The sequence below is a fragment of the Lactuca saligna genome, chromosome 9 (genome assembly GCF_052625555.1).
Source record: "Lactuca saligna cultivar CGN05327 chromosome 9, ASM5262555v1, whole genome shotgun sequence".
NCBI classification, from domain to species: Eukaryota; Viridiplantae; Streptophyta; class Magnoliopsida; order Asterales; family Asteraceae; genus Lactuca; species Lactuca saligna.
Window position 1 is genome coordinate 169,061,263 of NC_136425.1, and position 72,089 is coordinate 169,133,351.

At 36.5% G+C, this 72,089-nt stretch overlaps 2 protein-coding genes across 3 annotated transcripts; one reads left to right on the forward strand and one right to left on the reverse strand.

The window, feature by feature from the left end:
• Positions 1–20,443: 20,443 nt before the first annotated feature.
• LOC145016922 (uncharacterized) lies at positions 20,444–21,496 on the reverse strand. The gene is made up of 2 exons (XM_078975077.1): positions 21,485–21,496; positions 20,444–21,370 (listed from the first exon to the last, which is right to left on the reverse strand). Exons 1-2 carry the CDS (start codon positions 21,494–21,496, stop codon positions 20,444–20,446), a joined length of 939 nt encoding a protein of 312 aa, XP_078831203.1.
• A 7,944-nt stretch (positions 21,497–29,440) lies between these two features.
• LOC145014970 (RNA-binding (RRM/RBD/RNP motifs) family protein) lies at positions 29,441–32,747 on the forward strand. 2 transcript variants are annotated; one of them, XM_078973416.1, is made up of 6 exons: positions 29,441–29,825; positions 29,950–30,067; positions 30,133–30,206; positions 30,290–30,514; positions 30,594–31,779; positions 32,193–32,747. In XM_078973416.1, the coding sequence occupies exons 4-6, from the start codon at positions 30,293–30,295 to the stop codon at positions 32,204–32,206; spliced, it is 1,422 nt and encodes a 473-aa protein (XP_078829542.1). In that variant the 5' UTR covers positions 29,441–29,825; positions 29,950–30,067; positions 30,133–30,206; positions 30,290–30,292; the 3' UTR covers positions 32,207–32,747. The 2 variants fall into 2 exon arrangements, with proteins under 2 accessions (XP_078829542.1, XP_078829541.1); XM_078973415.1 differs by lacking the exon at positions 30,133–30,206 and having other exon boundaries at positions 29,443–29,825.
• The last annotated feature ends 39,342 nt before the right edge of the window (positions 32,748–72,089 follow it).

Genomic DNA, 72,089 nt, shown 5'->3' on the forward strand with positions numbered 1-72,089 from the left:
ATATATATATATATATATATTTCAAAAATAACGAAATTGTCCACATGCGGACTAAAAGACTTCTCTAAAATCCTAAGAAAATCGCAAAAAGATATGGTGATGTAAAAAGACTGGATATGGATTCTACTCGGGGACAAGCACTAGTGCTTCATCCTAACGGTTCAAACATGATCAAGTGTGATCCTCTCTGCGGTAGTGACCGCAAGGCTAAGACATCCATTGCTATAGTATATCCTACAGTCATTAGTATTGTATGCATAATTCTTCATGAAAACTACTTGTCCATGATCACTTACCCCTTTAAGCTACCAGCATCTGATCCCAAGTATGAGGTCCCAAACTGCAGCTAATGGTCCCGGTTTGATGGGTGAGATAGCAACAAGATCCTGGACCAATAATGATACAATAACTATGAACCTGTTCTATGGCATCCAAGGAGGTGAGAATAAACAGACAATAAAAATGCATGAATGTTAATGCCCTAAGCTAAATGTTATGCAAAAATATACAAGGTGAAAAAGAAGAAAATAAAATCATTTTGGAATTAAAAAAAAAATGAATGAAAATTAGCTTAAAACTAAAATGTTATGCAACCTAATTAAAAATGCATGAAAAAATAAAAGGAAAATGAAATGCCCCACCCCAAGCTTAAGAACAAGCATTGTCCTCAATGCTTGAGGAAAGGGCGGAAAGGACCTAAATCGGGGGGTTGGGCGGTGGGAAATGTCTGTGGCGGTGGTTTCTTGAAATTACGACCGATAGAACTCCGCTAATCTTGAATTTTCCGGTGAGGTGGGTGCTGGAAGGTTATATGAGAGGAATGGAGCGGGAGGTCAAGATGATTAAATGAAGAAGAAGGGAAGCTGAACATTTTAATCTATGGGTCAAAAAGGGTCAATTTCGGTCAATGTTGGTCAAGAAAAGTCAAAAGGTCAACTCATTAAAACCTTTGGTCAACACCTGGTCAAATAATAGCCAAAAATAGCCCAAATTGCCCAGCACAGTGTGCGGGTCGCGCAGTGTAGCACGCGGGTCGCACAGACCTTGCAGTTAACTCTTGGGCCAATGTCGCTTCATCACACCTGGTCGCGCAACCCGCCTGCTCAACAGCACGTGGGTCGCGCAACCCCCTAATCCTGATCTTCATTTTTGCTTCATTTTTCTTCGTTTTTCACCTGTTCTTGCTTTGGAAGGCCCCAAACACCTAGAAACTCTTGATTTCTTCAAAAACAACTCTTTTGAATCCCAAAAATATCTTCCAAACTCATTTATTCAAATTAAAAACACGAAAACACAATGCTTTCCAAAAATGCCCTTCTTTAACGTCTTTGGCGAGACGCCTCCAAACTTCACTTTAACACTTTGGGGCGTCCAAATGGACAACATCTTGGACATTTGAATCAAAAAATTCATTGAATGGCTTCAATCGATGTCCATTAACCTTGTAAATTTTCCCGGTGTCGACATTTTTTAATTTCCGCACCTCCATTGGGACTCTTTTCTTGTATTTGACTTTCTTTTTATAGGAGAACCATACCGGACTCAGACCTTTGATAATAGAAATCATCCAACCATATTCTTTCTTCTACTTGTTAAGTCAGGTGACAAACTCTTCCCTCTTTGACATGCTGGTTGAGTAGGTGACCGGTTGGGCGTCTTCTTTCTCGGGATAGGTATCCTTTGAAGGGTCCGGCAGATTTATCATTTCCAGATCTTGTGGTTGTTCTACCACTAGAGTTAGTTTCTCATTGGTAGTGGGTGGCTCAATCTCTCTTTCGTTAACCCTTATTACTTCATTTATAGTTTCATTGACAACATTCTCAATTTCTTCTTCCTCTTTGACAACTTCTTCCACTTCTACTTCTTCTTCCTCTTCTTCATATAACACTCTTGAGCCATCAAAAGTTTTCTCATCTTTCAAAGGAATGCAACATGCGTTATGACATGGGCTCTCTTCAGATGGTAATTTGTGTTGAGCTTCCACTATACTCAATGATTGAGCAATTTGTGTTATTTTTTGCTCTAAGCTTTTGAGGCTAGCTTGAGTTGTTTCTTGGAAAATTTGGGTAGAAGTGGCAATGCTTTTCACAATGTCCTCTAAGGACATGCTTGGTGTTTCAGTTTGTTGAGGAGGGTAAGGATAGGGTTCTAGGAACAGTGGAGTTGGTTGGTATTGGTTATTTCCCCATGTTTGGTATGGATTTTGGTAATGGTTATTTTCCCAAACTTGGTTGTTGCCCCACCATTGATCATGTTGAGGCTTATCATAACTCCATTGGTTTGACCGGTAGTAGCTTCCCTTATCTTTCACTTCTTCCCATTCTCCTTATAAATATGGACACGTGTCGGAATGATGTCCATTTTGGGCACAAAAATCGCAAAGAAGAGGTGTGGACTGCACGCTTTGGTCACTTTCAATCATCATAACTAACTGAGCTAGCTCAGAAAGTTGGTCTTCAGTGCAAGGAGTGTTCATTTCCAAATCATATTTTTTTTTAATTTCCGGGTTTTAACTTAGAGTACCTGCACAATGAGATGTAGGCATAGAGAAACAAACTGATTAAATCAAAACCAATCCCCGACAACGGCGCCAAAAATTTGGTGGTTGTCGAGGCCAACACAAATAATAACCTTAAATATTACACACTAAAATGTTGTATAGTGGTAAAGGGATCAAATCCACGGAGATTGGTTCAATTTATAACTCTATGAAAAAATCTCTTTGTAAAAATACTTGTAAAATGACAATAAATATAAAATGGGGGGGGGGGGGGGGGGGTTTGGTGTTTTGAAACACTTGAAACAAACTAGAATTAACTACGATTTAAATAGAAAAATGCAACAAAAATAAGAGTTTGATGTAAAATCAATAAGGGAGAGAAGGTTGACTTAAAGTTTCCTCACTTTGACTTTTGATGAACATATCATTAGATTCCAATGGTGCAATACTTTGATTTAAATCCTTAATTTGGCTATAGTAATCCAAGGAGCTTGAGATTACCTAGACTTTTCTTAATTGTTGAAATGGCTAGAGAAGCTCATAACAATTTCCTTAGTCAAAGTCACTAATTCCAAATAGCATGTAATTAGTGAAAGTCAACTAACATTAAGAACCAAAAAGTCACCAAATCTAAGAAGGTTCAAATGTTTTCACCACCATGTTGGAGGAAATGTTTTTATGATTGTGTGAAGCAAAAACAACACAAAAATCATTTGTTGCTTGCTAATTTGAGGATCCTTTACTTAATCAAGAAATTAGCCAACTAATCACCACAAACACATTTAAACTCATGAGCTAAAACATACAAGTAATGATAAGATGTTAAAACACAAAACATTCCCATAAAGATTCAAGAACATGTTCATGGATCCTTCAACATTCAACAAAAGTTCAAAGGATTAACCAAAAGTCAACCAAGATTAGCTTAGCCAAGCATGGCTAAACCCAAAGAAACAAAGTTAGAGAAAATTGTACCAAACATTAAGCAAGAATCAAGAGGTAAAAATATGATGTTCTTCAAGGGTTCTTGGCCTTCAAAAGTCTTCAAAACTCCAGAGAGAATCTCTAAAAATCGGATGTCTAAGAGTCTTCAAAAGATGGGCACCAACCTTCCTCTAATAGCCTTCCAAATGGATTTCCGAAATTACCCCTGCAGAGCCTTGCGCGACCCGCGTGCTGCTGCGCGGGTGGGTTGCGCGGGTGGTGCCTGACATGGGCTTCTTTGAGATTTTGGGCCTCCGAAGCATATCCCACTAGCCCAGATCGAATCCAATCACCTCCTAGCCCATTTTCTTCAAGTTTTTCTTCATTTTAAGCCCAATTTGACCTCTCCAAATCCTCCAAAGCTCGTGAACTCGCCTGATTAATAATCTACGTACGCTTGAATATTCCCCCGCATCTTGAAAATTTAAAATTTATTTCTCTCCAAGCCTTCAAATAATCATCAAGATCACTCCATGCATCATCTCCACTACCCATCAAGCCCAACATCATTTTTGTCTATCAAATCTCATAGCCTCCCATACGTCCCGAACACTCCCGCTCTGCTAGACCCGAAAACCTGCAATTATGCTCACAAGATTCGAAAGTACCCGAAATAGTCATAAAATAACAAAAAGGAAAATATGCATGGAAATTATCTAAATTATGAATGAAATATGCTAAAATAAACTATAAAATAAAGTAAACAAAACTAACTATCACATGATTATTCCATAATCCTATGTTTATATAATGTTTCAATATCAAATCAAATATACAAAATACACTAAATTATGATCCACGTAAAATGTGGGGGAACGTATAAAAAAATATATAAAAAATCATAAAAAACTAACACAGTAATTAAAAAAACAAAGATAAAAGTGACAGAAACAACCATCATGTTATTGGTTATATTGAAAAATCTAAAAATTAAAATAAAATGAGTGAATATCTATAATCGTTGAAATGTCTGTTTGTAGACAACATTTTTGTTTTATTAAGTGGACAAGCTTCCTCGTGAAGACGGGTTTACGCAAGTACAATTAAACATTTGATAATGATTATCCTTGACTTTTGTTAATGCTTATAGCCCAAAAAAAACAGCTACGGTCTGCTGAAAACGAAAGAGAATGCAGGAGAACATATAAAGGTATAAAAAGTTGGCATAAAAAATAAATAAAAATAAAGTAACACAAACAAAATTAACATTATTGATAATATTGACATGTCTGAAAAAAGAAACAATGAAATGTCTGAATATTTATAATCATTGAAGTACCTTTTTGTAGACAATAATTTTTTTCTTTTATTTCTGGAGGATTGTCTCTTTGTATTATTGGAAGAAGTTGTCTAAAGTCACCTCCTAATACAATGGTCTTGCCTCCAAACGGTTTATACATGCCCGATAAACGGATAATGTCTCTAAGTGTCCTATATAAAAATTTTAAAATCATAATATTAATCATAGAATAGGTAATAATAGGATGTTATAATAAACAAATATCTTCTTTAACATCAAGATATGTGTCTAACCAAAACATATAAAATGGAACATGGTCATGACAAATGTCACATAGAAAATATTTTTTATGTCTTAGTGAAGATAAATGAGAGACAATGTATATCGCTATTTAGAAAACATAGAAAAACAAATAATGAATTTATTGTTGTTTAACTTAAAATGGATAATAATAGTTTATCCGGTTTGTTTTCACATAGTCACATAGGCACTTAAGTAGCCTGCAATATTGTTGCAATATGTCAAGAAAAGCCTCAAGTTCCATAAAGAACTAATTTTTTTCTTTTTTTTTTTGTTTTGGTCAATTTGCAAATGTTTTTAAGATAAATGTTTTATTGTTTTAGAAGGTCAAATGAAATATAAGCAAGTTGTTATTATGAGCAAAAATAAAGTGCACTGCCTATACTAGTAGCAAGAAATAGAAGTAAGATAATATAATATTTTAAGAAATATAAGCAAGTTTTTTTTGGATAAAAATGTTGGGTTTTTATTCAAAAATCCGGTTTTACAACCGGTAAAAATGACAACGAATGTTTTAAAATTGTTGAATAAAACTAAAACTATTTTACCCACCAAAGATCATTTTGCATGAGTTAGAAAGATTAAAACAACCATATAAGGGAAAGCATAACAACCTTTGAATACTTTGATACTCATGGGAGGTTGGAAGTTGATGAAGTGTGGCATGAAACTATAAAACAAGAGTTCTCTAGAAGTATCCACCAAGCAAGAGTAGAACCATCAAAACATTTTAGTATTCACTTGTAATTTGTTGTTCATAAGCTTTTGAAAAATATACCAAATATATGTTCAAAGGTGAAGCAACAAAATGACTTTGTCTAACATCAAAATGCAAGAGAATGGAGAAGTAGAGCTTATGAAGCTCGAAATTTGGCAGCCCCATAGAAAGAAATGTGCTCTCGAATTTTGGCTCCAAAGAAGAACCAAATGAGGCTTGCAAGAACTCTAATCTAACCTCCCATGCCCTCCGTTATATAATAGCCAAAAAGCAAGAAGAGGCCATACAGAAAAAACATGAGACATGTTTCTTACAAGCATGGTAGAATTGATTAAACAATTCAAAATAATACCATGCTTGGTCTCCTCTCACTTTTTCGAAAAAGGCTAGGCACAAAAGAAGAAAAAAGTTATATCATGGTTAGTTTATATATACATACATGTTATCTTTATAAAAATTCAATCTTATTTATAAATAATTCCCAATATATATATATATATATATATATATATATATATATATATATATATATATATATATATATAACTAGTCATATATAAATATCTTATTTTATATAAAACTACATTTAATATAAATTGTAACTAGCCTATTAAGATATAAATATGAATATATAAATATCTTATTTTATATAAAACTACCTTTTATATAAATTGAACTAGTTTATTGTAATATATAAATATAAATTTTAAATAATCATATTTAATGATATATTTCATAAGTTGTTATTTCTCCAATAAATATTATTTCCACAAATAATAAATTCTCAATTAGTAAAATATTATTTCCATGAAATAATAATTTTCCAATTAAATACAACTATTGATATATTTATTAATAATCAAATTATACTAATAAATAATCAATTGATGGTAACTTGATATATGTTGTGACCCTATAGGATCATATATTATTAACAATATCATTCTATAATGACTCTTGGGCATACAAGATCTTTCAATCTCCCAGTTCCACAAGACTCATTATAGATTGATATAGACGGTGGTAAACGTCTAGCAACATTTCACTGTCCCCAATAATACATGACAAAGAATGCCATTCATCAACATCCAATTCCCAAAATCCAAGCTTCAATTGATGTATTAAGGTAATTTTATCAATTATCCTTTTGTTACAGACATCCTATTGTACATGAGCCTTGTATTACATCCCCATTTTCATGGCCAAAAAAGACCGATTTTTTTATGCTTTATTTGAAAACCAGAGTATACTTTTTAAGAAATATATTGCGGAATTTGTTCCTAGAAAAACGTGATAAATATATTACCAAAGCATTTTCGAAGAAATGTATTTTGTTCATATTAAAACTTATGGATGTCATCGTCAATACTGAAACATAATCATAAACAGACCTTACATTTATTTACACTACTGATCTAAATCTCCTTTAATCTCTCAGTGTAAAGTAGCTTCGTATTGATACCTGTGATACAAATAAATTGAGTGGGTCAGGCTGGGAAACCTAGTGAGTACATAGGGTTTTCAACCCACAATAATATAATTATTACTTTTAATCATCAAAAAATCAACCTACTTACTCAACCCAATTATATTCTTTATTCTTAAGGATCTACCCTAAGAATCAACTATTCTTCATTCATTCATTCCTAAGATTCTTCCTAAGGAATAGGCACGAATTCCATCACTGTCAGAGTTTGTTTACAAACACTAAGTCCATAGCTGCCCATGCTCGTTCGTAAAGCACTAAATCCATAGCTGATGAAGTTCATTTATCGTGTACTAGGTCCATAGCTACCATCGTTTATCTAATAGGTACTAAGTCCATAACTGCTACGGATTATCTTATTTAACGACAATATTATTCATGGGAGTCCAACCACAATATATATCAATGGGTTGTTAGAGTACACCGGGTGAACATATTGTTCATAACACCTACAAGTAGCGAGCATGCTAGTGTTCCACTGGACTGTCTAGAATAGTCTGTGGTTGTCATCTATACTCTGCTAGATGACGGGGTCATCGCTTGGGTAAAGGTTTCTCTCATTTTACACCTCTCACCCTCATCTTATGATCTATAGCACCTTTCATCTCGTCATCAAACTTATCTTTCATCACATACCAACTATTTCATCTACCCATGTTTTACCCAACATACATGTAGATATAAAATACATATATAATTTAAATCATTTAAAACATGTATAAAATCATTCATCCATCATAGATAGCAAGTATACAGATAATATGCACACATTGCACATAATTTATATAAAATACTTCATATCTATGTGTAATATGAAAGTAAATATGCACTTACTTGATAAGGTGGTGGTTCGGACATCACTTCGCTTCTTAAAATAATATTCTTTGATGAAACCGGGAGGTTTGCTTGAAAACCAAGTTGTGTGCGGGTAGAGTTCCAAACCGAAAAACTCTTTTTCTTGGAGCCTTCGTGCGCTTGGGGGCTTTCTTCTAATGTTGTGGAGGTTCCCTAGGCTTCAGGGTGGTTTAGGGTGGCTAGAGAGAGAGAGAGAGAGAGAGAGAGTAGAGAGAGAAAGAAAGGTGTAAGGATTGAAATGATCGAATTTTCTATTTATAGGATGAGTTTGGCTCTCTCACGTCATCAGCCTCACATGCTCACGTCATGAGCTTCCATGAGTCATCTTGTAGCCTTCCCAGGTGTTTTGTAGCCTCGATTAGTGTCCGTTTGACTCCTCACATCGTGAGAAATCATGCTCACATCGTGAGCCTTAAACGTAGACTTGCCATCTACATTCTAGCCTTGAAAGGTGGAGTTTTGACTCCTCACGTCGTGAGAAATCATGCTCACATTGTGAGTCCAGTCAGATTAGGGTTTCTTACACTTGTCATGCTCTCAGCTAGCTACATCTTCAGAAGGCCATAACTTTTTAATACAAGCTCCGTTTTTGACGTTCTTTATATCCACGTGTAGGTAGTGTCATACTCTACAACCTTTATTTAGACGCATAAGGCTAAAAAGTACTTTATTTTAAACTCACTTTTTACGATTCCCCGTGTCGTGCCGGTTTTGTCACGAAACTTCGACAGGTCATAACTTCGTCATTATAACTCGAATTTCGGCATTCTTTATATGTATGGTAACCTTGTGACATATATTACAACTTAGTTAAGATTGTTTATTCTAAATAATCCTCTATAAAAAATAATTTTTGATGCTTATAGTCTCTAAATTTATTTTCCCGAATCTATGGGCTTTACACCTTGGATCTCAATCAATCTCATTTGTAATTCAACTATGGGTAACGTGTGTATAGATGTATAACTCTCAGCATATAAGAGCAACAAATACCATCTTGACTATATAAGACTCTTTCATAGTTCACAACATACTCGAAAATGACTTTTATAACTGCCCGGTTAAGGAACAACATTTGGTCATATCAAAGCACAACACTCCCTACACTTAAGTCCCACTATGTGTCTTAGGTGTTCAGGACACAAAGATAGTACCTTTTAATCAAGTATCACTCATAACTGCGATCTATAAGATGATCTCGATACGGGTCCATTCAATACTAGTTCTCTAACACGTACCTATGAAACTTGGTTACAACCACTTACCTGCTTTCATCTGGTGAGAGTCAACCAATCCATTTCATATTAGTCTTACTTCATAATTGCTCCCATAATCATGACTGACTTTGAACTTTTAGAATAATAAGATTATTCATGGATTAAACATGTTAATATAGAACACAACAAGTATTGATGTAATGATCATATCCCAGTATATGAAAACATTATTTAATAGTTGTTGTTATAATGTTCCAATATCCAAATACTAAATTCAAATAAAAATCCCATTTCTAAAATAATGAAGTCCTATAATTGAAGTGTGACTAATCATACTCAGCTCAAAGATGGACTTTATTAATAAGTCTTACTAAATTTAATTTGTATGAATTTTACGAATACAATCATCTCCATATTTGACATTACTCTAAAAATTTTGGAGAACATAATTGGTGCTCTTATGTGACATAGAGTTTCTTAGCTTGATTAAGTAAACTCTATTACTCAAAAAATATTTCTAGCTTATCCCTTAATGGAAGGATTCGACCTAGTTTTTCAATGATCTAGTTCATCCAATTATATTTGATTTCAACTTCTGAAAAGTAGTGTATTCTTATTTAGTTGATAGAGCTATTTTGTTTTGTATGGATCTCATTCCGACTAAACTTACTCTTCTTTCCATAATGAAGCCATAATACAGTTATAATTCATAATTATCAATATTTATTTAGAAATCACAATCATATGTAGCTCTTTACATTAAGACTTTGTTCTAAACCAATTATCTCACATACATTCTCTTAGCTCTTCTTAAGTACTCATAGAATGTTCTCATAATCATCTAGTGACTTAACCATGTATTCAATTTTGTATCTCATTATATGACATAAATGATGGATTCATTTGCCAAGCAAATAGAATATATATCATTTCATCTAGCACATAGGAAAACATAAATCATTTCATCTAGCTCAACCTATGTGCTAGGTCCTTTGAGACAGACTCAAAAGGTGTCATGTAACAATGCAAAGAATCGTCCAAAGGAATATTGTACCTTGACCTCTTTCAAGATATTGTCATTTCATGCAAAAAGAATTTTAAAACCTTTAACATTCATCTTTATCTATCTCTTATAGATTTTACATTCCAAGAATGTATCTTGTCATTCCTAAGTTTTTCATTTTAGAAATACTTTCCGAGTTAAGGTGAAAGCCACCTTGCATAGTTGGAATGTCATTTCAAATGATTAGGTATGTCTATTTCATACAAGATTAGGAATATCACTATCCTCCCATTAGTTCTTAGCAAACACACATACACATTGTTTTTCATTTTGATATAAAAGCATACCTTGTATCTTTATATTAAAATGACTATTCCAACCTTGAGATGTTTGCTTTATATCTACAAGTGGATCTTAAGCCTTACACATTGGTTAGGATAACATGGATTAAGAAAACCTCCAGGCTAAGCTATATAGATATCTTCTAGTAGATGTCTATTAAGTGGTCTTTCTTGAAATCTATTTACTATATCTCATATTAAGAATATGAAGTTATAGTAAATAATATCCTTGTTGATCTAATCATAACTACTTGTGAAAAGGTTTGATCATAGTCAATGTCATGATTATGATAAGGACCATAGTCAATGACATGAGTATGAGAAAATCCATATATAACAAGTATTACTGAATGTGTGTGTGTGTGTGTATATATATATATATATATATATATATTCTTTCTAGAAGAATCTCTTACTCCTTATAGCCTTGCTATATAGAGAAAGATTAATAAAGCCCATACTTGATTACTAAAAATGGATTACATCTCAATGTTCATGACTCTAAGTCATTTGTCAGATTCAAGATCTGATATAACATTTTGGTAGTTGATGGTTTAACTAGAAACCATTAAGAACTCATCAATGAGATACATATCTCAAGTCATAGATGATTTCTACCATTATTATGAACAATTTGTGTTTATGAATAACTACTATTCATGTTCAACAATTCCTTGCTGAAACTAGTGCCAACAATTGTTAAATCTGGCTATGATTCTTAAGCTGCTTCAAGTTTCACATGCCTCCCACTTGCTTTGTCATTAGAAGCTTGCTTTCTGCTAACTCAGCTTTCAGAGGAATAAATGAACTTATTCTTGGTGGGTTTGAATATAATAATCTAAACACAATTTTAGAATACTCTACAATTATGTAATTAGTTGGTGTTTGTATTCTAGATATAATTAATAGTGATTGAAGTATAATCCCAAAAATGTTAAAAGGAGGACATTTCTATTGATTAGAAAGTAAACTATATCATGTAAAGTTTAATTCACCCTTTATCATCACAAAGGCTTTAGATGGTACTATTGGGATGTATCTTGTGCGCAATCATAGACATTAATTAGAAATGAAGTCATACACCAAAGTGTATAGTTCATTAATAATTATTTTCTCTACACTTTAGTGAAAATATTATTAGAAATCTTTTATATATAAATAAGGCTCACATATGGCAAATAAACTACATTATTTGACTTCAAAGATCCCTTTCTTGAAATTGGAATATGTGGATTTCATTTATACAATAAAGATAATGTCATGTATAAGTTTGATTTAAAACAAGTTTAAGTCAAAAGTGTTGGATTAGATGTTTAATCCCATAACTATTATTGGTATGTACTTGACCCGAGGGTAGCATGATCCATTTGGGTTGCATATCATCAGGATAATTTGTTAGGATGGACTTTTGAGAAGGGGTTATATATGATTTATTAATATATTATAAGTTCTAATATATTAATATGAAATCATATGATTTAATTAGTATTGATCAAGAATTAGTTTGGAATTAATTTAGTGATCAAAAGAGACTAATTAAATCTATGGGGAGTAATTATGGTAACTTGTTATATTTATATGTGGTGGGCTTATGATCCATATTGGACTAAGTTTATATATGGATACATAAATAGTTGGGCCACATCAACCATGGATCATAAACCCATGGGGTATGGATTTGGGTTATATCCATGACCCTGGAATCCTACATATAAATATATGCTCCATAACTTAAAAACGAGAACATGTTCTTGGAGTTCATGGAGGAGTTTTAGTTCATGGAAATTCTCTCTCAAGAGTATCCTTTTTCCTAGGTGTGTTGTGATCCATTTGAGGCAATCATACTTTTGCTGCTAAGCTCTTAAGGCCAAATACAACAAGGTTTCAAGCTACATAAAATGTATGTCCTCCTAACTAGTATTTCATATTGTTTATGTCATTTGTATCAAAGTTATAGGCTTAATGCTTTGAAAAAACTATTACATGTATAATTAGAGAAAACATAGATCCAGGGCATTTAGGGTTGTATGTGCACCATAGGATGTTATAGTATACAAAACCCAACAGTGATATTAGAGTCATGGGTTGTTTTCTATTATATTTGAGGTTATTATTGGTTTTCGAAGCAAAAAAAATTGAATTTTCTGCATTCTGACTACAGGACTCGCCGAGTCCACTAAGTGACTCGACAATTTGCTTGAAGATACTCTTGGACTCGTCGAGTGCATCAAGGAACTCGTGGCAGTCATGAGTGAAGATTTTTGATTTTTTTGGCCTATATTGGATTAGGATCATTACCACAAAAAGTTTTTGTTCATAAAATTTGATTTGGGTGCTATGGTAATGAGTATCCTCATCCAAATAAAGGATAATTGTCAAAGTTTCAAGATTTGTATTAGTTTATATGATTAGCTAATTTCTTGAAAATTGTTGATGTGAATTATCTTTACTTATGAGTTTGATCTAGATCATAGAAAATTTATTTGATTATTGTGTTAATTGGAATAATTGATCTTAATGGTTTTTATGAACACCATAACTTGTCCTCAAGTTATGGAATATGAAGAGTTTTTTCCTTTAAAAAGTTCATTAAGATTCATAGGTTATGAAAAATGAAAGGTTTTATTTTTAATGTCATCATAAAATAGTTTTATGTCTTCCATAACTTGTCCTCAAGTTATGGAACTTGAAAAGTCTTCCATAAAAACCATATTAAACTCATAATTTATGGAAACCAAAAGTTTTTGAATTGTTAAAAACTTTCCCTAAAGTTTTGGAATTTGTAAAGTTACCCCCCATGTATACTTTAATTCCAACCCTTAGAATTTTAAAAGTTAAAATTCAACCCTTATACTATTATAATATTAAAAGTTATATATATATATATATATATATATATATGTATGTATGTATGTATGTATAAGAGTAAGTCAGTCTTACTGTTAGTAGGCCTCATTCACGAAGCCGGTCTATAAGGGGGTATAAGGTTACTGCCTATAAAATGGCAGTTTAATGGGTGTCCACTCTCACCCACCGCTTCCTTGACTAGTGAAGGGTCGTTAGCCGGACGGGTAGGACATGACATTAATTCTCCTTTCATTAAAAGTATAGTGATAAATATAAAGTAACTAAACTTAATTAAACACCCAATCTTAGTTACTGTAGGAAATGTGAATTTGGTGCTAACCCATGAAATTGCACTTTGCACCTTGTTAAGTCGTTAGTGCAGCATGTGTGGTTAATCAACACACTAATATAGGACTGAAAATGCGTAGCAAAGGGTAGCTTGATGTTAATCATAATCAATGGAGCGTGTGTGGTTAACCGACACATTGATTAGGTGGTTGTAAAATTAAGTGTACCAGGATAATTTGCATGATTATTCACTCCTTGTTTGTGATCCTCGGCATCCCAGTCACAAACTTGAAGGGCACAATAAAGATTTAAACATGCCATTGAATAGTTGAATGAATCATAAAGGATCTAGGAATTTTAATCCATTTAAGACCTAAAATTATTTTTCATCTTTCCATGGTGGAAATTAGTAAATTGTCATTTACCTACCTTCAAATATTTTGTAGCTTGGATTACGGCGTCCCTCTTCCAAGTTATAAAATATTGTGTTGGGTCCTAGCCTTAATATTTCATATTGGGTGTTATATTAATGACTTAAATCAACTTTCTTGAATTTCTACCTCATAGATGTCTAGTTATGACAACTATGGTCTTCCTTGTCCTTTTGGATAGAGCTATCCTAATGAAGATGATATCCCACATGGTAATCAAGGTGAAAGATTAATCCCTTTGTTGTGCATTAATGGGAATGGAAATCATACTTCACTTCCTCTACCTCCTTTAATTATTCTCCCTAACCCACAAGTTCAAAGATTTGAAAAGTTCAAGGTCACTCAATCCCTATTGGCAAGCAAAGTCTATATGTGCTTACATCTTGGAGATCAAGTAACATATTCACAGGCTGGGAGAGTTGGGTGTTGAAGTCTCGAGGAAGCTGGTTGTTGAATTGGTTCTTCAGTCATTCCTTGATGACAAATCACGACATGACCCTTAATGATATTAACTATTTGCTTGATGATGCTGGATCAGCAATGATTTGGAGCACTGGTAAGGAAAATTTGATTGGAAGATCTACTTCCAAAACATACATGGACATTGACAATAGAAACATTGGAAGTCCAGAAAATTCTTCTCTTCTCGATGGAAAGGGATTGGCCATTGTCAACCCGGTTGACCAAATGGAAAAAGAAAGGCTAAGTCTGAGATAGTCCCGTATACCATTCCTAAAGAGTCCATATGTTTCTATTTCCAAAAGAAGGGACATTTGTTGCAAAGCTTCCCTATTTACTTGAAAGATCATAAGGATGGTAAAGTCAAAAAGTTTGACTCTACTTCAGGTAAGTCCACTATCTAACTCTATTAAGTTCCTATTTGGAGATTCTTGTTACATGATGTGACTAGGTTGCATTTTGATGTTTTGTACAATCAAAAAAAAGAGGGGAAGCTCAGAAGAAGAGTAAGATGAATCTGATCGCGAAAATGGGTTTCGATCGCATGATTCGAATATCAGAATTTTGAGCTGCTGATTAAGAGTTATGATAGATTGCTTAGGAATAGATAACACGATAGTTTTCATTGCATTGTAAGGAAATGTTTTTCCACAAATTTTATAAAGAAAAGTTTTTTTTATTATTATTTTAAGTATCCTTACAATGGCATTTGTGAAAATTGTTGTTTATATGATTCCATTGATAGCAATATTGGAAAATAGATTTGATTCTTTCGTTTGTGGTAGTGTCATAATTTACCAAATAAGAAAAGATTCTCATCACCCAAGTTTTAGTTGGATAGAAAATTGGAATCATGCAACTTGTATTGTATGATGAATGAGAATTTTCATCTTTGAGAAATTAAGACTAATTCCTTGTTCACATGTATATGTGAGTCAAGTGAAGGACTAGGAGATCGGGTACACTTGGTTGTGGGCTGATCAGGTCCACCACAAAGAATGATAAGGTTGTTCTTCATGATTTACTATAGTTTAGTAAATATGGTTGTGCTTACAAGTTTAAGTATAATTCTGAAACATTGGAAAAGTTTCAATGTATGGTAGGACGAATGAGAAGAATCAAATTAGGCAGAAAGATAAAAGTTTCCAATCAGTAAAGATGGGAGAGTACTTCAGTATCATGTTTTATGATCATCTTATTAATTATAAAAAAACCATATCACAATTGATCCTCTAAGAAGAGGAATCGTGGATTGTTGAAATGGTTAAATCAAAAGATGAATCGTACTTCGTTCCAAAATTGAGTCTTAGAGTAACACTCCAAGATCGAGCCTTGAGTGACACAATGTTAAGAAGGTTTAAAACACTTATCAAATGTAGAGTAAAATGTTTTCTACTCTTGTACATTTAAAATTGGTAAGTGGTGATGTTTTTGACAAAACAAAGACCAACTAAGACCAAATGTGTGTATTGTTTGTCTTGATTAGAATCCGCACTAACTCTTGAATATTGGTTAGTCAAGTAATGTTCCTTGACAAAGTGAATCATATATGTCAAGAGGTTAGTGGGAATCTTAAAATCTTGACAAGTTTCAAGAACTAACCAAGAGTAACCTATTATGAATCACTAGCACACAGCTTGAGGTTTGTAACCTATCGTGTTGACGTATTCTTGTTTCTATGCATATTCCAGTAAAGTTGACTATGCATATGAATTCTATGAGTTCTCAGTTGTTTGCATAACTACTTGGAAGCAATGGTAGGCCCTTGTGCTGCCAGGTGGCTAGAAGTTAAGATTGAACAAGTTCAGTCCATATGAGTATGGATTTGTCACTAACCTTGTCTTGTTATTATCGTTATGACAAATTCACATGGACAGGAACACATACACCATAAAATCTAAGTGTCATAAGGTTTCTCTCCGATTCATGAAAATGATGGTGAGGAAACGCTTTCACTAAGTAGATATTAAGGAGATAGAAATTGTGATATTTGCATTGTCAAATTCAATTATGATTACGGCATCCCTTTTCATAATTTGAATTGTGAGCAATGGAAAAGGTCTAAACATTTGAGACTATAATTACAGTATCCATTTTCATAGTTATAAAATTGTTTAGACACATATGTGATCTATCTAAGGAAAGGTATATGATTTTGGGAAGCTTAGATAAAATCTTATTGAAGTATCTCGTATCAAAAATCTGAACTTTGGTAAGAAATTCAATAAGTATTGATTTCTAGAAGTCCAATTGATTTCTGGGTACATGTCAAAGCTAGTCGGAGCATAAGTGTTATGCTAGTAAGATAATAATTATAAGGCTAGTGGGAGTATAATTATTATGGAAAGTGTTGTAAGTTAGCAATGTTAATTATAGAAAATAGAATGTTTCATTTTGCAAAGATGTAGGGTTTGAAAAGTTGTTTTGCTATAATTAAGGGAGAGGAATTCATACTTCATTTCAAATCTAAAAGCTTAGATTGAAATTTTAATCAATTTTAGTCATATATATATATATATATATATATATATATATACACACACACACACACATATATCAATGTTATGTTGGAATGGTTCAACATAAGGAAATCCTATATATGGAAAGGTTAATAGCGTTCTCAAAAATTTGGTTATGATTACGGCATACCTCTTCATAATCTAAATTTTGAGAACATGAAAAATAGAAATATTATAGAAAAAGAATGATTAAGTATCATGCCTTTATGTTAGACATTATGAATCATATCCCATATGCTTCGGGTATAGGATCGATTGCATATGCTATAATATTCTCGTGATCTAAATTTTCAAAATGCCTAGGGCATTAAGAGGGAAAAAGGAATAGAACTGGATTTGACTAAAGTAGTTAAACAATTGTTAAGGACAATCTAAGGATTGGTCGCTTAAGGATAGTTGGTAGTATAAAAATGGATGGACCAAATTGACATATTCTGAAGAGAGGCAACTCTTGTTCAGAAGTGATAGTTAAAATGGGAATATGGAATGTTTCCATATTGGGAGTTAAAGAATAAATGAGAAAGTTAGAAACTTTCATGTAAAAAGGATGTTCAAAAGAATGTACTTTAAATTTGAGACTTCAATGCAATGGAATTGTCTTGTAACAATTTCCAAAAGGAATATTTTGTAATATCATTGGTCAAGTCTTTGTGACTTTTGGTACTTACACATTACAAAAGAATCATTGCATGATAGTTTAGAATCTAACACTTTCTAGCAGTGACAAGAATTTGGAATTCTTACACTTGCAATAAGGATTTGGAATTGTGAAATGAGCATCATTGAATGTTTTCAATTGATCTATTTCACAAATTCGAGACCATAGACAAACATAGTGTGCATGATTGGAGCATTGCATAGCTATTGTTTTAATTCAAGTATTAGGTTGATAAATCGAAACATTATACAATTAATAATGTGTAATCAATATGGTGATTAAATAAAAGGTGTTTTATTTATATTCATAAGTTCTGAGACCATATTGGATTCGATTATTCGTGTGTTTCACTACCCAAATAACTAGGTTATTCAAATAATCGACAGTCGATCATACTTTGGAAGTAGGTATTGAGGCAAGACTGTCATGAATGGGTTTGTAGTTTGACTAGGACAAAGTGGCTGTAGTATTCATGAGTACTACTGGAATAAGATATGAGTATTGGATCTAACCGATGCTCATCTGAATCACTTCATGGATTTTATCACGAGCGATCATCAGAGGATAATATCTTATATTCTTTAAATGGAGACGTGTGAGTTGTAGTTGCGTGTCGGTTTCACATTGACATATGTAAACACACCGGTAACTTGGATGTTATAAAACATATCATTGTGTGTAATTTGATGAGTAAGTACAAGCAAGCATTTGGGTCAAACTTTATCCGTTCCTTTTAAACCATGTGGATAAAAGCGATATCTGTGGGCCCCTCGATGGTTTAGTAATGACAACCCTAAGTGCTCGGTCGGGCTTGGACTGATTTGATTTGTTCTATTAGTCGGTCATCATAAATCAGAAATCAGGAAACAACAGAAGAACAGAGAGAATGATTATAATCCATGTCTCAGTCCATGTGATATCTAGAATGGAGGAATATATGATCCCTTATCTAATTGACACGTCATTGAGTAGGTCAGAGTTCGACAATGGCTTTTAAGAGCTACGATTGCTAGTCAGGATTTTAGAGTCGTATTTGTAATAATAGTTTTAGACTTATCCAAGTAGTAGACTGTTGGATTAGATGTCTAAGCCCATAATATTATTGGTATGTACTCGACCTGAGGGTAGCATGGTCCATTTGGGTTTCATATCAGGACAATTTGTTAGGATGGACTTTTGAGAAAGGGTAGCATGGTCCATTTGGGTTTCATATCAGGACAATTTGTTAGGATGGACTTTTGAGAAAGGGTTATATATGATTTATTAATATATTATAAGTTCTAATATATTAATATGAAATCATACGATTTAATTAGTATTGATCAAGAACTAGTTTGGAATTAATTTAGTGATCAAAAGAGACTAATTAAATTTATGGGGACTAATTATGGTAATTGGTTATATTTATATGTGTTGGGCTTATGATCCATATGGGACTAAGTTTATGTATGGATATGTAAAGAGTTAGGCCACATGAACAATGGATCATAAACCCATAGGTATGGATTTGGGTTATACCCATGACCTTGGAATCCTACATATAAATATATGCTCCATAACCTAAAAATAAGAACAACATGTTCTTGGAGTTCATGGAGGAGTTTTAGTGCATGGAAATTCTCTCTCAAGAGTCACCTTTGTCCTAAGTGTGTTGTGAGCCATTTGAGGTATTCATACTTTTGGTGCTAAGCTCTTAAGGCCAAATACAACAAGGTTTCAAGCTACATAAAAGGTATGTCAAGTCATTCCTATAGTTGGATCATCATTTCTTTCATCTCATCTGGTGCAAGACGATAAGGAGTCTTTGCAATCGGAGCAGCACCAGGCATAAGGTCGATTCGGAATTCCACTTTCCTGTCCGAAGGTAATCCAGGCAATCATCAGGGAAAATGTCAGGATACTCATTAACAACGGGAAACTCATTTACAATTTTGTTCTCCTCTTTCGAGGTATCAACTGTATAGGCCAGATAGATAGAACATCCCTTCGATATGAATTTACAAGCTTTTAAGAAAGAGATTATTTTTAAGATTTTAGGTCTTTGTTCACTGTAGACGTAAATAGGATTCTTCCCTTTGATAGGAATACGTACTATCTTTTCATAACATAAGAGTTCAGCATGATTCCTTGACAACCAATCCATGCCGAGAATAATATCAAAATTAGGCAAGGAGATAGGAATCAGATTGGCAAGAAAATTATAGCTTTTAATTTCTATGACATAATCCTTATAAACTTTATCAGCAAGTAATGATATACTTCTCGCAGTATCTACGTGGAATGGTTGCACAATTGCATAGCAAGCAATTTGAAAAGAATGTGCAAATTCATGAGACACAAAAGAATCTGAAGCACCATAATCAAATAAGATGTGAGTAGGTCTAGAGCTGACAAGAAATGTACCCGGCACAACATTCGGGTCCTCATGTGCTTCTTCTGTGGTAATCAGGAATACACGACCCTTAGCTTTTGGCACGTCCTCCTTTTTAGTTGGAGTAGTCTTTGTTTGTTGAATAAGAGCTTGACTTCTCGCTGGTTATTGAACAGAAGCTTGACTCCCCATCATTTGACTATTAAGAGTAGGGAAAAAGTGTTTCCTATGGCCAATAACACCACAAGCATAGCACATAATATTCTTCATCGGGAAAATAGGCTTTACGTGGCCCATATTTTCCACACCCATAACATATCACTAATCCTTTATCTATTCCGCATTGGCCTTGGTGGTTCATTCCGCATCTTCTACATAATGGTGACTGAAGAGAAAAAGATTGTGACCTACCATGGCAATGAGATGCATTCTGAGATTGCATCCTTGAATTTGAATCGGCTTGAACAGGTCGAGGTGGTTGCATAGAGGAAACAAGAGTAGTTCGTTCAATGCGTGGCAGTTTTGAAACAGAAAGAGTGGCACCACATATCTCTAAGTCATGCTCATGCATTCGAGCATACTCTACAGCTTTATCAAATGATAGAACATCCTGATTTATCATAAAATCACAGATTTCATATCGTAACCCTTCCAAGAACAATTTAATTTTATCGTCTTCAGTTGGTATGTACTTTGTAGCGAACCGTGCTCGCTGATTGAACTGAGTCTCATACTCATTCACCGTCTTCTCTTCTTTTTTGAGTTCTAGGAATTCTTTCTCTAACCTTCTCCTCATATCTAGAGGACAATACTTCCCTAGCAGACGAGTCTTGAACATCTCCCAGGAAAAGTTCTCCTGGTCATAACCATTGAGAGCTTCATACGTTGCTTCCCACCAGACCAAGGCTTCATCAACTAACATTGCAGATGCGTAATTAGCCTTGTCTTCATTATGCACATGGGAAATATGGAATACTTTCTCTGTGTTCTGAATCCAAGTAAGAACGACTATAGGATTAAGGACACCAGCAAACTCTGTAGCTCCACTGCTTTTAAAAGTTTTAAAAGAGGGGTGTCTCGCTTTCTCTCCTGAAGATTCTCCAACGGCTTTCTCTTTTCCTTTATTATTATCCTTTTTCTGTTCTTCAAGAGTCTGCCGAATGATACCAATAAGTTTACCCAAGAGTTGCTCCTCACGAGGATATATAGGAGTATTCACTTCCTTGGGTTGAGGACCTCCACCAACATCAGGGGTATGGCTACTAACATGTTCAGCCATTACTCTGCAATATGGACTAACATCGTATTTTAGAATATTAGGGTTTATCATTATTTAATACCCTACTTAGGGTTTATCATTATTATCTGAAATTTATTAAAATCTTGAGAGGGTAAGCGGTGACACTTAGTGAGTTCAATAATAGATACAATATAACTTTATGCCATATATATACATCAATATGGAAGAAGCAAAGAGGAACAACAAAGACATATGTGAAATCATGTGACAGGCATTCATATCAATCAAAGACTTTAATCAAAGATATACTTTTCAATACTTGATATACATCAAAAAAAGTTCAGCCCAAATGGCATAGAAGATATATAAATTTCTGAATATCATTTTTCTAGCATATATAGGCTTTTAGCCCTACCTAGCCCATTACCTATATCAAAAGTTATACGAGACATGCTTTACATGGCCAAAGGCACAAAGCCAATACCAAAATAATACAAGACATGCTCTACATGATCAAAGGTATAATATTAATATGAGACATGCTCTACATGGCCAAAGACTCAAAGTCAATACCAAAATATCACAAGAAAGCACCTTGCACATATAACACATAACATACAATTGTTCCTATATATTGAAACTCGCCATGAAATAATCGGGGTTTAAATAATAATTTGGCCAACACTTCGACTCGAAATATGACTTTCTGCGATGAAACCGGTGATTTTAGTTGAAAACCGGCCTTACTCGGGCAAAGTTTCGGCTTGAAAATATGATTTCCTCGGGAACTTTGGAGGGTCGGGACTTGCTTCGGGTGTCAGGAATGATACGGGGGCTTTGGAGGGTTAAAAGTGGGCTAAAAGGATGAAAGGGGTGTAGAAGAGCAATGTTTGTAAACTAAAACTGGAGAGTCTCGCTTACTATTTATACTAGGTCGAAGCCTCAGAGTACGCTGGACGTACTAAAGTATGTTGGGCGTATGCAAGGTGTCACTGGCTCGGAATTCGGGCTCGGATGTGGCTCCATGTGTCGATCAGGCGAAGGCGGGCTACGTGGCTAACTCCGGATCGGATACATTCAAGGTACGTTGGGCGTAACCTCGTGTAGGCGGGGCATACCGCTCCGGATAATATTTCGATTTTTCAATTATTTTTATTTAAAAACTTCAAAAATTCATATCTTTTGCGTACGAGCTCCGTTTTGGATGTTCTTTATATGCACGCATATGTGAGAATATACTCTACAACTTTTGTTTAGACTCCGTCGGCTAATTTTGAATTCATTTTTATTATTATATTCTTAACGGGCCGGGACAGGAAAAGTCCGTAAAAAATTCATAAGTTCTTCATCTGACGTCCGCTTTCATCAGACTTTTTACCGTTGTACTACTACTGACGAGACCTTCGATTCTCATTTAGATTGTTTCGGCTAAATATCGCTTGATTTTTATTTCGATTTTTTAGCTGTCTACCGTTATTCCGAAATTCTAGAAAAATTATAACTTCCTCATACAAAGTCAGATTCAAAAGTTCTTTATATGAAAGTTCATTAATTTCACGAGTTCTACAACTTTCATTTAAATCATTAAGGCTAAAAAGTAGTTTATCGAAAACTCACTTTTTACGCGAAATAGTGTTTGCCGGATTTGTAACGGATCTTCGATTGGTCATAATTTTTTCGTTATAACTCGGATTTCGATGAGGTTTTTTCGCCTAAATGATTCTAACGAGATTCTTTACAACTTTCATTAATAAAATTTTACTTATTTCAAATTTTATATTTTCGTTAAATTTCACTATATGGCATTTGATTGGAATCTCATAAGACTTCCAATATTATCAGATTTATTCTAAACATAGTTTACTTCAATTCCAGTAAAAACTATATGTTAGAACTCAACACTCAATATCATATAATATTTCGTAATATTATTCAATTTTATAATTTACAATACACGATAACTGCACATGCATGTTACATTATGTGATATCATGCATTTGTCTTTGTGATTTATGTTGTATATTGTTTTGTGCTTTATTGGTTAGGACCGGCGGGTCCAACCCGAGTTGTCAGATCGGAGGGTCCTCAATGAGATACATGGAACAGAGGTTCCTTATCGAGATATAGCCATGAGAGGCTAATTATTTGTGTGTGGTATTTGAGGAACTCACTAAGCTTCGTGCTTACCGTGTTGGGTGAAATGTGTTTTAGGCACTTCTTAGGATCGCGAGAAGGCGCCGACATGATTGTACACATCAGCTAGATATATTGTTTTTGAGAATTATGGGATATTATCAAACCATTTGTTGTCTTGTGTTTTGAACAACTTATACATTTTGTGTTTTGAGAAAAGTAAGATTGTGTTTTGAGGTGGTTTTAAAAATGAAAATTTTATTTGAAAATTTACAGTGTTACAGTTTGCAAGAACTCTAATCTAACATTCCATGACATCCCTTATATAATGGCCAAAAAGCAAGAAGATACCATAAAGCGAAAGCATGAGACATGTTTCTTATAAGCATGGTAGAATTGATTAAACAATTCAAAAGAATACCATACTTTGTCTCTTCTCACTTTTTCGAAAAAGGTTAGGCACAAAATAAGACAAAAGTTGTCTCATGGCTAGTTTATATATACATACATGTTATCTTTTATAAAATTGAATCTTATTTATAAAGAATCCCAAACACACACACACACACACACACACATATATATATATATATATATATATATATATATATATATATATATATATATATATATATATGACTAGTCATATACACATATCTTATTTTATATATAAAGAATCCCTAACTACCTTTTATATAAATTGAACTACTTTATTAAGATATATAAATATAACTTATAAATAACTAGTGAAGATTCCCCGCTTTGCGGGGTTGGAAGTCACCGAGTGTTTGTAAAGGGATTCAGTCCTTTATGGGCTAACCTGAAGCCAGGTTACTAATTCTCCAATACTTTATACAAAAACAACATCGTTCTAACAAATGAGCTAAGAAACATTAATTTAAAAGGGTTATAAATAATTATTAAAACATAAAATGATTTGTATTTGAAGCCCAACAACACCAGAGTTATCCAAAACACCAATTCGATTATTAGGCGAATTTTAAAAAAAAGCATATTGTCCTTGTAATGGTTTTGAAAGAGAATATGAAAAAACATAACTCACCCTTATAACAACTTAGTTACACTTCACTACTCCTCTTGAATAGTTTTCAAACTTTACGTTAGCTAGTGATGCTTTCACAAAATTTAGTGAACATTCTATCACCTTCTCATGTGTTGTTAGTGTGTATGGACAAATGCTGAGAAGATACTTAAAAATAAGTGTAGTAAGCTGCATATAAAGGTTGTCCACTTACAATTACCACCAAAGAAAAACATCACAAATTAGCAATATTCACATTCAAAATGAACTACTTATTGCACTTGGATAAGTGAGTTTAATGTTATCTCAATCATGTTATATTGTAGGATATACACCCATCAATTGTTGAAAAAAATTGTGTGTTAACAATGACTATGCATATTTTTTTAAGAAATACAAATAAAAAATAGGACTGAGAATGAAAGTAGTACTTGTAATAGAATTTTTTTTGCCTCTATTGCAATATAATTCCATTGATTCTCCATGAACTTACAAACAACATATTATCTACTCTCTTCAGCTCTACATATACACACAAACCGTCACAACTTCTAACTAAATCACTGTTTACCACAAAGGGTAAAAAGGGAAGAAATAAAAGTAAAAATAGAGGAAACTAATTTTAAAAAATTTTTTGGATATTCAAAGACTTCAAAAATACAGTCATCCAATCAGGGGCTAAATGAATGGAATAACAATGTACTTTCATTTGTTCATTACTTGTATTTTATTTATATGAATCTCCCAATTTCTTGGGTTTTTTGCACTACACCACCTAATTTCTTCTCTAAATAGAGAGGGTACTTCTTTTCCAACTCCAACAATACCTACAAGGGTAAAAAAAATAAAATACCATTTAACAATATTCAGTTTGTAGCTCCTTCAGTAGTGTGACTGAAAAGATGCATATTAAAAGTCTAGTAACATATCAATTGATAAATATTAAATGAATATATGAAATAACCTTCATTCCTATTGTTTTTTTTCTTCTTTTGTAGAAAAGCAAACCCCTTCTACTGACTTCATCCTACAAGAATACAATAATCATTTATATTAGATGATTAAAGAGATGTTATAAGTTATGAGATTATTTTTAACTCACTTGGGAAGAAGATAATGGTGGCAGAGGATAATTGCCAGCCGAATTTTGAGAAATTAGACAAATCAAAGTCATTGTTGGCTCTCAATATCTTAACGCATAACAATACATTCTCTTAAGAATGCACAGTATGCTACATCGAGCTCCGAGCCACCAGTTCTAAAAATGAAACTTATTTGTAGGTTAAATGACCAAAATAACCTCTTCATGTTTATATTGAAAACATACATAAAATCTGTGACATAGGGCTTAATTACCAACTGCGAAACTACAACACCATACCCACAAGAAACTTGTGTAAGCGAATTTGTAGAGAGTTGAAGACAGGCTGTTTAGTGAAAGGAAATATAATCAGAGAATAAACAAATTAAATATTGAATTTTTGAAAAAAATAAATGAAAGAATTCCATGGAGCACCTGCATCGAGCAGAGTTTTTACCTTATAAACTTTTTCATGTTTAGTAGCGAGCATCAGAGAGAAAATTGATTGGATTTAGGGATCGATTGGTGGTGACGGTGAAATATCAGTGGAAAGCATTCATTGGTGAAATTAGGAGGTATCTTTAGGTCGTATGCTACCTCTTAACTACAAAACATTGACATAAAGAGTTAGACTTAGGGCGACAAATCAAAATTGAGACTTGGAAGAAACATAGTGAAGGTATCTTCAGGTCATATGCAACCAACAAAACGATTCAATTCATAGACTCAGTTCCTTACATTTAACCCCAATCATGGTTATCATACTTTGGTTTCTTCCTGGTTTAGTTTTGGAAAAATTCAAATTTTAAAAAATAAAGCTTACTCACGATAAATGATAGATTTTAATTTAACAAAAACTCAAGAATCAAAGTAGAAATCTTAAGAAAATGTTAGAAAGTGAGGTAAATGAATTCTTGAATCAACTGAATAGGCTGAACTAAACTAACGGGTGTATTCATTAACTGGAAGAACGAAATCATGCCACATATTGGTTCCATTTGGAAATGCCTCTTCAAAGCCTAGAAAAATATGCAAAAAATATTAAATTTTTTAGAAGTAAAATGTCAAGTGAGTCGATAAGAATGACCAATATGTTGACTTTTCTTCGTTGTCATCCAAAATTATGAATGGGGTCTATGAATGAATAGAAGTAGAGTAGTAAGATACTGTTTGATTTCAAAGTACACCAAAGTTGTATAAGGAAAACGGGAAATCGAGGGTTCGATTTTGGAAGCCGACAAAGGGTTTCACCCGGCTCCCATCGATTTCAGCTTTGGAGCAAAAACACAACACATGAGAAGGTTTAGGAAACCAATAGAACATCACACAGCCAAAATACCGAAGACGCACATCGATAGGAACGAAAAAAACACAAAATCAGTTAAAAGTATTTGGATTAATATGATATTGGAGTTTGCTTACTAGGAGAACTACCGATTACCTGATAGGTATGAAATTTGTGAATGTGCGATGGTTGCGAGACTGGTGGTCTGATGGTATGCCAGTTGGATGTAGGCACTAATCTAATTTCTATTGGCTTTTGAAACACTTGTATATTGGCTTCTGTAACACGTGTTCCCATATATTCTTCAGTCGTTGACAAAAAAAAAATGGTTAATAAAAATTGTCCAAAGGAAAAAAAAAAAGAACCCACTAATAGGATGTAAGAACTATTCACCAAAGAGTTGAAAATTAATATATTATATAATAATATTTTATGATATATTTAATAAGTTGTTATTTTTCCAATAAATATTATTTCCACAAAATATTAAATTTCCAGTTAGTAAAATATTATTTTCATGATATAATTTTCCAATAAAATACAGATGTTGATATATTTATTAATAACGAAATTATAGTAATAAATAATCAATTGACGGTAACTTGCTATATGGTGTGATCCTATAGGATCATATATTATTAGTAATATCACTCTATAATAACTCTCAAGTCTCAAGCATACAAGATCTTTCAAAAAAATAACATGAACCTAAAGATATAACAATGCTCTTTGTTGCAAACTTAAAAAAAAAACAATTTGCTTTTACTTGCTATTAGGTCACATGCCATGGTCTTATAAAAGCAACAAAAAACAATATATTTTTGTTATAAACAAAAAACAAAAAATTTATGTTTGATGTCATGGTCATTAAATGTTAAATTACAAAAATTGAAGTTAATGTTGATGCCATGGTCATAAAATGTTAAATTACAAAAATTTAATGTTGATGCCATGATCATTTATATAATAGTTAATTATGAGATATCATAGTGAATAGTTCTTGTTATATGATAAATCACAAACATTTATGTTATTCATATTGCATGTTATAAGTTATGTTATTCATATTGCATGTTATAAGTCTATTTAAATATTTTTATTATGTTTTACAAAATCACTAAAATAAATAGTAAATTCACATATGATATATGTCAAGAAATATCATTTTAGTCCTCAAAGCTTGTTGTCTATCACAAGAACTTACGCTTTCAAAGATCAAAGATTTAAAGCCAAAACAACATGATCTAATTTTTCTACAATAATCAAAGAACGCAACAACTATAATCTATTTTCCCATTTCAAGTAAAACATAGATTTTCTTACTAATGTTTAAACAAACTCTTTGAAATATTCCCTTGATATACAAAAATAAAAAGCATATGAACCATCTTTGATATAGGAGTGACACATAACCAACATACATCCATGAAGCTTATTGGATTTGATATGTTTTAATCCTTTAAGGCTTAAACTACCATTACAGTAAAAAAAAAAAAAAATTACCCAAATACAAACAAATAAACACTTTAATCCTAAGTAAATAAACACTTTAATCCTAAGTTTTTTTTACTCATTAGTAAAATGTAAATATTTAAGATTTATTGCAATGTCATTGATCATTGACATGCAACATGTGACAATCCCTTTATTTTTTTCAAGTTTTCCATGGTTTTTCACTACATTATCATACTTACAAAAACTAAATAAAAAAAACTAACAATACACTTGCACACTACATTATCATACTTACAAAAACTAAATAAAAAAACTAACAATATACTTGCAAAAACTAACTATTTGATAAATCTTACTAAAGTTACAAAAAATAACTCACACCGGTCTAAAGTTAATTTCACATGTAATGTTTTTCCAGACCCTTTAATTTGGTTTATGAATGAACAAAAAAATAATTATAATTAAAAAACACTCAATGATGGCTTGACTCCGGGCTCTAGACTACGATATTAAACAAAAAAATTATAATTTATACATCTTAAAATTCAAGATATAACTAATATATTCTATAATATAGTATTAAATATAAAATTATATGTTTTAGAACTTTGATTATTCCTGATTTTGGTTATTTTGACAAGGTAGAATTTTTTTTATAATACTATCAAATCTAATTTAAAACAGAGGTCATTTTTCTTGATTATTCCATAATCCTATCTTTATATAATGTTTGGGTATGAAATCAAATATACAAAATACAGTTTAATAAATATAAATGAAATTTAAGTCAAATTGTAGACACAACACAAAAGTAAAATCCCAGGAACAAAGTGATCTCAACCGTCCATCAATCATCTCTACCAGCTGAAATGTCGCAAACATTGCTACATGACCATCATCATGACCATACGCTGTGCTTATGCCATATGCATGTACATAAGACTGATACATGGGATTGTAGTACCAAAGGATTTTCCCAATAAGTATATAAGGATCGAATTGGAGGAGATGCACTCCTTCCATTTATCAGATCAAACACCCAAAATTATTTCTCTTTTTCCTTTTCTTTTCTCTCTCTTCCCCTCTTTTCTCTCTCACACACACTACCGCATATATTCATCATTCCAATTAATTATAGAAATTTGATCTTTTTTTCTACATCTTCCATTTTATACATACAATACAAGAAGAAGAGAGAAGCTCACATCAAGATTTCTTTCTCAAAAGGACATATTATTCTGAAATCGAAATTGAAATCTGAACAACCTACAAAATCGGAGGGGCAGTATCGAGGAGGATGAACGTGCCCTCGGTTCTAATTGCTCCTCCTCTCAGATCTTAATTGTTAATCGTTTCGAGATTTGTCATCTGGGTATTTCTTTAATCGGCTTTGATTTTTGTATTCGATTTGATTTTTTGATTTTATAATTTTTTTTTTTGCTAAAAGTGTGTTTCTAGATTGATTGATTTCCTTCATCTGTGCAACCCCTTTTCAGGAGGACCTGAATTGGTGTTAGATTGGTCGCCATCGAGGGATCCGATGTTTTCCTGATTGAATCCGATAATACCCATTTTATATTAGGCGTATTAATCTCTGTGTAACTTAAAATTAAGGTATATTACTTTTAATCTATGTTTGTTTGATCTGCATTTTCGCTTCATAAACTTGAAATTTTTAGGTGAATCGAATTCTTAATTGCAATGAGAATTCTCGATCATTCCGGAACCAATTTCGCACCAATATCTACGCTATGTTGAAAATTGTTCAAACCCTTTTCCGATTGAAAGCTTTATCGAAGAAATTCACGTTGCTGATCGATTAATTTTGTTGTATAGAAAATGCAATCGGATCTCGGCAAGCTATTCATCGGCGGGATATCATGGGATACAAACGAAGAACGCCTCCAGGAATATTTCAGTAGCTTCGGTGAGGTCTTGGAAGCCGTAATCATGAAAGACCACACCACCGGACGTGCCCGTGGTTTTGGTTTCGTCGTCTTCTCCGATCCCGCAGTCGCTGAACGAGTTATCAAAGAGAAACACAACATCGATGGCAGAATGGTAATAAATTTCTCCAATTCCATTTTTTCTTACTCAATCTCTCCATCATTCTTAACACAAAGCTTCAAATTTCCACCAGGTCGAAGCAAAAAAAGCCGTTCCAAGAGACGATCAAACCACAATGAGTAGAAACAGCGGTAGCATTCAAGGTTCACCTAATCCAAATCGAACTAGAAAGATATTTGTAGGAGGGTTAGCTTCAACAGTCACTGAAACCGATTTCAAAAGATACTTCGAGCAATTCGGGACAATTACAGACGTTGTGGTGATGTACGATCATAACACACAAAGACCAAGAGGATTTGGATTCATAACTTATGATTCAGAAGAAGCTGTAGACAAAGTTCTCCTAAAAACTTTCCATGAACTCAATGGCAAAATGGTTGAAGTCAAACGAGCTGTCCCCAAAGAGCTTTCACCTAGCCCTAATCGCACCATGCTTGGTGGATACCCGTATGGTTTGGGTCGAACCGGTAACCTTTTTAACGGGTATACCCATGGACCCTATGATGGTAGATTCAGTCAACTTCCTAGAAGTGGGTTTGCAAATTTTGGAATGGGGTTAAATTTTGAACCAAGTATGAGTATGAGTAGCCCTAATTACAATAGAAGTTTAGGGTATGGAAGAGGAATGAGTCCTTATTTTGTAGGGGGTTCAAATCGGTTTGTGGGTCCCATTAGTTTTGATGGTGTGAATGCTTTGAATGGTGGAAATGGTGGGAATGGAGGGAATACTTCTTTTTTCAGTTCGACTCCTAGAAATTTATGGGGTAATGGTGGGTTTAATTACGGGTCAAATTCTAGTGGTTCAAGTGGTTATGTTGGGTCGGGGAGTGGGGGTATTGGCGGGGGTATTTTCGGGAATTCTGGTCTTAATTGGGGTTCATCTCCGGTTGTTGGTGGTGGAGGTGGTGGTGGTGGTGTTGGTGGTGGGAATTCTTCTAGTGGGAATCTTGGGTATGGTGGAGGTGGTGGTGATGGTGGTTTTGGTTTAGGCGGTGGTGGTGGTGGTGGTTATGGTAGAAATGTTGCTAGTAGTGGGGTGGCGAATGGTGGTTTTGAAGGGCCTTTCTCGGAGTTTTATGGTGGTGGCGGTGGGAGTGGCGGCTCGGTGTATGGTGGTGACCCGACTTGGCGGTCAGGGAATAGTGAGCAAGAAGGGTCGGGTTCGTTTGGCGGGTATGGAATTGGTGGTGATGGCCCTGAGGCTAAAACTTCTCCTGGTTATGTTGGTTATAGTGTTGCCAAACGACACCCAAATAGAGGTATCAAGAATTTGCTATTTTATTCTTTGTTTAAATTACTCATGAATCTTGAATCTTGAATCTTAATAGATATTTGATATAGAACTATACAAATACTTTGAATTAAAATCAAAATGCTAGCTATAGAAGATCAAGAACTTTAAAGATTGAATCTTTTTACATCAAGTTATGGTTGTACTTCTTTTCTTTAAGCTTCCAATGGTATTTTCTTGTAAAAAAGAGAGTAAATTCAAGATTTTGATCAAGAAATAAGGATTTGTAATTCACTCATGTAAGAAAAGAGGAAAAAGATTCAAACCCATGTTTGCCAAGGGTATTGGTTGGTTAAAATATCATTCAAGCTAAAAACTTTATAATGGATTAAACAAATCTTTTAATGATAAACTAATTTCACCATTTTTTTTTGGGTGCAGGAATTGCTGGCTAGTTTGGAGTTCAAAAATATGCTATAGTAGATGGAAGTTTGGTGTATCCCCATATTAGCACACGTTTTTAAGTTTAAAAAAAAATTAAAAAAAAAAGTTGGGTATCTTCTGAAGAGATAAGTAGAGTGCTCTTTTAGAGATAGAAGGCGTATAAGCGAGTTATTTTCGTGTTCTTTTTTTCTTTTATGGATTGAATTTGAGTTACATTTTTGGTCTTTTTTTTTTGAGTGAGATGTAAAATCAGTTTGCGGCGTATAGTCAAAATGTGTATCATCTTGCATCTCTGGTGAGACGGGCGATGCATAAAAAGGGATCGAGGATATGAGTTTCATTTGTAAGGTTTTAGGTTTTCTTTTTACCAAAAAAAAAAAAGAAAAAAAAACTGCAAACTTGTAGTTAGATCTTTGTCTCCCGTCTTTGTTTTTGTTGTTTCTGCTAAGAATTGCAGCTGGATTCTTGTTGGTTTTACTAGTGTGAAACATTTGAGGGATACTCATCTAGGGTTCCCATTAATAAGTTACTTGAACTATGTTGTTTCTTTGATTTAGGGTGTTATTATTTACATGAAGGATTGTTTTTTTTTTTTTTTTTTTTTTTTTTTCTTTTTGGTGAAGTTATGACTTTGTTTGGATGGTGGTATGATCACACACATTTATTTACTTGATGTGACCAACGAATTTCAGACAACTTTTGTGCATCGATTAATCCATGTTATGAACATCATGCTATATTTCATTCATTCAAGTCAAGGTAAGCGAACCTTTATGTCTAAATGGGTTGTATGTTGTTAAGATTTGAATATGGATTAGTGAGTTACTCACCAAATCTTTTACATGTATTACTGAATCATCACAACTCAAATGGTTATGAAGTATGCCCAAAATAATATTGATTTGGTTTAAAAGATTCTTTACTTTCAGTAAAAATTACAAAAAGTAGCAACATGCTTTATGCTACAAGGAAGGCATAATACATTACTTTATTTTAACAATCATGAAGGTCGTTAACAAGGATCACTTGCGATTAACTTTTAAAGCGGAATTTTTCGGATTTGAATACCATTTAAAAAATATATATACATATTGTTACTACAAGTAATGAAATTTAATAGATTGCTATTATGGTTGATATATATAATACATTATATAAGTTTCAGATTATATATTGTTTATCATTGGTAACAAATATAAGTACATTGCTATTATTATTATAAATAAAGTAGATCACTTATATGGGTAAATATAAAGTACATTGCTTGTATCAGTAGCAAAACTAAAACATGTCACTATTTTTTTGGAATTTATGCTTATTTTTATGGGCAAATGACATGAAAGTATTAAGTTGTAGCTTGTGTTTTCAGGTTACTTACTATTATACAAAAGGCAAGCAGGTTGACTTAGTGTTGATTACTTGGTTGCATCAAATTGGCTTAGTGGTGATCACTTGAAAATTAGCACTTAAAAGGAGTTGTTCTATGTTCGAATCTCATGGGTTTTAACTTTAATGTGATAAACTTTTATAAAAAATCATTAGCCTCTTGCTGATCACACCATGATCGATCATGTGATACTTTTTGCTTATATGGTGTTGGGTTGTATAAGTGTTGAGTCATGGGTTTGGTCCTTAGCCCAGTTTTGCAGTCGGTTTGGGCCTGTCCAACCGTGCAAATTTTTACTCTAGGGTTTTGTACTTAAGGTGCATGCATGCATCCTTAGTAATTTACGCTTTCATTATTTTTCTTATCAAAGTATTGTAAACCCTAGCTCGCCTCTACAGTGGAAGTTCTTCATCGAGCTTTGCTGAGGCGTGACTATATTTGAATCATAAGCTTTATGTTGATTCCATACTGTGTTATTATTCTTATTGTACTTGATTTGTTTGTTCTTGATTAATATACATGTGAAAGATCTAAACGATCAAGAGATTAATTCTCATCAATTGGTATCAGAGCAGGAGGCTGTGTAATTCATACACATCTCTTCTGTTGAAGAAGTTATTAGGGTTTTTCCGCATTGATTGATATTAATTGAGGCGTCATTCAAAATTGGCGTATCTCATTAATTGTCGATCTCACTCTAACGTTAAATTACAAGTCTGATCTTAAACAGGTGATCGATCAATCATCATCACAATGTCTATGGATGATTCGCAAACCAATCCAATCAACATCTCCAACAATATTGGATCTACAACAAGGATTCCAATCTTATATACTCGTGATTATGAAGTATGGACGCACCACTTCGAAGATTATCTAATCGGCTTAGAGGATAATGGATACTTGATCTGGGAAGCAATTACAGTTGCTCCATTTGCACACTCAAGCACTTCAAAGATAGTCAAAACTCAAAAGGAGTACAATCAACTCATGAATGATGTAAAAGATATTCCTCAAGACGAGAAGGAGAAGTTTCAGTGCAACATCAAAGCCTTAAGAATGATAAGGTTTGCTCTACAATCAGACACGTTTCGATTGGTGAGTTCATGTGTTACAACAAAAGAGATATGGGATAGGCTGAAAGAATCGTATTCTACTGATAAGGATCTGGAACATTCGATTCAAACCTTGTTGCTTTCTGAGTTTGGTGATTTCAAACAGAAGCTTGAAGAGAAACTCATTCAAGCCTTTGATCGGTTTAATCATCTTCTCAGTAAGAGGATAAAGCACAGGATCGAAAGGAAGGTTATTGAGCGAAAATTTACCTTCATGAACGGTCTTAGATCTGAATGGATGGTAGTTGTGTCCACAGTGAAGGCACACGACTAGTTCAAATCATACTCTCTGGCGAAACTAATGGGAATTCTGAAGTCCCATGAAAGTGTTGTGTCAAAGGAAACGAACGTGGTTTCTAGTTTGGGGTCATTAGATCTTGTTTCTAAAGGAAAAAGTGTTGTTGAAGAAGAAGAAGAATTGGATCTTGATGACTATGATCTAACTGGTGAAGAGTATGCCCTAATGGTTTTAAATCCGAGAAAGTTTATCAAAAGAAAGTTCCCAACCAATAAGAACCTAAACTGGCAGGGAGTTATAGTTCTGAAAAAGGAAAGGATGAACCGAAGATGGGTTCAAAGTCAGAAGAATCCAAGAAGGAGTCGAAGATTGGTGGTGACTCAGGATTTGATTGCCATTACTGTGGAGGCAAGAATCACTTTGCCAAAGATTGCATGTTAAAGAAAAAGTCTGAAAAGGTCAATGAAGATGATGAGAAAGCGAATCTCCTGAGACAATTAGAGGAGATCAAGAAGAGGAAATCAGTAGCTAACAATAATACCATGAATGCTTTGATTGTACAGGATACAGTTGACTATGATGAGTTTGGTGGAGTGCAAGTGTGGTCCACGGATTCAGAGGATGAATAAGTGAGAAAGTCGACTCATGGAAAGGCTATGCTGGTAAAGGAAAAATATGTTGCAGGGAAGTGTTTGATGGTGACAGATGGTGTATCAAAGATGCAAGGATACACAACAGATGGTGGACTAGAAGATGAGAAGGAGTGAGAGGACAGGTGTTTCGCTGCGAAACCTATCAGTGCACAGATCAACGAATGTGATGAGTTGATCAAGAAGGTACAAAATATTCTTGCTTCTCTGAAAATACCTATTAATAACTATGAAAAGGAACTGAATAGCTTAAAATCTAAATTTTCAAGTATAAGTAGTAGTCTTGAGAAAGTCGACTCATGGAAAGGCTATGCTGGTGAAGGAAAAACATGTTGCAGGGATGTGTTTGATGGTGACAGATGGTGTATCACAGATGCAAGGATACACAACAAATGGTGGACTAGAAGATGAGAAGGAGTGAGAGGATAGGTGTTTCGCTGCGAAACCTGTTAGTGCACAGATCAACGAATGTGATGAGTTGATCAAGAAGGTACAAAATATTCTTGCTTCTCTGAAAATACCTATTAATAACTATGAAAAGGAACTGAATAGCTTAAAATCTAAATTTTCAAGTATAAGTAGTAGTCTTTCCCAAACTCGCGTCACAAACTCTAACCTGACTGATCAAAATAGCAGGATATCGTCGAGAGTGAGGAAAGGGGGATGTGGATTAAGCAGAAGGAGAAAGAGCTAATTAGGTCTAGGGATGAATCAATCTATTTATAACGATACAATCTTAAACTTTTGAAACAGCAAAACATTTTTTGTTTGATTGCTAAAAGACTTTATTTTAATATCACTCAATTGCATCTCTATTGTGAAATAGGAAAGAAGATACATCGCATGATTTTACCCTTTCGTGAGTTAAAGGAGGATGAAGTTGATGCTGAAGCTTACAATTGTGAAAATGTTGTATCTTCTGACGAAATCTCTCCTGCCTACAAAATTGGTCTTGACAAAATAGAGTCCTATATAAAGTCAAAAGACCATAAGGACATGCTCAAAAATCTGTTAGATGAAAATGATAAATTGAAACTAAAAACCGAAACTGTACAGAAATTTGACCCGTTGAATGCCAAATTAAGTTCAAAAAATAAAATTGATGTTGAAAATGCATCTGAACTTAATGAGGAAGATGACATGAGTGAAATATTTGTAGAGGACATGGTGGATTGTTCAAAATTTGTCAAAAGCAAACCCGAACCTAACAAAAATCTGATCTTTGAAAACTCCGTTGAATTCGCTCGCTCATCAACAGATAAGACAAAAATTCTTAAGGAAAAAGCTGTTGTATATCAAAAGGTTCAAACCACTCCAAATCAAGTCTACATAGTTCAGGGAGTCACTCCTCAACAAACAGCAGAATTGGCAACAATGGTAGAAGAAGATAATGCAAATGGATGTGAGGAGTTCTTCTGGTCAACACCAATACATAATGCTGATGAAACCAAAGGATTATCTTAGAAAACTTCATGGAGAGTGAAGGGAAAGTATGTGCCGGAACCGCTTAATGAACCTACAAGATATGATGTACCAAGTACAAGTGGAACAGAAACACCTTCGGGCGAACCAGTGATAACGTCCAGTGAGACGTGTTCGTCAAAGAGCGAAAGTCATGCTCAAGTACCAAAGAAAAAGACCAATATTCATAAAAATCCAAAACAGGTGGCAGATCGAAAGCACCAACGTAATCTGAGATACAAGAAGAATCTCTCAGAAAGAAAACAGTTTTGGAGATCTCAGAATCCTCATTACGTAAGGTATGAAAAGACACATAAGTCACGAGGAGAACCAACAAGCAACTGAAAGGAAGGTTTCAGTCCTTGGCATGAAAGAAACTGAAAGGAAGGTTTCGGTCCTTGGCATGAAGGCAACCGAAAGGAAGGTTTCGGTCCTCGGCACGAAAGGAACCGAAAGGAGGGTTTCAGTCCACAGCAGGTAAGCAACCGAAAGAAAGGTTTCGGTCCTCAATATAATAGAATCCGAAAGTATGGGTTGAGTACCAAGCTCAATCAGAAGAACCGAAGGGAAAAATTTCCCTGTTCTCAACCAAGGAAGAGTAATAATCAACGCTCTAATAACGTTTCTAAACCTTATTCTTCTCATCCCATTATACGTCTTTTTCTTCAAAAGATTCAAAGGGGAAAAGGAAAGCTTTTTCCAGAAGATAACAAATGCTCGAAAGAGATCTAAAAGCATGCAGACGTCAAAATTTCAAATCCTACGTCTAATTTAAATGAATCTAAGTCAAACAAAATCAAAGTTTTTACAATAAAGAGAAAAGATGAAACAACTCTAATAAAAAGAACTTACACGGTTGATGTTTCACTTACTATTCCCTGTCCTGTAAAAGGCTCACAAGGACCCAAGAAACTTTAGCAGTTTGACGAAGTATGGTACATTGATAGTGGCTGCTCGTGTCACATGACAGGACGAAAGGAAGAATTGAGGGAGTTTCGGTCTCTCAAGGATGGTGGAATAGTGAAGTATGGCAACAATTTGTTTGGAACTATAAAATGCTATGGAATGATTACGAATGGTGATTTCTCAATAAGAAAGGTTGCATACGTTGAAGGATTACAACACAACCTCATAAGTGTATCACAACTAGTAGTTGGAACCGGATTAAAGGTCTCGTTTGATGATGAAGGCTCAGAGATAGTTGAAAAGAAGTCAAATAACATACTGCAAAACTCGAAGCGAAAGGGAGAAATGTACCCTTTGAATCTCAATCCAATTCGAGGGAAACCGACAGTCTGCCTGCTAACGAAGGCTCACTCAGACGAAAGGTGGCATAGAAGGCTCTCTCATCTCAATTTCGAGGATATCAACAAGTTGGTATTGGTAGATCATGTTAGAGACCTTCTAGTTCTCAAATTCGACAAAGAACATCTATGTGCAGCCTGTGAAATGGGAAATAAAAGTCAACAAAGTCATCCTTCTATTATCAACACAAAGGTACTAGAACCATTGGAGCTGTTACATATCGATCTATGTGGTCCCTACTCTATCGAAAGCATTGGTGGGAACAAGTACATCCTTGTCATTGTAGATGACTTCTCTCGCTTCACATAGGTATTTTTCTTGAAACAAAAATCAGAGGCGACTCCTAAGCTCAAGCTCTTCATAAAGCAGGTAGAGGTTCAACTGCAAAAAGTGGTTCGTAACGTAAGAAGTGACAATGGCTTGGAATTCAAGAACAAGGATTTCGAAGATTTTCTAGCTGAGAAGGGATCTACTCACAATTTCTCTGCTCCATATACTCAACAGCAGAATGGAATCGTCGAAAGGCGAAACCGATCTCTATGCGAAGCGGCTCAAACCATGCCAAGCTTCGCTTCCTTGCCTCTATATTTCTGGGTTGATGCTATTGCTGCTGCATGTTACACTCAGAACAGATCATATCTAAACAAGAGATTCTCTATCACTCCTTACGAGATCTTGAACAACCGCAAGCCTAATGTGAAGTTCTTTCATGTGTTCGGTTCAAGATGGTTTGTCTTCAACTCAAGGGAGAATCGAAACAAGTTTGATGCTAAGGCCAATGAAGGAATACTTTGGGCTACTCCTTGCACTCTAAGTCGTACAGAGTTCTGAATAAACGCTCAAATAAGATTGAAGAGATATACTATGTCACTTTCGATGACAATTATGTCAAGAAGTTGAAGACACCTGAAGGTGCAATGCAGGAAATTTTTTCAAAGTCTAGTAAAGTCACTGTGCCTATCTCAAATCTTTTTGAGCAATATGTTGTTCTCTTTGATGAACCTGAAAAAGCTATCGATTCTGAATCTAAGGCTGAAGATAACAAATTCGACAGTTTAAAGCAAATCATTGACGATGTGCACAGAAGATGGCAGCTGAACAACCAAAGGCAAGCAAAAGGTCTTACTCAAGCGAACCTTCTGGTGACAGTTCTTCTATCCAGGGGAGAGTTCCTCTCTACCAATTGATCAGGATTCATCAATTTAGGGGGAGCATTCATCGTCACAATCATCAAGCTTAACCGAAACTCCAAACGAAGGGGAACGTTCTAATCCAGAAATTGAAATAGTGTTATCATTCAAGGGGGAGAATACAAATGTCAATGATAATGACACACAATCAGAATTGGAAGAAGAAGTCAATGCATAACTGGATCCCTCTTGTGATCCAAATTACCATCCTCTCATTAAATGGACCAAAGACCATCCTCAAAGTCAAATAATTGGGGAATCTTCAGAAAAGGTAGTAACTCGATCTCAGATTAAAGCGAAACAAGCTGCATTATTCTCTCATGTAGAATTTTACATGTTCAACTATTTCATCTCCAAAGTTGAACCGAAGACTGTGAATTCGGCTCTTGACCATTCTGATTGGGTTCAAGCCATGCAAGAAGAGCTGAACGAGTTTGAAAGAAACAAAGTATGGCGTTTAATTCCTACTCCAAAGGATGCTTCGGTTGTCGGTCTTAAATGGGTATTCAGAAATAAGATGGATAAGGAGGGGAATGTGATATGTAACAAGGCTCGGTTGGTCGTCAAAGGATACTGCCAAGAGGAAGGTATAGATTTTGAAGAAACCTTCACTCCAGTTGCAAGATTAGAGTCGGTTCGAATCTTTCTTGATTATGTTGCACACAAAAATTTTGAAGTCTATCAAATGGACGTAAAGTGTGCCTTTCTCAACAGAGAACTTGAAGAAACTGTGTATGTTGAGCAACCGCAGGCTTCGTGAATGTGAACCATGAAATGCAATAAATATTAGATCTATATAGAGACAACCAAGAAGGTGGAAGCTTTATATCTTCCAAAGCTCCACAAGATACATGAGGTGTTAGATCTGAAGTGGTTCCCTCTTCCAACTAGCAAGCACACCCATCCTTCTTCCAAAATTCATGTTAAAGCTTTAAATTTCAAGAATCATCATTAATACAATAAGAATCACTCCAAGGAGCGTAGGGTTCGTTGAAAGGGTTGGAAGCTTATAAGGATGCCCTAATCCTTAAGATTAGGTGTTTAAATATGGAGAAAACCCTAAAAATCGTGGGCTTGGGGCGCTACAATTGCCACATCATGGCAACTAACAAAACGCACGATCATGCGTAAGATATGCTATGTCATGGTGCTCCAATCACCACATCATGGCACCTAGATTTTTTCGTGAAAAGCTGATCTCTGATCTCACCAATTCCTCACCTTAACCATTATGGGAAATGGGTGTTACTTTTATCCCCACTTAAATTAGATCCTCGAAATCTACCTTACAAATCTTTCTAAAAAAACCATCCCCGAATCCTTTGTGGGTTTTCCAAGCCCACTACCTTTTGTGTGGTAAAACATAATCCAACATACAGAATCTGCAACATTAATTATATGGATCTCATAAACAGGCGCATAAGCCATTCCCATGTGGAACTTTCAAAAGGTTGACGTCCTGACCAATGTAGCACTAAAACCATACCCAAATAGACATATCCTCATTATAATGCAAGTTGAATTTATTTTCAACAAGAAGCACGTGACTCAAATAAGGACGAAACCATCATACTACACACAATCAACCTCAGGAGGCACTCATTTTTAATCACAATCTGAATACTTCTAGATCATACCTGATTTTTAAGTAACAAGACCACTCACACATCAAATATGCTAACCCAATGTTCACAAGATCAAGTCATCCAAGGTTTACCTCGGTCTAGTGCAGTCTTACTGGGAGCTGGGTATATAATACTTAATCAATCGATGATGCCGACAACCCTGCATACAGACTCGAGTGCGAAATATAAACCATCAAAGGCTAAACTAGCCTACACATCCCATTTGGCTCCAAAATTCCTTCATCTATTAAAAAAACAGTGGGGCTAATCAACCCATCCCAAATTCAGATATCATGACTAAGGTCCTCAAATATACACCTGACTTTTTGATAAGCCCTAACTAACCAAATTCTTCCACGAGCGCAACCACAGGCAACACCAGAACTCGTGTGACACTCAAGCTCCAAAAATAGCATAGATGCACAATTACCTGCACAAACACCCAAAAGGCTTATAACCACCTGCATTACCGGCCTCCTAGTACTCTAACCAATACACATCTACCCCTATGTCAATCTACATAGCTATGAGTCATTAGAGACCTTAGGACTATTAGCAGTCCTGAGGACTATCAGTAGTTCTAAAAATACTTATAATAGCCATCGGCTACAAAGACTTGGCTAGTCTAGTAAGCACCTAACATGACTTAGGTAATACAAGGAGAGAACTCACATGAACCTCATCACAAGACGAACACGAGTTCACTAAGAAGAATCCCAATAACAACTGTTAATATACAACTGTGACTTTTCCAACAAGTCAACGTCCTATCACTGCCCGACTCAACCTGCTGGTCAATGAGCCCCCACTAACATACTATACTGCTCAATACCCATCTAGGACATACGTCAAAAGGTTCAATACACAGGTCTCCACTACACAACTACCGACCCTACACACATGAGTGAAATCTATGATGGCTCACAACACGTCGTGATGCCATCCAACCATTAGGATGAAAAGCTCATGGTTCCTCACCATTCTTGCAATCTCTCAACCATACACATGAAACCTCCTGACCAATATCCAATGGGACTAAAGGCATATTTCCATCATCCCACTAGCTGTTAAGAACCCAATTAACATCCCACTTAGCACCTTGATAAAATACAGGAGCCATACCACTCTAAACACGTAACTCTTCCACAATCCACTACCACCGACACATTATTAATCGAACCATGACCATGTAGTACCAGAACTAAGGATGAGCATTAGATGATGGGTTTAAACAAACTGATGGGTTTTAAACAAACAATCCTATGTGTGCATGCAACCCTAATTTGGATCTATGTTTTCACTATTAGATACACAACATTATGATCACATGGATAAAACCCTAATGTAGCATGCTATTTTCGAAATTCCTATATAAGATTAGATCACATACCTCTTGTTTTTATATTGCAATAACAACTTAAATCTTCAAACCCTTAGTCTTGAAAGCAAGCACCACAAGTGTAGTGCCTCTAATGGCTCACAAACACCATAAGCAATTGGAGAGGCTATAGAGAGAGAACATTATGATCACATGGATAAAACCCTAATGTAGCATGCTATTTTCGAAATTCATATATAAGCTTAGATCACATACCTCTTGTTGTTATATTGCAATAACAACTTAAATCTTTAAACCCTTAGTCGTGAAAGCAAGCACCACAAATGTAGTGCCTCTAATGGCTCACAAACACCACAAGCAATTGGAGAGGCTATAGAGAGAGAAGGGAGGAGGTAGAAATCATCCTTAGATTCTCTAGGGATCAAGTGGACGAAATCCTAAGGCCTTAGGGGTCTTTATATAGGGATGGGATTAGGGTTTTAGTCCTTATCCTTATCCAGTTACTTGCCCACCAAGCAACCACAAGATAAGCCTTGAAAACCCTTATCTCTTGTACCTTGGATGATTTTAAGGATATACTTATCTTTGAATTCATCCATCCTTTAACAAGGATAACCATTTCCCTATTTTCAACTATTACATAATTACAATTCAGCCCCTCTAGTTTAATTAATTACACTTGATCACAAAATTAACGCCTAATTAATTATTGACCAATATTAATTAAACAAATATGATTTCTACTTTAATATATTATTCTTATCACATATTAATAAATCATAATAACCTCTTTCTCTATTTATTTCTCCAGTCAAGTTGCTTTGGTGAAGGCAACCCAAAAGGACCATGCACAACCGGGTCAAGTACTTGTCTAATATAGTTGCAGCCTTAGACACTATTCCAACAGTCTCCCACTTGGATAAGTCTAGTAACTATATGCACAAGCACAATCCGGTTTGCAATCATAGCTCTCAAAGATGCTGTTAAAATCTGATCTAATCAATCTTGTCCTTTAGATAAGGGATCATACAATCCTCTGTATAGATATCATGCTGACATTTATATGGAACCAATTGTCTAGTATTTTGGTTTCTCGATCTCAGATTTATTTGACATAGAACTTAATCAAACACATCAATTTAGTTCTGACCGGGCCCGACACATAAGTCAAATCAAATCATCGAGCGACCGAGATATCGCTTTTTCCTTCTTAGGATAAAAGTAACAGATAAACTTCGACTTATATGCATTTACTTATTCATTAACCAATTATACACAACAATGTGTTTTATAGCATCAAGTTACTGATGCGGTTTCGCATTATCAATGTACAACCAATTAACAAATAACAAACCATATATCTAGGTTTTAAGACCATATGATATTATCGTCTTGTGATCACCCTTTTGTCACATTCCATAAGGTGATTCTAGCAAGCGCGGGTTTGTTCCAATGCTCAAAACAAGTTCATAAGCACTCATGAACGTTGCAACAATCTTTTGCTATGTCTAATACCATTTAGACAATCTACATACTTATTCATGATAGTCTTCATTCATATCTACTTCCGACATATGAACGATTGTGGACAATTTGAATAATTCGATTATTCTTAATAAACTCAATTATTCTGGAAGTCAAAACATGCAAAGTGAAACAATAGTTAAACAATTAACATAAGACAGTAACATTACTCATAAATAAAACTCCTTTATTTAATCATCAAATGTTAATTACATTTATCTATTACACGTTTCTACTACTATCTAATCTATGCTAATATCATCCTTCAGCCCAATACTCCTAGCATGCTGCAAGTGCTTAAACCTACTCAGTCCCTTCCTAAGCGGATCTGCTGGGTTATCTTCTGATGATATCCTCTTCACTACGAGTTGTCCTTCTTCTACATGATGTCTGATGAAGTGATATTTTCTGTCGATATGTCGAGATCTACCATGATCCCTCGGTTCCTTGGTCAAGGCAACCGCTCCTTTGTTATCACAGAAAATCTCTATGGGCTCCTTTATGGCAGGTACAACTCCAAGGTCACCGATGAAGTTCTTCAACCATATTGCCTCCTTCGACGCTTCGCTCGCTGCAATGTACTCTGATTCGCACATTGAATCAGCTATAGTTTCCTGCTTGGAACTCTTCCAAGTTACTGCTCCTCCATTCAGGGTAAAGACCCAGCCCGACTGTGAACCGTAGTTGTCCCTGTCAGTTTGAAAGCTCGCGTCACTATACCCTCGCACCTTCAAGTCATCACTCCCTCCGAGGACTAAAAACCATTCCTTCTTCCTCCGAAGGTACTTAAGGATATTCTTAACCACAATCCAATGGGCTCTGCCAGGGTTCCCTTGATATATACTAACCATGCTCAAAGAAAAGGCTACATCAGGGTGAGTACAAGTCATAGTGTACATGATTGAGCCAACTGCGGAAGCGTATGGAACTCGGCTCATTTCAGCTATCTCAGCTTCGGTACTCGGACTTTGATTCTTACTCAACTTGGCATTACTTTGTATCGGTAATTCTCCCTTCTTTGAGTTTTCCGTACTAAAACGTTTTAGTACCTTCTCTAAGTAAGTGTTCTGACTAAGTCCTATTAGTCTCTTACTTATTTCTCTTACTATCCTTATTCCCAAAATATAGGAAGCCTCTCCGTGGTCCTTCATAGCGAAGCACTTCCCGAGCCAGGACTTAACTTCCTGCAGAGTCGGGACATCGTTTCCTATGAGTAATATGTCATCGACATATAGAACGAGGAAGCTTACTATACTCCCACTGGCTTTGACATATACACATGATTCATCTTCGCTTCGTACAAATCCAAACTCTTTGACTTTTTCATCGAAGCAAAGATTCCATCTCTGAGACGCTTGCTTAAGTCCATAAATGGACTTCTCAAGCTTACACACTCTATTCGGATGCTTTGGATCCACAAACCCCTTCGGTTGAGCCATGTAAACATCCTCATCCAACTTCCTGTTAAGGAAAGCGGTCTTGACATCCATTTGCCGAATCTCATAATCATGAAATGCGACAATAGCTAGCATCACTCTAATAGACTTTATCTTCGCAACTGGTGATAAGGTCTCATCATAGTCAACTCCAGAATTTTGAGTAAAGCCCTTCGCAACCAATCGCGCCTTATACTTGTGTACTTTTCCATCCACGTCGGTCTTCTTCTTGAAGATCCATTTGCACCCAACGGTCTTACGTCCGGGCATATTATCAACGAAATTCCAAACTTGGTTATCATACATGGATTGGATCTCGCTATCCATTGCCTCTTTCCATTTTGCAGACTCCGGGCCTGCCATGGCTTCCTTATAGCTATTAGGTTCATCAAGGTTTATTAGTGTACTATCACTAATATACGTTTCCCCTTCAGTAGTAATATGAAAACCATATAACTGGGGTTGAACTCTAACTCTTTCGGAACGTCTAAGAGGTAATGATATGTCAATCGGTTCAACCGGAGTTTCCTCCTCGGGTTGAGTGCCAGCGGTAGAGGTTCCTTCATCTATCGGCTCTTGAATCTCTTGAAGCTCGATTTGCCTCCCACTGTCTCCTTGGCCTATGAGTTCTCGTTCTCGGAAAACTCCTCTCCTCGCAAAAAAGACAACATTGTCCTTTGGTCTATAGAAGAGATATCCAAAGGATTTATGCAGGTAGCCGATAAAAATACATCGCTCACTACGAGGTTCGAGCTTGTCATGAGTATCTCGTCTTAAGAAAGCCTCGCAACCCCAAACCTTGATATGTGCTGACAAAGCAGCTTTCCCCGTCCACATCTCGTGAGGTGTTTTGGCAACCTTCTTAGTAGGGACTCGGTTAAGGATATGGGCGGCAGTCTCTAAGGCATACCCCCAAAAAGAGATAGATAGCGAAGCACGACTCATCATAGAGCAAACCATGTCCAACAAGGTTCAATTACGCCTTTCTGCCACACCATTCAACTATGGTGTCCTAGGTGGTGTCAATTGTGAAACTATTCCACACTCCTTGAGATAATCGTGGAATTCAAGATTTAGGTACTGTCCTCCTCGATCGGATCGAAGCATCTTGATTTTCCTGCCCAGTTGATTCTCCACTTCATTCTTGAATTCTTTGAACTTTTCAAAAGTTTCTGACTTTTTCTTGATTAAGTAGATATACCCATATCTACTATAGTAAACGGTAAAAGTCACGTAGAAGCGGTTTCCACCCTTCGTGGTAGATCTAAACGGTCCACACACATTGGTATGTATGAGGTCCAATAGACCCTCACCCCTTTCGCACGTACCAGCGAAGGGTGACTTAGTCATCTTTCCAAGTAAACAAGACTCGCATGTGTCATCTTCCCTAAGGTCGAATGACTCCAACACTCCATACTTTTGGAGTTGGGCTATGCGTTTCTTGTTGACATGTCCAAGACGACAATGCCACAAGGATGCCTTATCCATACTATTGGAAGAATCCATGCGTAAAACATCATTTCCTAAGTTATCAACAATCATAACAGTTTCATAAATTCCATTACACGGTATTGCTTCAAAATAAAAGACACCATTTAGATAAGCCAAAATAGAACCATTCTCATTATTAAAAGAAACTCTAAAACCTCGTCTAAACAAACCATGAAATGAAATGATGTTTCTAGCCATTTCTGGCGAATAGCAACAATTGTTCAAATCTAAAGATAAACCATTCCTAAGCACTAAAGAATACACTCCAATCTTGGTCACAGGCGACGATCTTCTGTTCCCCATGATTAGATTTATTCTTCCATACTCCACGTCTCTATTTCTTCTTAGTCCCTGCACATTAGAACAAATGTGGTAACCACAACCGGTATCAAGAACCCAAGAAATATCATGAGACGAATCATTAGATTTAATTGTGTATATACCTGCGAAAGACGGCTTGATATTTCCTTCCTTGATGGCTTGTAGGTACTCTGGGCAGCTTCTCTTCCAGTGTCCTATCTTGTGGCAGTGGTAACTCTGCCTCCTTTGGGTTAGGACAGGGTTTAGCAGGATCAACTTTGGTCCCACTAGAAGAGGCACCACCTTGGGGATTAACCTTGCGATGGTTCTTAGATGAAGCCTTCCTCTTCTTTCCCCTTCCTTGTCTAATAGCCAACACAGGAGCAGCGGATGGATTGGGAGTTGGTGCAACAGACTTGTCCTTGAAGTTGCTTCCAGCGACCCTCAAGAGACCTTGGAGCTTGCTTAGGGTGACCTCTTCTTTGTTCATGTGTTAGGTCATCCTAAATTGATTGTAACTTGGAGGCAAAAAGTGAAGCACCATGTCGATCGCCAAGTCTTCCCCAAAGTCAACATTCAACTTGCGAAGACGGTCGACATACCTTTGCATCTTTTGTAGGTGCACGGTAAGAGACTCTCCATGACCCATCTTAGCGGAAATCATGTTAGTGAAAATCTCATAATGCTCTTGTCTTGAGTTTTGGTGGTATCTCTCCAACAAGTCTTGGTGTATCTCGTACGTGTACATGTCCTCATAGGACTTTTGGAATTCGGAGTTCATAGTGGCTATCGTGATGCAATGTACCTTCATTGCATCACGCTCGTGAGTTTCAAAAGCGGTCATTTCAGCCGGAGTAGCAATTTCAGGGTTGATTTTCTCGAGCTTCTCATCGAGGACATACTCCTTATCATCATAGCGAGCAATCGTGCGAATTTATCTTATCCATTCGCTAAAGTTCGTCCCATCGAAGATGACCTTTTGACAAAGGCTCATCAATGTGAATGAACTAGCAACAACGTTATTAGCGTTCAACATCTACAAATAGAAAGGACAAAGATAGATTAGAATATGAATCCCTAATTATCACCCAATAAGAAAATTTAGGGCTAGGATCCAACAACAATATTTACATATTAAAAAAGGGATGCCGTAATCTAACATGCAAATAATTTGAAGGTAAGTGAATGACGATTCACTAATTCTCCACCACAAAACATAACTTTAAGTCCTAAATGTATTGAGAATTCCTAGGTTTGGATGAGATTCATTGAAACTTTTCAATGACATGTTTAAATCTCGATATGCCCCTCTCGTTTGTGACTGGGATACCGAGGATCACAAAATGGGTGTGAATTACCATGCAAATTCACATGGTGCCTTCATTGCAACAATCACCTATTCGATGTGCCGGTGAACCACACACACTCCATCGAACTATGATAAACAATGAATCACCCTTTGCCACCTTCGCTTAGAACCAATTAGTGTGCCGGTAAACCACACACGCTCCACTGACTTCTTAGCAAGGTGCAAAGTGTAATTTCATGGGATTGCATCAATTCACTTTTCCTAAAGTAACTAGGATTGGGAAATTTTTGAAAACCATGTAGTTACTTTGTATTTCATATTATAGTTTTAATGAGAGGATGAGGTTGCCCTATCCTACCCATTTGGCTAACGACCCTCCACCGATCAAGCAAGCGGTGGGTGTGAGTGTACACCCATTAAGCACCATTTTATAGGTAGCAACCTTATACCCACCTTATAGACCGACTTCGTGAATGAGGCCTACTAACGGTAAGACTAGCATATTAATTATATATATATATATATATATATATATATATATATATATATATATATATATATATATATATATATATTCATTAAACTTGTAATAATATAATAGTATAGGGTGTATTTTAAACATTTCAAAAATACTAGGTTTTTAATTTCCAATTTAAAATTTTCGAAATTTAATACCATTTAAATTAAAATTTTAAATATTAAAACTCTTGATTTAATAATTATCACAAATTAAACTATTAATTTAAATCATTAAATCATAAGGGAATATCTAAATCATGAGGATAATTACCATTTAAACAATTAACTTATCCTAATCCCTTTCATCCCTCTAAATTTCGAAAATAATGGGATGGGATAATTCAAAATCTTTAGTTACCATATTTAACCATTAAAAGATAATTACAAGATATGAGATTATCCAAATCCCTAAAATTTAGGATCTTATCTTGGGGAAGGAGGCAAATCTCGAAATCTAAGGGTTTGCAAACCCTAGATTTCGAAATATTGGATTAAAAGGAAAGGATTCAAAAACCCTTTCAAGATTTTCGCAAACTAGGGTTAGGAAATCCTAATCTCGAAATTTATGGCCTCCTAGGGTTTATTGGCTATAAACCCTAATTTGTCAAGTTCATACAATTGAATAATACTAATTGAAAACAAGTTAACCAAAGGCTCTCATATCACTGATGGGTTTTAAACAAACAATCCTATGTGTGCATTAGAACCACTAGAAATGGAACTATATTTAAAAAAAAAAACAGTTCAGTTAGCGGTTCTCCACTTATAGCAGAACTTGTTCCAGTTCTAAAACCACTTATAAAACTGGAACTGTTTTTTAAAATTTCGTAACTCACTCAGATGAAGGTGGAATTACTTTATTTTTTTCCACAATGTAATTTAGTGTTTTTACTTCATTTTAGAATATAAAAAAAACATATTTTGGTTAAATATTAAATCATATACAAGCCTCAGAAAGACGACATATCAATGTTGCGTTTTTTTTTTTTTTTAATTTATGTTTCAGCATGTTTTTTTATTATGTACTGGTTTTTAAAATATTGTAACTCACTAATATGAAGTCAGAATTACTTGATTTTTTTCCAAAATGTAATTTAGTGTTTGTAATTCATTTTGGACTATAAAAAAAAATCATATTTTGGTTAAATATTGAATCATATACAAACCTCGGAAGACAGCATATCAAAGCTGCGTTTTTTCTGTTTCAACACATTTTTTTATTATGTCCCGGTTTTTAAAATACTAGAATTCACTCATATGAAGTCGGAATTACTTGATTTTTTTTCCAACATGTAATTTAGTGTTTGCGCTTCGTTTTAAACTATAAATGTCACAACTAGGAATTTTGATGCCTTGTAAACATTGAACAATGATAACGAATGTGAACCAACAATGTGAAAGCATGTATGATGCTTATTCAATAACAACAAAACTTCCACCAAACACGTTATACAATCACATCAAATAGTCAACAAAGGATTGGAAACCTAAAAAATCCCGGTTTAATTCCATTTTGGACTAGGATTTTCTTATTGGGCCTAACGGACCAATAAGCTTCCAATTTAACTACTTTAGGCTTAGAAATATTATATGGGCTCTAATTTGGACCCACTTTCTTTTTTACATCTTGGGCCATATTGGGCCTAGAATGAAATAAAATACCCTAATGGACCTTATTTGGTCACAACAAATTTATATAGCCCTAACGGGTCATAAAAATCATTCCTAGATTTATTTGGGCCGAAAATTACATAATTAAGTCATAATATGGGCTTAAACACAAGAAGCCCAATATTCTTCCTTTCCTCTCTCCACTTCTCGGCCCAACAACCCAACATGGAAGAGAGTTGACTTTCATTTGCCACCTCTTTATTACCTCTTGGATCTCCATGCAATAACTCATGTTCCCATTCACACATCACTTCACTCACTTCTCTTCCCCCTCTCTCTTTTTCCTTCATCCGAGAGTCTCCTAAACACACACACTTCACAACAAAACTCTCTCTAAATCACTCAAGACTCATTCCTTCTTCTTCATCCAAAAATCTCAAAATTTTGCTTGTGTTTCAAGAGGATTTCACAAGATAATCATCATCCTTTGGTAAGTTTTCACATGTCTAAGTTATAAAACTCCTCTCTCATGTAAGATCACTCATTCTAAACAAGTTTTTGGTGATCATACTCCTAGAAAACTACTTAAGTTCGAGATCTTCCAAGGAGGCTTGCTAGGATCAAGTTTTCTTCATTTCTTCCTTCTAAACCAAAAACAACAAGCAAAGGTGAGCTTCATACACCTCTATTTTCGGTTTTCATGAGTTTTATGGGGGAGAATACAAGCAAAATGTGTAGATCTATGTGTATGTGTGTGCTATGTATGATTTCATGCATGTAGGTGTGATTTTATGTGTTTTTGTGATGAATATGTAATCAAAAGGGAAGATATTTTGAGATTCATACCATAAGAAGGAAATCAAACATGATCTAAGTTATCATACACTAAACTAGTCAAGAATAATAACTTATAAGATTGTGATAAACATATTTCACCATAAAACCCATTTTTGGGCTTAAATTGTCAAATATACAAAAGTTGGGCTAAAAGTTGCTAATTCATGTTTTCTTAAAGGTCTAAAGGGTCAAAACAGTTACAATAATTGCTTTTCTGAACATTATGATCTTCAAAGGACTTAAAATGTAAATATTAGCTTAATGGGCTAAATTTTGGGCTTTCAGCCCAATAAACCCAAAATTACCAAAATATGACATTTAAAAGGGCTGAAGTAGTAAACTCTTCAAAACAGGGGGATAAAAAGTGTAACAAAACTATTTCAAGGGTTAAAGATGGTCTTCATTTCCAAAAAGGATCGAAAATGTAAAGTTTTTAGATTTTGGGCTAAAAGTGTAAAAACTGTAGAAAGTTGGGCTTTAACCGAAAAATACTATTCTGGAAGGGTTGAAACTGTTAACAAAATAAGTTTCAATTTAAAAATATCATTTCAACAAATCTATGATGCAAAAGTGTCAAGAAAACGTTTTAAGGGCCTAAAATGACTTTTCTTTTATATTAAGGACTACATTTGCTATTTTATAAAAAGAAAGGGGCTGGAAAGGTCAAACCACTATTTTTAAATCAATTATTTTATTTATAGAATATTAAGTAAAAAAATACTAATCTACGGTTTACAAAAATCGAAAGACAAATACACATATAACTCCAAATATCGTTATAAACAAATCGATTGGTCTCGAGTCGATACAAAACAACAATCGTTAAATCGAACTCTCCAGTAGATATGTGATACCTAAGACAAGTAAACATTCGACACTTGGGCTTGAAAGTTTCAAATCATGCTTGTTGGACCTTGCAAGTCCATTAACATGATCTTTGGGCCCAAGGGATTATGATTATATATTATTGGGCCTTCTATGACCCAATTCCAAATAAAGGGACCTTCAATGGCTCTCAAGTGCTATTGGGCCCTAGTGATCCAATAGTATTGCGAGTAAGGTCAAAGTAATCAAATGCAAGATGGGCCAACGTGTCTTTCGCATCCCTGACAACCTAAAGTAAACTCACGGAAGTAGTAGGACTTTGTACTCCTCTTTTCCTCGTTTGCTAGGCTTATGAGTAATCAAAGTAAACTCACGGAAGTAGAAGGATTTTGTACTCCTTTTTTCCTCGTTTGCTAGGCTTATGTGTAATCAAAGTAAACAGATTCAGGTTGAAAATTGATAGTAATCAAGGTGGTTTGGACTTAAGTGAGTGATAATGGACGACACCTCTAAGGATCGTTCGTAGTCTGGAGTTATAACTAGTCATTGTCATGAGTGGTTATAACAACTAACAACCATTAATTATGTAGCACTTGGTTCTTTGTACGTAAAAATTCATCTTAGTGTTTTTTTTTTTTCATTTTTAGCCTTGGACTCGGCGAGTTGTAGGTCCGACTCGCCGAGTAGAGACGTGATCCGGAACACGTTTAAGTTGGCAACTCGGCGAGTCCATATTTTGGTCTCGGCGAGTCCCCGCTATTTGATGAAACCCTAAATTTCAAGGGTTTGCATCCTATTTGAACACTCTTATCCGCCCCTAAGCTCGCCCCCTTCACCCTCAGAGCTCCGAACATCGTTTATACCCTATTCCTTGTGAGATTGAAGTGTTTTGGTGTGTTCTTGAAGATTTTGAGGAGAAAGAAGAGTAGATCAAGAAGAGGAGAAGGAGGCCAGGCATCTTTGTGTCATGTCATCATTTTCCTTGAGGTATACCTCGTTTCCCCTCTGTTTTCATGCTTGTAGTCTCTATTAGCTACATGAAAGTCCTTCTTGAGCCATTCCCCAAGCTTTTTTGTGCATTGTGTGTTGTAATAAGTTGTTAGTGTTGGGTTATGAGCATTCTAACACTCCTAAGTGTACATGCAACCCTAAATACCTTGGATCTATGTTTTCTCTATTATACATGCAAATATGAACATCCAAGGTATTATCCTAATCTAGCATACAAAATAATGGATATAACAAGATAGAATACATACCTCTTTGATAGTGCTTGTCTTCATGAAGCTTGAGTGCCTAGTTCCCCAAGTGTGACACCTCAAATGGTTCACACAACACCATAAGCACTTGGAATAACTTAGAGAGAAATTAGAACACTTCATAAAATCGGCTAGCCCTCTCTAGAATAATACTAGTGGCCGATTTTGTCAAGAATAAGATCTTTATATAGTGTTACAATTAGGGCAAACCCTAATTGTCATGACTTTCCATTTCCTTGGATCCATGGGTTCAAATACACCATGGAGCATCCATGGAGCATCATATGGGTTTTGGCCCAACTAGATAATCCATGGAGCATTAGCCCACTATATAAGTATGGATGATTTGCACAATCAACCCATATATCTAATTAGTCTTCTTTTGATCACTTAATTAATCCTAGATTAATTCTTGATCAATACTAATTAAATAATCTTATTATTCTTATTATTAATATACTAGAACTTATAATATATTAATAACCATAAGTGTCTTATTTCTCTCATTTAGTCTATCCAAGTGCATGATGCCATGCAACCCAAATGGACCATGCCGGGTCGGGTCAAGTCTTACCAATTATAGTTATGGACTTAGACATTAATCCAACAGTCTCCCACTTGGATAAGTCTAAAACTATTATTGCATATGACTTCAGGAACCAACTGGCAATTGTAGCTCTCAAAAGCTTCTGTCGAACTCTGACCTTGTAGATGAACTCTGATCTTGTCAATGACTTGTCCATTAGATAAGGGATCATATATTCCTCCATTCTAGATATCATATGGACTGAGACATGGATTATAATCATTCTCTCTGTCCATTAGTTGTTTCCCGATTTCCGATTTATGACGACTGACTAATTGAACAAATCAAATCAGTCCTGGCCCGGCCGAGCACTTCCATTTGTCATCATCAAATCATCGAGGGGCCCACAGATATCGCTTTTATCCCGAAGGTAAAAGGAATGGATAAACTTCGACTCATATGGCTTGTTCTACTACTTGTTGAATCATACACAAAGACACGTTTTATAACATCGAGTTACCAATGCGTTTCGTGTAATCAATGTACTATCAACTCATAGTAACAACTCATATCTCTAGGTTTGAAGAATATAAGATATTATCGTCTCATGATCACTCGTGATAAAAATCCATGAAGTGATTCCGATGAGCGCGGGTTGAATCCAATACTCAGAACTTATGAGCACTCATGAGTGTTGTAGCCCTTTGTCCAACAACTTAGACCTCTACAAGCCAACCCATGACAGTCTTAATTCATATCTACTTCCAACATATGACCGACTGTGGATGGTTTGAATAACGTAGTCATTCTGGAAGAATAACCTAGTTTATTCGGGAAGTCAAAACATGCAAAGTGCAACACAATAATAATTGAATCCAATATGATCTCAGAACTTATGAATATAAATAAAACACCTTTTATTTATCACCATATGATTACACATTATTCATTGTATACTGTTTCAGCTATCAACTTTATTCTTGAATTTAAAAACAATAGTTGTCCCATGCTCCAAGCATGTACACTATGTTTTCTAAACACTAGTCATGCCACACACCAAGTATGCATACTATGTTTGTCTGTGATCTTTACTTTGTGAACTAGATCAATTGAACATAACTTCAATGATTCTCTTTTCACACTCCCAAATCCTTACTGCAAATGCAAGAATTCCAAATTCATGTCATTTACTGAAATCTGTTAGATTCTAAACTTATATGCATCGATCCTCTTGTAATGATTATGCACAAAGTCAGAAAGACTTAACAACAATCATTACAGAGCATTCCAAAGGAGATCAAGTCCTTGGAACCATCCTTCTTGCATTAAGTTTCCTTAATCTTACACAGATTGAAAATTCTAACTTTGAAACATTTCCAGATTCCATTTCGACTATCACTTCTGAACAAGAGTTGCCTCCTTACAGATTATGTCAATATGGTCCTTCCAGAATTATCACTATACTTCTAACTGTCCTTGAGCAACCAATCTTTGGTAAACCTTAGATTGTCCTCGACAATTGTTTAATCCTTTTAGTCATATCCAGTTCTAAACCTTTTCCCTTCTTAATGCCCTAGACATTTGGAAAATTTTAGAAAGGATGAATATAGCACATGTAATCGGTCCTATATCCGAAGCATATGGGACACGATTCATGATGTCTCACATAAAGACTAAACCAGTCTTTTGCTATAACATTTCCATTTCTATTTGCCAAGTTCTCATAATTCATATTATGAAAAGGGATGCCGTAATCATAATCGAATTTAAGTACGCAAATAATGGACCCATATATACAGAATTTCCTTATGTTGAGCCATTCCAACATGAAATTCATATATATCCTTGACTAAATGATTAAAACCTCACGATCTAAGCTTATAGATTTGAGATGAAGTATAATTTCCTCTCCCTTAATTATAGCAAAACAACTTTTTCCCAATTGAAACCTTTTGTTTTCTATAATTAACATTGCTAGCTTGCAATACTTATCGTAATTATCATGCTTCCACTAACATGATGATTATTAGCATAACACTTATGCTCCCACTAGCTTTGACATGTGCTCAGAAAGCTCGACTTCTAGAAATCAATACTTTATTGACTTTCTGACCAAAGTTCAGATTTCTGATACTAGATTGTTTTGATAAGACTTTATCAAAAAACATACACCTTCCCTTAGATAGCACATTTGTGTTTCTAAACAATTATGAAGAGGGATGCCGTAATCATAATGGTTAGACCTTTTTGCCACTTCTCACAAGTCCAAGTTAGTGTGCCGGTAAACCACACACGCTCCACTAACGACTTTGAGAATGCAAATATCCCAATTGCTATCTAGCTAAAATCTACTTAGTGGAAGTGTTTCCTCACCATCATTTTCATGAATCAGAGAGAAACCTTATGACACTTAGATTTATTGGTGTATGAGTTCCTACCCATATGAATTTGTCAAAACCATAATCACAAGACAAGGATAATGACAAATCCAAAACCATATGGATTGAACTCAATCTTAATTTCTTGCCACCTGGTAGCTCAAGGGCCTACCATTGCTTCCAAGTTGTTGTGCAACACATTGAGAACTCTATGAACTCATATGCAAAGCCAACTTTAAATAGAATGGGCACAAAATATGTCAACACGATAGGTTATAAACCTCAAGTCGTGTGCTAGTGAAGAACTTCAGGTTTCATTCTTGATTAGTTCTTGAGAATTTCAAGACCTTTAAGACTCCCACTGTCCTCTTGACCTATAAGACTCCCTTGTTAAACATCCAAGAGATAGTGCGGATTCTAATCAAGACAAACACTTCACACAATTAGCCTTAGTTGGTCTTTGTTTTATCCAAAACATCACAACTTCCCAATTTCAAATGTACAAGAGTAGAAAACTTTTACTCTTACATTTGATAAGTGTTTTAAACCTTCTTTAAGACATGTCACTCAAATTACAATCTTGGAGTACGACTCTAAGACTTGTATTGGAACGAAGTATGACTCATCTTCTTGATTTAACCATTTCAACAATTCAAGATCCCTTCTTCTTAGTCATAAGAATGCACTAAGACTTCCTTAGAGAACTAATTTTGATATGGTTTCTTAATCATTAAGATGATCACAAAGCTGATACTAAAGTACTCTCCCATCTTTTCAGATTTGAGAAACTTTTATCCTTCTGCCTAATTTGATTCTTCTTATTCGCTCTGCCTTACATTGGAACCTTTTCCAATGTCTCAGAGATACACTTAAGCTTGTAAGTATAATCATATTTACTGAGCTTTAGCAAACTATGACGAATAGTCTTATCAATCTTTTATGGTGGACTTAATCAGTGCACATGACTATGTACTCGATCCCTTAGTCCATTACTTGACTCACACATCCATGTGAATAAGTAATTAGTCTTAATTTTCCAATACATGAAAGTTCTCATCCATCATGCTATACAACTTGCATGATTCCAAGTCCCGGTCCAATTGGGACTTTGGATGATGAGAATCTTTCCTTATTTGGTAAATTTAGACATTACCACAAATGAAGGAATCAATTTCATACTTCCACTCTTGCTATTAATGGAATCATATAAGCAACAATTTTTTTCCTCAAATGCCATTGTAAGGATATTTTAAAATAAATAAAACCAAAATTTTTCCTTTTATTTTAAAACTAAGCGGAAAAACTTATCCTTACAACCCATATGAAAAACTTGTTGTTATCTATTCCTTAGCAATATCTCATAACTCCTAAGAAGTAGCTCAAGAATCCGATTTTCAAACTACGCGATAGAAATCCATCTACGCGATCAGATTCAGCATATTCTTTCTTTGAGTTCCTTTACTTTTCTTTGATTCTTAAAACATTACCATGTGACCCAGTCACATCATGTATCAGGAATCTCAGAATAGGAACTTAACAAAGTTAGATAATGGACTTTACCTGAAGTAGAGTCAATCTTATTGCCTTTAACATCCTTAGGTAAACTAGGCAGCTTCGCAAATAATGACCCTTTCTTTGGCAATATAAACATATGGACCCTTTGATAATGGTACACGGGACTATCACAGACTTAGTTTTTTCTCTTTACCATTTGTTCAACCGAGTTGACTATGGCCGATCCCTTTCCATTGGGAAGAGAATGCTTTTTCTGTATTTCCAGTGTCACCATTGTCAATGTCCATAAAGTTTCAGGAAGTTGATCTTAGCAAATATATGAGATCATTAAGGGTCTTGTCATAGTCTATTTCATAGGTGTCCCAAAAGAACTCACTGTGTGACTTAGAAAGTGATTGAACCACCAACTTTCTCAAGACTTTGACACCCAACTCTCCCGGCTTGTCAATATGTGACTACATCTCCAAGATGTGATCACACCTAGACCTTGTCTTGCCAATAGGGTTGGAGTGACCTTAAATTTTTCAAGAACTTGTGGGTTAGGGAGAATAATTGGAGGAGGAGAGAGAAGTATGATATCCATGGGGCATCATCTTCATTTAGGAAAGCTTGTTTCAAGAGATTTGGGAAGATCATAAATGTCTAAACCAGACATGTTTTGGGAGATATTCAAGATAGTTGATTTAAAGTCCTTAATATGACACCCAATATGAAATATTAAGGCTAGGACCCAACAGACTATTTTATAACTTAGAAGAGGTATGCCGTAATCCAAGCTATAAAACAATTTGAAGGTAGGTGAATGACGATTCACCAATTTCCACCAAGATAAACGAAATGTATTATTAGGTTTTAATTGGTTTTGAAACTCCTAGATCTTTTGAGATTCATTGAACTGTTCAATGGCATGTTTTAATCTCGAGTGTGCCCTTCAGGTTTTGTGACTGGGATGCCGAGGATCACAAAACAAGGTGTGAAGTAACCATGCAAATTACTTGGTACCCTTAAGTGTTTATCCCTCAATCGATGTGCCGGTTAACCACACACGCTCCATCGATACTATGATAAACATTAAGTTACCCTTTGCCTACCTTGTTAAATACGAGTTAGTGTGCCGGTTAACCACACACGCTCCACTAACCGACTTAACAAAGTGCAAAGTGTAATTTCATGGATTAGCACCTTATTCACATTTTCCTAAATAACTAAGATTGGGTATTATTTAGAGTTTAGTTACTTAGTATTTATCATTAATACTTTTAATGAAGGGAGAATTATAGTCATGTCAAACCCGTTCGCCTAACGACCCTCCACCAGTCAAGCAAGCGGTGGGTGAGAGTGGACACCCATTAAGTTGCCATTTTATAGGCAACAACCTTATACCCACCTTATAGACCGGCTTCGTGAATGAGGCGTACTAGCGGTAAGACTGACTTTACTCTTATACATATATATATTATTAACTTATAATATTATAAAGTATAAGGGTTGAATTTTAACTTTTAAAATTCTAAGGGCTAACTTGGAATTAAAGTATTCATAAGAGAAAACTTTACAAATTCCAAAACTTGAGAGCAAGTTTTGAAACTATTCAAAACTAATTAATTCCATAACTTATATGTTTAAAGTAGTTTTAATCCAAAAACTCTTCAAGTTCCATAACTTGAGGACAAATTATGGAAGACTTTAAACTAATAAAGAATTAACTTTTTCTTTATTTTATAACTTATGAAATTAATTAAGGTTACATTATTTTTTTTATATATATTTATTTAATGAAGAGACTCTTGGTCCTCCATAACTCGAGGACAAATTATGGAGTCATAACTCCAATTAATTAGAACTAGACTCTTCATTTTGTAACCTTTGCCAACTTTATGAGTTTTATGAGTCTTTAATGTGACTCTTCATGTAACTTAAGGATAAGTTACACAAAGACATTTTATACTCAACTCTTAGATTAAAATGGATTGAAAACAACTATTTCATTCAACTTTTCTATTAATCTAAGAAACTCATAAGAACAAGATAATTCAAATCAAACTTTTTCATGTAATTAGTCTAACCTTTAAACTAATACAAAACATGAATCTGTTGACAATTATCTTTGAAAATGGATTAGCATGAACATTACCACATTAAAAACAAGTTTATAAGTTCAAAAACAACTTAGGGTAATGTTCCTAGTCCATTTCTAGCCAAAAACCTCGAAAATATGCTGTCTGGGGTCCAACTCGTCGAGTGCATGAACACAACTCGGCGAGTTGGATGCATTTTGCCTTGGACTCGTCGAGTCCCTTTCATGGACTCGGCGAGTCTGCTGGGCTGACAGCACCAATTTCGATTTTTCAGCTTCTATTGCAGGTATAACAAGAAAACAAGCCTAGGCTCTGATACCACTGTTGGGTTATGAGCATTCTAACACTCCTAAGTGTACATGCAACCCTAAATACCTTGGATCTATGTTTTCTCTATTATACATGCAAATATGAACATCCAAGGTATTATCCTAATCTAGCATACAAAATAATGGATATAACAAGATAGAATACATACCTCTTTGATAGTGCTTGTCTTCATGAAGCTTGAGTGCCTCGTGCCCCAAGTGTGACACCTCAAATGGTTCACACAACACCATAAGCACTTGGAATAACTTAGAGAGAAATTAGAACACTTCATAAAATCGGCTAGCCCTCTCTAGAATAATACTAGTGGCCGATTTTGTCAAGAATAAGATCTTTATATAGTGTTACAATTAGGGCAAACCCTAATTGTCATGACTTTCCATTTCCTTGGATCCATGGGTTCAAATACACCATGGAGCATCATATGGGTTTTGGCCCAACTAGATAATCCATGGAGCATTAGCCCACTATATAAGTATGGATGATTTGCACAATCAACCCATATATCTAATTAGTCTTCTTTTGATCACTTAATTAATCCTAGATTAATTCTTGATCAATACTAATTAAATAATCTTATTATTCTTATTATTAATATACTAGAACTTATAATATATTAATAACCATAAGTGTCTTATTTCTCTCATTTAGTCTATCCAAGTGCATGATGCCATGCAACCCAAATGGACCATGCCGGGTCGGGTCAAGTCTTACCAATTATAGTTATGGACTTAGACATTAATCCAACAGTTAGCCTCTAGATCTAGTCATGATTGAGTCCTTGGAGCTTGGATCTACTGCCTTTATGGAGTCATATTGCATGAAAGCCCTAGATCTACCCTTTTAGTGCATTTTGAGCCCTAAAACTTTTATTGGTGATTATTTACACGTAAAGTTGGAAACTTTACATGTAATTCATGCCCTAGAAACCCATATCTGTGAATGGCATAAGCTGGATTCAAGAAAAATCGAGTGTATAGTAATTGCATGTGGCCGACTTGGCGAGTCGTCCCTCGGAATCGGCGAGTCAAGTCGTGAGTCCCCGAGTTTTCCCACTTTTTCATGTTTGCGGGTTGGAGTAGTGAGTCGTAGGGTGTGACTCAGTGGGTTAGAAGCCAAACTCACTCATGTAGTAACTCGACGAGTTAATGCCATGACTCGGCGAGTTCAGGGCAATCTTCTTGCCTCAAGAACAGACTCAACGAGTTGTTCATACAGCTCGGCGAGTCTCAGCATGAAGTGTTCTTCGGATGAAGAAGAACTCGGCAAGTTGTTCATACAACTCGGCGAGTAGGATGAAGGACTATTGGCCTTTAGCTTAGAACGAAAACTCGTCGAGTCAAAGCCAAACTCGACGAGTAGAGACGGGATAGTGGTCAGACAAAGGGAGAGGGACTCGGCGAGTTGACAGGCCAACTCGGCGAGTCGGGTCAACTGGAAGATGAATTTGACTTTAACTCCTGGTTTGGTTAAGGGTAAATGGTCAGTTTACCCTGAGGTTGTTTAGTAGTATTTGACTAAGTGTTTGGTGGGAATTGCAGCTGGAGGATTTTCGGAGCAGCAGCATCAGACAGACCATTCCCACACAGATCATCAACTACTACGAGGTGAGTTACCTTCCAGTAGCGGTGGATCTAAGACCACAATGCCAGCCCACTAGTAGGAGACATATGATAGATGATTGTCTTTGTGATATTGTCTAGGCTTGCTACTACCTGATATGTTATATGCTAGCATGATATGTTGTATGTGATAGTAGTAAAGTTCGGTTGTTAGGACCAAAGGGTAGTCAGACACCCCAGACACGTATGACAGTGTGTGATTATATGTTTGCATGTTGGCTTGTTATATTATATGAGATAGAGGTAGTAGGAGGGGACTAGTCCCCGATTTCGGTTGATAGGACCGAAGGGTAGTTCAGGCACCCCAGATATGTCTGATAATATGTTATGTTATGATATATGTGATAGTAGCAGTAGGGGGATGAAATAGTCCCCGAGGTTCGATCGTCAGGACCGAAGGGTAGTCAGCACCCCAAAAGGGCTTGATATGGGTAGTCAGCACCCCAGAATGGCTTGACACGGGTAGGTCGGCACCCCAGAATGGCCGTACCGGGTAGGTCGGGCACCCCAGAAATGCCTGGCAATATGTATGATATGCGATTGTATGGTATGCGGTATGATGGCGGAACTCACTAAGCTTCGTGCTTACAGCTTTCAGTTTTGGTTTCAGGTACGTCTTCTTCGAAGGGGAAAGAGTTGGCACGGTAGCGGCCCATCACACACACGCTTGTATTCCATACAATGAGATCTTCCTGGGTATTGTACTCTGACGTTGTTATGTTTTTATAAACTGTTTTCCAGACATGCACACTTTTATGAAATGATGTGGTTGGTGTATGTTTTACTACTAATGTTTTGCTAAATATATGTTTTCAAAAATGAAATTTTTGGCTCGTATTTTTGGGATGTTATAAGTTGGTATCAGATCCCTGGTTTGAGGGATTCGGACATGCCTTTGTCTGAACTCAAATCAAGGGATTAAAAGATTTTAAAAAAGAAAATATTTTCTGAAAAGCTAAGTAAAGAGTTTTAAAGAAGGAACAAAGTGTGTGATGTGCGCGACCAGCCGAGCTCAAGTAAGTATTCACCAATGTACCCATACAAGTTTATATATGTTTATCAGTTCCTGTAGAACAACATGCTAGAATAGGACTAAGGATCTAAGAGTGATGCCTTATGTGCCTACTTTATGTGCTTCAGTATATGGAAAAGTTGCATGCTAGAATTGAGTAGACAACAGTAGGGTAGCCTGTTTAGGTTATGCCTGATAGTACGAGTTTATCATTGTATGCTAGTTTAGCTTTCTCTACGAGGATAGAGTTGCTTAAGATTGTTTCCTTTTGTCTGAATGTTGTTTGCTTTGTGCTATGTGGGCTTTGAGTGATTGGAGTTAGTTGTCAGGTGAATACGTTAAAGTCATATGTGATCAGGGTTGAATAATCTCAGAGTGTTGGATTTGACACTATTGCGTAGCTCTTGTTTGAGTCCTAACCGTTGTAGGGATGAGTCCCTTACTCAAAGGATTATCCGAGCCTCGTCGCATGTGATTGTATTCAAGTAATAGCTAATTGGCATCACAAAGAGACCTTCAACAGCCGAGGATTGGGTTGGGTAGAGTCAGAGGTTTCCTAGGGAAAGCCTAGGATAAGAGTAGCAGTGATCAGTGGTAGTGGAAGGGACCTGGTAGAGTCAAGGCAGTCTTTGGAGAAGGTACGGATAGATGTGCAAGGTAGTATGGGCCCGTACTACTGAAAGCAGAGGATCCGTACCCGAACCGAGGAAGGCCAAGATAAGACCAGGGAACTTGTAGTAGGTGTGATCCCTCCAGAGGTATCAGTATCGCTAACAAATGTTATTTCTTTTGTATTTCAGAATGGTGGTACTATGCCCGAGGCCAACAGTTGGCAGTACAGGAGAGGGATCGGGTTCCAGATTAGGTTCCGAGCCAGTAGATGAGGGGCTACGTGAGTTCATCGCGTCAGAGATCACCAGAGGCATCCTTGAGTCGACCCCCATTATCTTCGGGTCGATCAAGGAAGGGATATTGGAGATGATGGAGGATCGCCTCAGGGCATTCAGGAGTGACATGGCATCTGGCAAGTCAGGATCCTGCACACTGTCCTTCGAGGACTTCAGGGGCAGTGGTGTGCCGGATTTTCACGGGTCGAAGGACCCCATAGCTGCCAGGCGATGGATTGCAGACATCGAGTCTGCACAGACGATTAGCTTCTGCCCTAAGGGGTCGAAGGTGAGCTTTGCAGCAGGGTGTTTACGAGATCGAGCTAGGGATTGGTGGGAGTCCGTGAGCGACTCGTTGCGAGCCTCAGCTGTCGAGACTATGACCTGGTCAGACTTTGCGACCACGTTCAGGACAGAGTTTGCACCGGCTGTCGAGCTTCAGCAGCTGGCCAGGGAGTTCTTGGATATGAGGCAGACGACAGAGACTGTGGCGGAGATCACCGCCAAGTTCCATGAGAGGGAATTATTAGTGCCCCAGTATGCGGGTATTGAGGACATGAGGAGGACCCGCTACCATGACATGCTCCGAGCTGATATTCGAGAGCATATCAGTTTTTCAGCTTGCCCTACCTTGGACTCTATGATTGTTAGGGAGAGGGAGAGAGAGATAGATCTGGAGCACGTCCGGAAGAGGAAGACAGAGGAGGGCCAGACAGGAGGGGCTTCGGGGAAGAAGCCCAAGGGATCATATCGTAGGCCGAAAGGCCAGTCAGGACCGAGCCGCTGCAGGAAATGCGGTAGGTCTCATGATGGGGCATGTAGACTGGGATCGTCGGGCTGCTATAAGTGCGGCAAGTCGGAGCATTTCAGCAGGGATTGTACCACCCCTGCACCTGTGATACAGACGTCTGAGTTGTTGTGTTTCCACTGCAACCAGAGGGGCCAAAAGAAGGCCAATTTCCCTCAGTTGACAGCACCCACAGCAGTGAAGGCGCCAGCTCCAGCGACCCTGCGGATCACTGATGGCTAGCAGGGCAAGGCAGAGGCTCCAGTGGTGAGGAGCCGGACATTTCAGCTGTCTACCGAGGAGGCACGCGCCACACTCGATGTGGCGACGAGTATGATTCTTTCCCTCTACTTTATTTTTGGTGATGTTATAATATTGATATGTGCTCCATGTATATGCTTTAGGATCGTTCCATGTGAACGGTATTCCTATTCAGGTTTTGTTTGACTCGGGTGCCACCGGATCATTTGTTTCCTTGCGCTTAGCAAGACGTTTACTGAGTCTTTGGGCATGTTGGATTGCCCTTTAGAGGTAGAGATTGTCGACGATCGTTCAGTGCGAGCATCCACAGTATTCAGGGATTGTGTCCTAAGCTTATTTGAGGAGCGCTATTTGGTTGATTTGGTTCCTATCCCTTTGCGGGGGAACAAGGTGATTATAGGCATGGATTGGTTGAGCCCTAATGGGGCGGTGATAGATTGCGCACAACAGTTAGTGCGGATCAGGACCCCAAGTGGAGGAGAGTTGGTGATCCACGACGAGGGGCCGCAACGTGGACCTACATTATGTTCAGTAGCGAGAGCTAGGCGCTACCTTCAGCAGGGTTGCGCGGGATATGTCGCGTATGTTTTGGATACCCAGGAGACGGGTAAGGCAACGGTGAGCGAGGTTCCATTGGTGCAAGACTACACTGATGTGTTCCCGGAGGAGCTTCCTGGGATATCTCCGGAGCGTCAGGTAGAGTTCAGAATCGACGTAGTTCCTGGTGCGGCTCCAATAGCCAAGGCACCGTATCGGTTGGCTCCTCCTGAGATGCAGGAGTTGTCTATGCAGCTGCAGGAGCTGCTAGACAAGGGATTTATTCGACCGAGTAGTTCAACCTGGGGAGCCCCGATCCTGTTTGTGAAGAAGAAGGACGGGTTGCATCGTATGTGCATAGATTACCGGGAGCTGAATAAGGTGACGGTGAAGAACCGTTACCCACTCCCGAGGATTGATGACCTCTTTGATCAGCTGCAGGGAGCATCCTGGTTCTCCAAGATCGATTTGCATTCAGGCTATCATCAGATGAGGTTTAGAGAGGAGGATATACAGAAGACCGCGTTTCGGACGCGTTATGGCCATTATGAGTTCGTGGTGATGCCGTTTGGGCTCACCAATGCTCCTGCGGCGTTCATGGATCTCATGAACCGCGTGTGTAGACTGATGTTGGATCGGTCTGTGATAGTTTTCATTGATGACATCTTGGTTTATTCCAAGACATAGGAGGAGCATGAGGAGCATCTGAGAGAGGTTTTGGAAACCTTAAGGAGGGAGAGCTTGTACGCCAAGTTCTCCAAATGTGAGTTTTGGTTGCGTGAGGTGCAGTTTCCTGGGCACCTCGTAAAACAGAACGGGATTTTAGTAGACCCGCCAATGTGGAGGCCATGATGAGATGGGAGGTTCCGAAGTCACCATCCGATATTCAGAGTTTCCTAGGATTAGCAGGATACTATCGGAGATTCATTCAGGATTTCTCTAAGATAGCCGTACCCCTGACACGGTTGACTAGGAAGGCTGTGGTCTTTCGATGGGGGTCTAAGCAGCAGGCAGCGTTCGAGATTCTAAGAGAGATATTGTGCGAGACGCCAATCTTAGCCCTGCCCGAGGGCGTAGAGGATTTTGTGGTATATTGTGATGCGTCCATCTCAGGTTTAGGCGCGGTATTGATGCAGAGGGGTCATGTCAATGCTTATGCCTCGAGGCAGCTGAAGCCTTACTAGGCGAATTACCCGACACATGATTTAGAGTTGTGGGCGGTAGTATTCTCCCTCAAGATATGGCGGCATTACCTCTACGGGGTTCGATGTACCATTTACACGGACCACAAGAGTTTGAGGTACCTCATGGATCAGCCGAATCTGAACATGAGGCAGCGCCGGTGGGTGGACGTGGTGAAGGATTATAATTGCGAGATCCTTTATCACCCTGGGAAGGCCAATGTGGTGGCCGATGCGCTTAGCCGCAAGGTGGTGCCAATCAGGGATATTTACATGAGGATGACTGTAGTGACTCCCCTGTTAGAACAGATTCGGGAAGCTCAGCAGGAGGTTGTGAAGGAGGAACATCGGAAGAGTGAGCGTATAGTGGGTCAAGTCACCTCCTTCGATTATGATAGCCGAGGGTTATTGACACTACACCGTAGGGTGTGGGTGCTGTATCACGAAGGCGTGCGCCAGATCTTGATGGAGAGGCGCACAAATCCCGATTCTCTATTCATCCAGGGGCGACGAAGATGTATCGGGATCTTCGCCTAGACTATTGGTGGCCCTGCATGAAGCGGGATGTGGTGTGGTACATCGAGCGGTGTTTGACCTGTAGGAAGGTCAAGGCCGAGCATCAGAGACCACATGACAAGATGCTGTTGGGTTTTAGCCATAAGATCTTTCCTATGTGCGCCTGCAAAACCCTATTGCTTGGATCTAGGCTTTCTAATAAACATGCTTTTGAATCCAAGACTTCTAATGGCTAATTAGGTTAAACAACAACATTAAAACAGATCTAGAATCATACCTTTGAGTTCCTTGTTGATCTTCTTGTCTTGGAGCTTCTAGAGTCACAATTGTCACTCCTCTAATGGCTTACAAACACCAATAGCAAGCAAGATGATTTAGGAGAGAGGAGAGGGGATGGAATTCAACCAGAGGTTCCTTGCTTAAGGTTCTGAAAGGTTGTCCATCGAATTCCACATCCCAAGGGCCTATTTATACCTTTAGACTCCTTAAGGGTTTCACCCTAAACCCTAATTGGATAATCTTCTCTTAAGGCTATCCAAATCCATTCCATAGATATCCCTATGGACGATTTTGAGCTATCCTAAAGCTCTTAGAATCCGTCCAAAGTGTATCTTAATGGATTTATAGTCTAAAGTCTAACTATCAAACAATTGACAGTTTATACCCTCTTATTTAATTAATCTCTTTAAGTCACCAAATTAATACCAATTAATTTATGACTTATACTAATCAAATAGCTAAATATTATTCCTTATAATATTTACTCTCTCTTAACAAATTATCCTTCAAGTTGATATGGTGAAGGCAACCCAAAAGGACCATGCACCACCGAATATAGTTATAGCCTTAGACACTATTCCAACAGTCTCCCACTTGGATAAGTCTAGTAACTATACAAGTATAATACGGTTTGCAATCGTAGCTCTCAAAGACGCCGTCAACTCTGATCTAATCAATCTTGTCCTTTAGATAAGGGATCATACAGTCCTCTGTTAGATATCATGCTGACAATCCTATGGAATGGTTAGTCTAGCATTTAGATTTCTCGATCTTCGATTTATTTGACATAGAACTTAATTGAACACATCAATTCAGTTCTGACCGGGCCCGGCACATAAGTCAAATCAAATCATCGAGTGGCCAAGATATCTCTTCTACCCTCTTAGGATAAAATTTACAGATAAACTTCGACTTATATGCATTTACTTATTCATTAACCAACTATACACAACAATGCGTTTTATAACATCAAGTTACTGACGCGTTTTCGCATTATCAATGCACAATCAATTAACAAATAATAAACCATATATCTAGGTTTTAAGACCATATGATATTATCGTCTTGCGATCACCTTTTATATCGTATTCCATAAGGTGATTCCAGCAAGCGCGGGTTTATTCCAATGCTCAAAACCAGTTCATAAGCACTCATGAACGTTGCAGCAACCCTTGCTATGTCTAACACCATTTAGACATTCTACACACCAATTCATGACAATCTTCATTCATATCTACTCCCAACATATGAACGATTGTGGACCATTTGAATAATTCGATTATTCTTAATAACTCAATTATTCTGGAAGTCAAAACATGCAAAGTGAAACAATAGTTAAACAACTAACATGTGATAGTAACTTTACTCATAAATAAAACTTCTTTATTTAATCATCAAATGTCAATTACATTTATCTATTATACGTTTCTAATACTATCTAATCTATGCTAATATCATCCTTCAGCCCAATACTCCTAGCATGCTGCAAGTGCTTAACCCTACTCAGTCCCTTCGTAAGCGGATCTGCTGGGTTATCTTCTGATGATATCCTCTTCACTACGAGTTGTCCTTCTTCTACACGATGTCTAATGAAGTGATATTTTCTGTCGATATGTCGAGATCTACCATGATCCCTCGGTTCCTTGGTCAAGGCAACCGCACCTTGGTTATCACAGAAAATCTCCATGGGCTCCTTTATGGCCGACACAACTCCAAGATCACCGATGAAGTTCTTCAGCCATATTGCCTCCTTCGACGCTTCGCTCGCTGCGATGTACTCTGATTCGCACGTTGAATCAGCTACGGTTTCCTGCTTGGAACTTTTCCATGTCACTGCTCCTCCATTTAGGGTAAAGACCTAGCCCGACTGCGAACGATAGTTGTCCCTGTCGGTTTGAAAGCTGGCGTCACTATACCCTCGCACCTTCAAGTCATCACTCCCTCCAAGGACTAAGAACCATTCTTTCGTCCTCCGAAGGTACTTAAGGATGTTCTTCACCGCAATCCAATGTGCTTTGCCAGGGTTCCCTTGATATCTGCTAACCATGCTCAAAGCGAAGGCTACATCAGGGCGAGTACAAGTCATAGCGTACATGATTGAGCCAACTGCGGAAGCGTATGGTACTCGGCTCATTTCTGCTATCTCAGCTTCGGTACTCGGACTTTGAGTCTTACTCAACTTGGCATTTCCTTGTATCGGTAGTTCTCCCTTCTTTGAGTTTTCCATACTAAAACGTTTTAGTACCTTCTCCAAGTAAGTATTCTGACTAAGTCCAATTAGTCTCTTACTTCTTTCTCTTACTATCCTTATTCCCAAAATATAAGAAGCCTCTCCGAGGTCCTTCATAGCGAAGCACTTCCCGAGCCAGGACTTAACCTCCTGCAGAGTCGGGATGTCGTTTCCTATGAGTAATATGTCATCGACATATAGAACGAGGAAGCTTACTATACTCCCACTGGCTTTGACATATACACAAGATTCGTCTTCGCTTCGTACAAATCCAAACTCTTTGACTTTCTCATCGAAGCAAAGATTCCATCTGCGAGACGCTTGCTTAAGTCCATAAATGGACTTCTCAAGCTTACACACTCTATTCGGATGCTTCGGATCCACAAACCCCTCTGGCTGAGCCATGTAAACATCCTCAGCCAACTTTCCGTTAAGGAAAGCGGTCTTGACATCCATTTGCCAAATCTCATAATCATGAAACGCGGCAATCGCTAGCATCACTCTAATAGATTTAATCTTCGCAACTGGTGAGAAGGTCTCATCATAGTCAACTCCGGGAGTTTGAGTAAAGCCCTTCGCAACCAATCGCACTTTGTATGTGTGTACGTTCCCATCCACGTCGGTCTTCTTCTTGAAGATCCACTTGCACCCTACGGTCTTACGTTCGGGCACGTAATCAACCAAATTCCAAACTTGGTTATCGTACATGGATTGGATCTCGCTATCCATCGCCTCTTTCCATTTCGCAGACTCCGGGCCTGCCATGGCTTCCTTATAGCTATTAGGTTCATCAAGATTTACTAGTGTACCATCACTAATATACGTGTCCCCTTCGGTAGTAATATGAAAACCATAAAACTGGGGATGAAGTCTAACTCTATCGGAACGTCTAAGAGGTAAGGATTCATCAATCGGTTCAACCGGAGTTTCCTCCTCGGGTTGAAAGCCAGCGGTAGAGGTTCCTTCATCTATCGACTCTTGAATCTCTTCAAGTTCGATTTGCCTCCCACTATCTCCTTGGCTTATGAGTTCTCGCTCTCGGAAAACTCCTCTCCTCGCAACAAAGATAACATTATCTTTCGGTCTATAGAAGAGATATCCAAAGGAAGTTTGCGGGTAGCCGATGAAAATACATCGCTCACTTCGAGGTTCAAGCTTGTCGTGAGTATCTCGTCTTACGAAAGCCTCGCAACCCCAAACCTTGATATGTGCCAACGAGGGAGGTTTCCCCGTCCACATCTCGTGAGGTGTTTTGGCAACCTTCTTGGTAGGGACTCGGTTAAGGATATGGGCGGCAGTCTCTAAGGCATACCCCCAAAAGAAGATAGGTAGTGAAGCACGACTCATCATAGAGCGAACCATATCCAATAAGGTTCGATTATGCCTTTCTGCCACACCATTCAATTGCGGTGTCCTAGGAGGAGTCAATTGCGAAACTATTCCACACTCCTTGAGATAATCGTGGAATTCAAGACTTAGGTACTCTCCTCCTCGATCGGATCGAAGCATCTTGATTTTCCTGCCCAATTGATTCTCCACTTCATTCTTGAACTCTTTGAACTTTTCAAAGGTTTCTGACTTTTGCTTGATTAAAAAGATATACCCATATCTACTATAATCATCGGTAAAGGTCACATAGAAGCGGTTCCCATCCTTCGTGGTTGATCTAAAAGGTCCACATACATCGGTATGTATTAGGTCTAATAGTCCCTCACCCCTTTCACAAGTGCTCGTGAAGGGTGACTTAGTCATCTTTCCAAGCAAACAAGACTCGCATGTGTCATCTTCCCTAAGGTCGAATGACTCCAACACTCCATCCTTTTGGAGTTGGGCTATGCGTTTCTTGTTGACATGTCCAAGATGACAATGCCACAAGGATGCTTTATCCATACTAGTGGAAGAGTCAATATTCAAAACATCATTTCCTAAGTTATCAACAATCATAACAGTTTCATATATTCCATTACATGGTATAGTTTCAAAGTAAAAGACACCATTTAGATAAGCCAAAATAGAACCATTCTCATTATTAAAAGAAAATCTAAAACCTTGTCTATATAAACCATGAAATGAAATGATGTTTCTAGCCATTTCTGGCGAATAGCAACAATTGTTGAAATCTAAAACTAAACTATTCTTAAGCACTAAAGAATACACTCCAATCTTGGTCACAAGCGACGATCTTCTGTTCCCCATGATTAGATTGATCCTTCCTTGCTCCACATCCCTACTTCCTTTTAGTCCCTGCACATTAGAACAAATGTGATAACCACAACCGGTGTCAAGAACCCAAGAAATAGCATGATTAGAATCGTTAGATTTTATTGCATATATACC

What these genes read in the sequence shown, in the direction of transcription:
- LOC145014970 (XM_078973416.1), top strand. Translation starts at nt 30,293, where the DNA reads ATGCAATCGGATCTCGGCAAGCTATTCATCGGCGGGATATCATGGGAT. An exon ending in ACAACATCGATGGCAGAATG is followed by an intron (nt 30,515 to 30,593) that starts GTAATAAATTTC and finishes AATTTCCACCAG; the next exon opens with GTCGAAGCAAAAAAAGCCGT.